A 60,987-nucleotide genomic window follows, 5' to 3' on the forward strand; every position below is an offset into this window, starting at 1 on the left:
GCTGTGCCAAACTGGGAACACGACATTCTAGTATGAAACACAGATTTAAATGGAAAGAATTGAAATATATTTAACCTAATTTTTTTATCATACTAGAATCTTCATGTTGTGTCATCCCCAAGATGTTATTGTGAAAATTTATGAAACTAGTGTGATGATATAAAAACAATCATAATAACAAAAATATTGATAAAAGCCATAAAGACGATGTGTTGTGATTATTGCTGTGAAATATTGTAAAATAATGTAGAAAAAAGAATAATGAAAATTACTATTAATACAGAAACTGTGTATTTCGAGGATAATCTGTGAACAAAGACAAAAATGAATAGACAGTCCTCTAACAAGGAAGAAAGCGAAAAAACTGACTACTCTTTGTTTTGTTCTTGATTGTAGAAGGACGCCATTGACGATTCATGATGAGAATGGTACCGTATGTGTTTGTTACTAACAATGTAAGAAAAAGCATTCTCATGATAATAATCATTAATTGTATGGATGTGTAAACTTGTGTTTTCCTTTCAGTAGTGTAGGGAAAGGCATCTCATAATTATTACTGAATAATTTGCAGTTTTTATACATTGAGCTGATTTTGTTCCAAAGATGCCATTACAGGCGAGAACATAATTTTTTCATTACGTCACATGGCTTACAAATAGGAACTTACTCGCTGAGAATCATCTGCTTAAGTGTTTCATGTGAAAGTCAATTAATATTTCATTGCAGAAACAGTTTTTGTGTTAGCCTGGACCAGTCAGCACGGATCACGTCTCACACTATTCACTACATAAAAAGTAATTGTTATTCAGATGTAAACAGCAAATAGTTTTCAAAGAATTTTAACCAGTTCTATAACAAGATTTCAATGTGAACCTCACAGAAAGCCCACAGTGTCTTCTCATTAACAGAATAATGAAGCTGGTCGGATTTTAGTGTGTGCAACTTAAGCTTTGCTACCTTTCATGTCTAATACATTAAACACAAACATGTTAAACTGCTTAAACTCGCAGTTGAAAAGAAATTAACATTACGCGCACAATAATCAAAGCCTTTCATATAACCGTGACGATTTTGGTGCATTTAACACAGCATTTCAGCTTCGTGTTGCAGAGTGGCACTGCGCATCTGCAAACGATGAAAGGTACATGAAACACAATATTCTAATGACAGGTCATCAAAAAACTAAAGTGTTGGTGGCCAAGGCACCAAAGGAAAGTACATTTCCTTTTACTGAAAATAGCAAAGCTCAATTAAGTGGCTTTAAGGTGTTGCACTTTCTAATTTGCAACCTCTAATATCAGAGAATATCATTACATGAAGGGCTTATTTCAATAGTGGCACAAGTCCATTACCTCCACTTTTTTGTCTATAATGCTTCTGAAATTAATGAGCCAAACAAACAGAAAGAAAGGTTGATCTCTAGCAAGAAGCCATATGAAGAGCAGAAGGCAAAAATGATGATAGTCACCTTTTTGTAACTTTTCAGGACGACGAATTTTCTGCTCTAGTCTCTCATATATCATAAACGTTCACCGTATAATTATCACAACAACATTTTTATTGTTCTATATCTATTTGTTTTAATTAATAAATGTAATACAATAAACACATTTTCAATTTTAAGGTACTTTATTAATTAAGAACTTAAATAGGTACACAAAAAACATGGTAAAAGTGATGGTAGTCATAAAAAACTTGGTAAAAACAATGAAAGTCCACTATCTTTCTGTGCTTCTTCAGTGGATCTTGTAACCTGTAAACACTTTCTGTTTACTGTTTATTTTATAAGATTTATAGTATTCTAGATTTTAACACATTAGGCCCACATAGATTTTATTTTAATACTGTTACTTACAAGTTATGTTTTGTCAATGAGGAAGTTTTTCAAAGTACTTTTGAGCAGATGGACTGCAAATCTGCTTCAGGTGCTGCAGGTCTTGGTACTTTCCAGGTTTTAGTATAATCAGATCTGGAGATAAGCAAACTTTGGGCTAAAACAAGGGAACCTGCTGGTGGTTTTTGTCATAGAATAGTAACCTACCTACTTACATAGTGTATTATGAATTTAACTAATAACCTAACTAAATATCTGTTGCAATAATGGCAAAAATATTTCCTGTACTGATAAGTTTTCATTACTTTCAAGGTTACACTATTGTTATGAGGTATTATTCTATAACTCATTATAGGTCTATAGATTATTGATATGTGAAAGCAAAGGTAAAGTGTTGAGTCATTTTATCTTACCTTCATGCAGAATTTGTGGTAAAGAGAAGGACGGATTATCACCAGGGTCTTCTGTCTCTCTTGAAAGCTTGGTAAGTTGGTGTTGTGTTAGGATCGGTGACATAAGAAAGTACCCAATGTAAGATGATCTGTGTTCAACTAACCTATGACCGAGCGAGGTGGCGCAGTGGTTAGACACTGGACACGCATTCGGGAGGACGACGGTTCAATCCCGCGTCTGGCCATCCTAATTTAGGTTTTCCGTGATTTCCCTAAATCGCTCCAGGCAAATGCCGGGATGGTTCCTTTCAAAGGGCACGGCCGACTTCCTTCCCGAATCCGATGAGAGCGATGACCTCGCTGTCTGGTCTCCTTCCCCAAAACAACCACAACCCAACTAACCTACAATGGTCTTTTGAAAAATTTATTTCACGAATTGGGCGTGTAGCAAATGAGCATTTCTTGTGATAGTAATTTTCCAAAAAAGCAGTCCATTTTCTAAATAGGTTTTGGTCAGTATCAATCACAGTGAAAGGCGAAGGCTTTACTCTGGCATTCTTTATTTCATTTACCCAATGTTCTGGTATCTCTGTGGAAAATTTGCCGTTTATCAGGGCCATATCTCTATCAAATTCTAGGTAAGAGTGCCCGCAAATAGGAAATATGATTGTTATGCAGTCTAGTGTTTTTAGTATTTGTACCACATGATGACAGAAGCGAAACATGGTGTAATTCTTGTTCTGTCCACTACAAGAATCGCAAAGTATGTACAAGTTTTTGACATTGGACTGTAACATGGTGAAGATATAATAGTGAAACATCGATACTACTTTGTCTGCACCTTTATTTCCTTCTGTTTCTGGGTAAGCAAAAAAAGTTGCGTACCCCATAGATAGGCTGTGGATATTGAACAAATACAATGACAATTGACGGCGGTAGTACACAAAATTTATGGTCAAATTAGGTAAGCTTAAAATATTTTGAAAATCAATGGTAAGTACCTCAGTATCCTCCCTTTTCCTTGACATTTTCGTACATTTTCTCTTTGTGTCATAAAAAATGTTAGCTTTCCTCAAGTGTAGTTCATTCTCACATTGTTTTGTCTTAAAGCTATTTAAATTTTTTTCTCTTTCCTTGTCATCATTAGTCTGTTCCAGCTGGAGGTTCAGAGGTTTCATTTCTGCTTGGTACCTGTCACATCCCCCCCATGAACCATGGACCTTGCCGTTGGTGGGGAGGCTTGCATGCCTCAGCGATACAGATGGCCGTACCGTAGGTGCAACCACAACGGAGGGGTATCTGTTGAGAGGCCAGACAAACATGTGGTTCCTGAAGAGGGGCGGCGGCCTTTTCAGTAGTTGCAGGGGCAACAGTCTGGATGGTTGACTGATCTGGCCTTGTAACATTAACCAAAACGGCCTTGCTGTGCTGGTACTGCGAACGGCTGAAAGCAAGGGGAAACTACAGCCGTAATTTTTCCCGAGGACATGCAGCTCTACTGTATGATTAAATGATGATGGCGTCCTCTTGGGTAAAATATTCCGGAGGTAAAATAGTCCCCCATTCGGATCTCCGGGCGGGGACTACTCAGGAGGACGTCATTATCAGGAGAAAGAAAACTGGCGTTCTACGGATCGGAGCGTGGAATGTCAGATCCCTTAATCGGGCAGGTAGGTTAGAAAATTTAAAAAGGGAAATGGATAGGTTAAAGTTAGATATTGTGGGAATTAGTGAAGTTCGGTGGCAGGAGGAACAAGACTTTTGGTCAGGTGAATACAGGGTTATAAATACAAAATCAAATAGGGGTAATTCAGGAGTAGGTTTAATAATGAATAAAAAAATAGGAGTGCGGGTTAGCTACTACAAATAGCATAGTGACCACATTATTGTGGCCAAGATAGACACAAAGCCCATGCCTACTACAGTAGTACAAGTTTATATGCCAACTACCTCTGCAGATGATGAAGAAATAGATGAAATGTATGACGAGATAAAAGAAATTATTCAGGTGGTGAAGGGAGACGAAAATTTAATAGTCATGGGTGACTGGAATTCATCAGTAGGAAAAGGGAGAGAACGAAACATAGTAGGTGAATATGGATTGGGGGGGAAGGAATGAAAGAGGAAGCCGCCTTGTAGAATTTTGCACAGAGCATAACTTAATCATAGCCAACACTTGGTTCAAGAATCATAAAAGAAGGTTGTATACCTGGAAGAATCCTGGAGATACTAAAAGGTATCAGATAGATTATATAATGGTAAGACAGAGATTTAGGAACCAGGTTTTAAATTGTAAGACATTTCCTGGGGCAGATGTGGATTCTGACCACAATCTATTGGTTATGAACTGCAGATTGAAACTGAAGAAACTGCAAAAAGGTGGGAATTTAAGGAGATGGGACCTGGATAAACTGAAAGAACCAGAGGTTGTACAGAGTTTCAGGGAGAGCATAAGGGAACAATTGACAGGAACGGGGGAAAGAAATACAGTAGAAGAAGAATGGGTAGCTCTGAGGGATGAAGTAGTGAAGGCAGCAGAGGATCAAGTAGGTAAAAAGACGAGGGCTAATAGAAATCCTTGGGTAACAGAAGAAATATTGAATTTAATTGATGAAAGGAGAAAATATAAAAATGCAGTAAATGAAGCAGGCAAAAAGGAATACAAACGTCTCAAAAATGATATCGACAGGAAGTGCAAAATGGCTAAGCAGGGATGGCTGGAGGACAAACGTATGGATGTAGAGGCTTGTCTCACCAGGGGTAAGATAGATACTGCCTACAGGAAAATTAAAGAGACCTTTGGAGAGAAGAGAACCACTTGTATGAATATCAAGAGCTCAGATGGAAACCCAGTTCTAAGCAAAGAAGGGAAGGCAGAAAGGTGGAAGGAGTATATAGAGGGTCTATACAAGGGCGATGTACTTGAGGACAATATTATGGAAATGGAAGAGGATGTAGATGAAGACGAAATGGGAGATAAGATACTGCATGAAGAGTTTGACCCAGCACTGAAAGACCTGAGTCGAAACAAGGCCCCGGAAGTAGACAACATTCCATTTGAACTACTGATGGCCTCGGGAGAGCCAGTCATGACAAAACTCTACCATCTGGTGAGCACAATGTATAAGACAGGCGAAATACCCTCAGACTTCAAGAAGAATATAATAATTCCAATCCCAAAGAAAGCAGGTGGTGACAGATGTGAAAATTACCGAACTATCAGTTTAATAAGTCACAGCTGCAAAATACTAACGCGAATTCTTTACAGACGAATGGAAAAACTGGTAGAAGCCGACCTCGGGGAAGATCAGTTTGGATTCCGTAGAAATGTTGGAACACGTGAGACAATACTGACCTTACGACTTATCTTAGAAGAAAGATTAAGAAAAAGCAAACCTACGTTTCTAGCATTTGTAGACTTAGAGAAAGCTTTTGACAATGTTAACTGGAATACTCTCTTTCAAATTCTGAAGGTGGCAGGGGTAAAATACAGGGAGTGAAATGCTATTTACAGTTTGTACAGAAACCAGATGGCAGTTATAAGAGTCGAGGGGCATGAAAGGGAAGCAGTGGTTGGGAATGGAGTAAGACAGGGTTGTAGCCTCTCCCCGATGTTATTCAATCTGTATATTGAGCAAGCAGTAAAGGAAACAAAAGAAAAATTCGGAGTAGGTATTAAAATTCAAGGAGAAGAAGTAAAAACTTTGAGGTTCGCCGATGACATTGTAATTCTGTCAGAGACAGCAAAGGACTTGGAAGAGTAGTTGAACGGAATGGACAGTGTCTTGAAAGGAGGATATAAGATGAACATCAACAAAAGCAAAACGAGGATAATGGAATGCAGTCAAATTAAGTCGGGTGATGCTGAGGGAATCAGATTAGGAAATGAGACACTTAAAGTAGTAAAGGAGTTTTGCTATTTAGGGAGTAAAATAACCGATGATGGTCGAAGTAGAGAGGATATAAAATGTAGACTGGCAATGGCAAGGAAAGCGTTTCTCAAGAAGAGGAATTTGTTAACATCGAGTATAGATTTAAGTGTCAGGAAGTCGTTTCTGAAAGTATTTGTATGGAGTGTAGCCATGTATGGAAGTGAAACATGGACGATAACTAGTTTGGACAAGAAGAGAATAGAAGCTTTCGAAATGTGGTGCTACAGAAGAATGCTGAAGATAAGGTGGGTAGATCACATAACTAATGAGGAGGTATTGAATAGGATTGGGGAGAAGAGAAGTTTGTGGCACAACTTGACTAGAAGAAGGGATCGGTTGGTAGGACATGTTTTGAGGCATCAAGGGATCACAAATTTAGCATTGGAGGGCAGTGTGGATGGTAAAAATCATAGAGGGAGACCAAGAGATGAATACACTAAGCAGATTCAGAAGGATGTAGGTTGCAATAGATACTGGGAGATGAAGAAGCTTGCACGGGATAGAGTACCATGGAGAGCTGCATCAAACCAGTCTCAGGACTGAAGACCACAACAACAACAACCTGTCACATGCACTGCAGGTGTCACTGGGGTATCCGAAAGCTATGTTAAACTTAGATACGAATACCTGCCTATAATATTCATAGGACACAATCTTACCACTAGGCCTACCTGTCTTGTACAATGTGTACTTTTTTTTTTCAAATATAAAGTGTCTGGCAAGTATGTTTTTTTTTTAGTTTTATCAAAACTATAATGGCTTGTACGGCCCTGTGATGTGATAAATGACACTTTCTTTAACTTCTTCTGAGGTCCTACAATGTTTGTAGTCATACTTTACTCTCTTGTCTGGTGGGGGCTCACCTGTTTCTTTCAAACTCGTTTGAATAGTTTGAACTCTTCACTCAGTTACGCCAAAAATAGACAAAAATGCTTTATAACAGACAGGGGTGTCAATAAAATTATCACCATCCTTTATTCTTACTTTGTAGGTGTAGCTCTTATCATTAAAATGTGATTCATTTTCAGGCTTTCTTGGTCTGTGATTTTTGACATCGTAAACATTGATAAGCCCAGCCAAGTATGATGACTGAGTATCATTAGATTCTAAACTATTAAAATGAGAAATTAATCTTTTTCTTTCACCTTCACAAACTCTATCATAACACTGTAATCTTTTACATCTGCAATCGGGCCCAGTTTCGTGAGTACACACTTTACGTTTTTTCATCACATCTCTTACCCTTCCGTGGGATTTTCTCTTCTTTGTGCTAAGTTTACTGCCGTTTTCACAATCTTCATCCACACTTGACTCACTTAATTCAATCATTTTCACAGAAACTACTACCAAGAACACAAGCTATAAACTTTGGCAACTTTCTAACCACAAACACAAAGTAAACAAAAGAATGAAGACAGCACTTTGAACTCCTGATCAAGCAAATTTTGCCAACCTTATGAAATGACTCTCATCATATGTGCCATGAACACAGATGACATTCATCAGTTTTACCATGCACAACAAAAATAAAATGACAAATAACTTGGTAACTGCCAGCATTCTTGCCGTGGGCACGCCCCTACAAATTCGGCTGTATTTAAGCTACAAATTCCTGTACTAACCTGAAAATGGTAAAAAATTGACTATCATCATTTTTGCCTTGTGCTCTTCATATGCTTGAATATTTCTGGTATCTCAACTGCAGATTTTTCAGCACTCATTTAACTTTAGGACTCTGTATCTCAATATGAACAAAATGGACTTGTACCATTATCGAAATAAGCCCTTCACATGTTAGTAGAATTGAGTATTCTGCATTTACAACTGCATTTTCCATTGGTACTGAGAATAAGTCATCTTAGCTATTTCTTGTGCTACACAAACATTGACAATATCACGCAGTATAGAAAGTAGTACAATGTGCTGGAAACATCGACTTTACCTGTCATCTGAGAGCTGTTTGGAAATGGAAGATTTTATGTACAACAAGATGGTGCTCCGCCTGTCCTCCACAGAGATATCAGAGCCTACTTGAATTAAAATCTACCTGGATGATGGGTAGGTCGAAGAGGAGCTGTTGAGTACCCACCATGGTCTCCAGATCTTACACCTTGAAAAATAGCATTTATCAATAAAACCCAGCTACACTGAATGAGTTGGTTGGTTGGTGGGTTGGTCAATCGCAGGGTACGGTAGCTGTTATGATGTGGAATGTGTCAATTGCACATGAAATGCACATATGAAACAAGGTTTTTTAATATATATGTATTACAATACAGAGTTAAAGATTAATATTTCTGTTATTTACCCATTTCCCTTAAATGGTACAAAATGCATATGCTACATTTATAGATTTTTTTATTCCTTTTCAAGAATTCATCTATGGTATAGAAGGAGTTGTCAAGGAGATATGATTTCAATTTATTTTTGAAGTTATTACTGCTGTCTGCCAGACCAAAAATCGAGGCATCCTGTGTGGCTATAATACAGGCAACACTGACAGCTGTAGTTCAGTCAACAGTTGAGCTGCTAATGGAGGTCATTTTGAACATATAAAATAACCTCCCCCCATGCACTAATTGTGAATGATCTGCCATTTTCTTCAACTAATATTGACTATGTAATGTAATAAAATAAAAATTATTTGTGAATCTTTTTCTTTGCTATCAATGTAATGTAATAGAATGAATATGAGCCATGACTTATATAAAAAAGAAACACACATTATTGCAATGACTCAGCATAAAAGAGAAATAACTAATTTAGGAATATTATTAAAAGATTTATATGTTGTTTAATTTAGCCCGACGTATATAAGCACTCAGTAAACTAGCTCAGTTCTCAGGGTAGTTACGTAATCATCGATAACTGTCCTTTTGTTATTTACCCATCACTACAGATATTACTCTAGGCTCATGAGAAGTTGTGTGCTTATTGAACCAGAGAATATTTGCCAAGTCTGTTCGATGTACACTACTGCTGTACGTAACTTAACATCGTGGTTTCGTCTCGATTCCCCAATATAAGATAACAAGAGTAGCATATACAAATGAAATTCTGTAATGGAACTGGAGTCCTGTGACCAGACTTTTTCTGCCTGGGATGTTATCTTGTTATATAAAGAAAATCTGTAACTAAAATTGTTAAATTATTACTAGCTGCCTCCAGTCTCATGGGATCTGAAATAAAGTTAATTGCCCTAACTGACAGCACATCTCATAGATGAGCTAAAAGAAAAATGTTAAAAGATTTTTCTAAGATGGTGCCTAACATTGAAAATTCTTTGTTAAGGCCCATATCTACTTAAGACAATCCAGGTATCTGGCTACCAACTGATTGACCACATACACAAATTATTTTGACAAAATAACCATTATGTTTTTCAGGTTTTAAGTACAACTTACATTATCAGGTGGTACAGCAAGATGAGCATTACACAAGAATGTCCTCTTAGGTCTGAATCCAAGCAGATAAGTGAAAAACCAAGGAAAGGTAGTTCATGCATATAAGTGCAACAGTCCATGGAATAACATGTCCATTGTAGTTCTCTCTCCTCTTCTTTGGCGTACTTGTCATTTATTTATAAAATTTATCATAATATTTAGTTTACATTTTTTTGAAACCCAAGTCCACTCAGGAGCAACAGTACAACTATCAAAGTGTGTCTACATTTTATTTTTCTGAACTCCTCTGTATAAGTAAAAAGTGAAATACCAATTTTCATACATTTAGCTTATTTTTATTTCAATATATAAAAAAAAATTCTTAAAAATTTTCATCCCCAATTTCGTCCTAAACAAGGCTGAATTTCCAAATACAGTGGAGCACACTTTTTTAATTTATGATGGAGAAGCAAAACACGAATTTCCATAGATTTAGCTCTTAAAATGCTTTCATAATGAAATAATTTCATTACAAATTTTTATCCCCTATTTCACTCCCATAGGGAGTTGAATTTTCAAAAACACTTAAACACTTTTTTTTATTTCTAAATGAGAAGTCATATACCAATTTTCATTGATGTAGCTGTAAATTTTTTTAACAATTCTTTAATAATGATTTATTTTCAAAAACTTTTATCCACTATTAATCCCCATTAGCAGTTGAATTTCCCAAAATGCTGAAACATGTATTTCTTTACTTCTGACTAGGAGACCATCATCATCATCATGTTCTGCCAAAAGGCAGGTTTTCTCTCATCAACCCTTTCCAGTATCCTTTCATTGCTCACTCTTTCCATCCAGCTTACTCTCTCCATTCTCGTTCACATCCACATCTCAAATGCTACTAACCTTTTTTCATCCTCTCGTCTCAGCATCCATTTTTCTGCCCCCTATGGTGCCACACTCCAGACAAAACATTTTCCAAGTCTTTCCCTTAGACCTCTATCTAATTTGCCACATAAGTGTCTCCTCTTTCTGTTGAATGCCTCCTTCAATATGGCAATTCAAGTTTTCACCTCCTGGTGACATCTTAAGTCTTCAGTTACTGTGCTTCCAAGATATTTAAATGCACTTACTTGGCTAATGGTAGATTGTCTAATTTTAATATTGGACAGTCTGCATCTTGTACTGATGACCATACTCTTTGTTTTTGCTGTGTTTATTTGTATCCCATATTCCACACAAGCTTCATTCAGATCTTTCAGCATGTTATTCACTGTCCGCTCACTTTTTGCCACTAATATTACGTCATCAGAAAATCTTATACATTCTATTCTCTTTCCCATCTAAGCCTTTTGCAATAATATCTTCAAGGTATGCATTAAACAGTGGGGAAAGGCGACAACCTTGTCTAACACCTCGTCCAATGCTGATTCCTTCAGAAATTCCGTTTCCAATCCTTATCCTTAATTTCTGGTGTAAATATAGATTCTGTATCAGTTGTCTCTATTTTCAATCCACTCCTTTCCTCTTCAAATATCCATCAGCTTGTTCCACTGAACTCTGCAAAAGTCTTTTTTCTAATCTATAAACAGGACAATAGCACCTCTTCTAAATCAGAAATGCTCCTCTGCCATCCCTCTATCCAGCTTGCCATATAGCCTTCTATTCAACACTATATGGCCAATCAGATATCAATTTTCGTAGTTCTAGTTTCAAAGTTGCCTTTATAGCAACATATTTTCAAAATGCTTTTCATACTTTCTTTCACCCCTGTTGGAGAGGAATTTTGAACAATCTGTCCTTAAATTCAAGTTTATGTCCTCAGCGGTTTTGGCTGAGTGATAGTGAGTCAGTGAACCTGTCTGGTCCTATTTCACCCACTTAGGTGATGAATTTCTGAAAACAGTGAGACACATATTTTTTTTGTTTCTGAGAAGCCAAGTACCAATTTTCAAATATTTAACTTTAAAAATATTTTCACAATGAAATAATTTCATAAAACATTTTACTCCCTGTTTCACCCCCCTCCCCCCCTTAGGGGTTGAATTTCAAAACAAGTGTAATGGTATTTTTTTATTTCTAACAAAGAAGTGAAATAAAATTTACATGGTTTTAGCTTCAAAAATGCTTCCATGTCCTTAAGGGATGAATTTCCAAAAACAATGAAACACCTTTTTTTTGTTTCTAGTGAAGAAAAGTTCAAATTTTCATAGATTTAGCTTTAAAAATGCTTTCATTGTGGAACAGTTTCATAGAACATTTTATCCTCTGTTTCATCTACATACGGGTTGAACTTCCAAAACACTGAAGCATATATTTTTTTATTTCTAACCCAAAAGCCAATACCAATTCTTGTAGATCTAGCTTCAAAACTGACTTAATGGCTACATATTTTCACAAAGATTTCAAGTTTCTATCCTTAGCAATAATGAGTTAGTGAGAGTGAATGGGTCAGGAAATTTACTCAAATAGTGTATTTTTTAACTATTTATGCTCTTCATCTTATCAATGAGAGATATGTTTTCTCATGATAAAGAACTAAAAAGGAAAGGAAAAAGAATTAGTAGTTTCTGTATTATGCAGAAATGTCTTTCACTAACAGCATGACAATCCTGAAGTGCACAGGTACACTAATCTTGTATGACTACAGAGGATCATCATCATCATTGTAGTTGAAGTGCGATAATTTGTGGCAGGCAAGATACAGAGGCAGTAATAATGGTTAGATATTTCCATGACCTTTGATAGCTATAAATTGCTAGTAAGTTGTTCTCACATTCACTTATTTAGAATGATTTGACATAGTGAGTATTACATGTGATGCAAAAGTGTCACATCTAGTACAATTTACATAGCCTCACTGTACCTGGTTAATGATGCAATGTAAATAGGTCTTGCAGTGTCTGTAACTGCTGCATTGTCTACAGTTTTCTGCTGTGATTGTGCATCATCTGTCCCCATCCCAATGGTCCCAGGCTCACTGTTCCTGATTAAAGATGCACTGTAAATGTGTTGGCCCCTCTGCCAGTGCTTTGCTTCCCTCTCCCATCCAGGGATCACCACTACCTGCCACTGCACAGGAAAAAGAGTGACCAGCCATGGAGGCAGTAACTACTCTGTCCCTTCATAGACTTTGTATCGCTGTGAACCAGAAGTTTTAATCCGATAGACATAATGTGTGTCTAGTTTTACCCAGGCAAACCATACAGTAAAACATGCTCTCTCAGCAAATATCAAGATGCTCTTTGTTGTTTTCTTAGTCATTCATTTTGAAATTTTTGTGCTTCTTATCAAATAACACATCCATCAGTGAGTCAGTTGTATATTCAACTGAGGTATGTTGATTTCCTGACATGTCCATTGTGGAATGTACTACAAATAATTTTTTTCATCACGAAAATGCTTATAATTTAATACTGGTCACAAATACTGTCTTGCACAAGTGTGACAACATAGTTCAAGTGAGTGTGACCTAGCTTAAGATGTCACAGCTCAGTAAAATGACAGGTGATAAATGCTGTCTTATTTTTTGTTTCCATTTGGTTAAGCATGGTCGTGTACAATCCCACTCCCTTCACACAGACAAAATCGACTTATATGTACCTGCTTTATGTCTGCTCATAAACAATTACAAAATACTATCATTACATAAGTAAAAGAAATCTTTTTAACTGTTAGTAGGATTTTAATGAAGTTTATTGTAATGAAAGCACTCAACCACCTACAAAAATGTAGCACAATTGTCTTCACAGAAAGATAACTGATGAAGTTTACACTGATCTTGGATCCAGAAATGCCACAGATACAGTGAGCTTCAAAACTCAAGAACAACATGTAGCACGATGAGAGGCCCACCATCCCTGTGAAAAATCACATATGCATATTAGTACATTGTACATTATAATGGAATATAAAATAGATTTATTTTGTGTGATCTTAAGACTGCACTAAATACAATTTAATTTTCATCATAGATCCTATAAATTCCGAAATAGTTGTACTGAACTTAGCAATATCCACTTGTCTGTGGAAATAGGTAATACATGTGAGCAGGTAATCATTAATAATGTATGACTCTATTGTTCAATAACTTTATGGGTTTCTTACAGAAGGAAACAGCTGTACAACTTGTACATAAAAAATTTTAACACATTCCAGGCACATGGCCTCAGAGGAAAAGTGGCTGTCTTGTAAACAAAATTATTTTCTTACCCTCAGGTCACACAAATGGTATCATTAATGGTTTTGACTATTAGCAAGTCATAATCAGTTAATCCACTTAAAAAGGAAAAGCTTGGAATGGTAAAATACTAAGACACTAAGTTACAAAATTGGGGAAACTTCTACATATAATGGAAGTAGCTGTGTATAGAAACTAATCTGATTGTGGAACTAATTTTCCTATCCTCCTATAAACATATTTTTGCATAGACCATCTGATGCTCATATGAGTTTTTAAGAAGACAATTTAGATCCAACATTATCAGTATTCATATACTGGTTGCACATTAACAACTGCTCTGTTTGTGAAGATTCATAGTTCTGTGAAAAGGTATAATGGACTGGAAACATATTGTCTTTGATCATGGGCTTACATAAGATTTTGATTCTGAAAATAAGCGTAAAGGCCCCCATAGCCATTATGGTCTGTGTCTCAAACCTATGTAAGCCAAGGCTTTGGAGTAATTACTTAAAAAACCACAGTGGCCATCTACTACTTTAAATTCTATTTATGCCAAGACACATTTTAGGTTTACACTCACCATCAGTTGGTGTGATATGGTTACATATTCATAATTATTATGTTTATGTTGATGGCATTGTGAATTCTGAAGGCATTGCTGTGTCCAAAATAATATTTTTTTAGCTATGATAATTAAAGAAATTTCTGTTGTGCTTTTTCTATATACTTATTTTAGCAGAAAAACAGGTAGTATGAATAATTCCAGTGAACTCCTGCTTAAACTGTTGAGTAGCTGTTTCATCTAATAATTAAAACTAATTATGTGTGTAAATTTATTCTGAACACTGGGCTAATTAAAGTTTGTTTAATTTGCCAGTTTGTTAACTGCAATTTATGTACCAGAGCCCAAGTATTATGACAAATTATTGAACGAACCTTAGGGATCTGCAAAAGGAGGGTGGCAAAAGGTGACACTTGCCCCCCCCCCCCCCATCTTTCTGAAGTCTGGATTGTAGAGTTTTTATTCAGTAGTGAATTCTCAATCACTTCTAGAAGTGATTTCCATGATTCCACTAAACCTCTCAAGACAATACTACGGCTTAACAACTGCTGTGTAAAATGGCAATTTCAGGCTTCACACCCTCCATTTTGGCACAAAAAGCTTAGACAGCACAACAAATCAGCAATAATAATAATAATAATAATAATAATAATAATGATTTTATTGTCTTTAGGCCATTACAGCAATTGACAACGTCAAATGAAGTTACAATTTATAATACAGTGTGATAAGGTATTGACTACTGAAATATTTTAGTTTATATTACAATAAATGTACAGTGGGTCATCTGTTGGATTACTGCATTTTACAGTTGAAGAATTCATTGATATCATAGAACGGGTGGGCAATAAACCATTCATGCAGTCTTTCTTTGAATGTATGTTCAGGAAGATCCTGTATGGCATGTGGCAGCTTATTAAATAGCTTGTGTCCTGTGACTTCATAGCTATTTATTGATTTTGATAGTCTGTGGTAAGGCGTGTATATGTGTTTGATGCTTCTTGTGTTGTAACAATGTACATTTTCTCTACGTTTCACATCTTGTAGGTTCTTCTTCGTAAAGATTAAGACATTGTATATATAGAGGTTTATTACAGTCATAATTTTTTGTTTAGTAAATAAGGGTTTGCAGTGAGCCTTATGTGAAGAGTTTGTAATTATCCTAATGGCTTTCTTCTGCAATAATAGGATGTCATGTATATGACTACAGTTACCCCACAAAATAATGCCATAGGATATTATACTCTGGAAAAATGCAAAATAAGATGATCTGATGTATGTTTCAGGTACACAATTTCTGAGTTGTCTTAATAAATAAATTACTCTAGATAGTTTACTACTAATATAGTTTACATGTTGACTCCAGGTTAACTTTTCGTCTAAATAAACTCCCAGGAATTTAACAGAACTAGGGTCATCAGATAGTGGCTTTTCTCTTAGAGTGAAGATTATCTGCTGAGTTTTATTTTCATTTAGCAGGAAACCATTTGCTCTGAACCAATATGCTGCATGAGTGAGTGTATTTTCAGCACAGGTTTTAAGGTCATTAAGATTGTTACTGCTATGGAGAAAAGTCGTATCATCTGCATACAATACAGTGGTGGGTCTAATAAACGAGGGGAGGTCATTGATCATTATTAGAAACAGGAAGGGCCCCAGTACAGATCCCTGAGGCACACCTACTTTAACATTTTCTATGTTTGACATTTCCTTACCAACGCAAACTACCTGTTTACGGTTGTTGAGATAAGCTTTTACTAGTCTGAGACTGTTTTCTTTGATGCCGTAGAATTCTAGTTTCTCTAGTAGTGGCATGTGCTCAACACATCACGCCATCCAAAAATACTATTGGCACGTTCATTCCTAGTGATGGATGTGTTCTCACTGTTAAGTGTCATGACTACTAGTTAAGTAATGAGAGATACTTACAGAAGAGTAATAAGAAGACACACATCACATGGTGGTGGTATTCTTGACTTGGAAGGGTTCAGCCGGCAATACGCCGTTTCCAGGGGACGCCTGAATGCTGCACGAGGCATTCTTCAAGGAGGCACCTTCCATGTCCCCCATAAGACTGCCACCTATCAAACCAGAGAAAACTTAGGACATAAAGTGTACTCCTAATCAGTCCATTTCTAATGACTCATGAAATTTGGAGAAGGTGTCTTGTCAATTATTATAACCTCTTCACTGTCTCAGAATACAGAGCCATCAGTTTTCGTGTTGACACAGTTTGTTTGACAACTGAGCATGATGTGACTCCACAGACTGTTACTTCATGGGGCGGAAGGAGGGGGGGAGATGGGGGGGGGGGGAGATGTTATGAAAACCCCAGGTTCCATCACCACAAACAATCTGCCAATGAATCATTTGGCATCCCTTTTTTAATGACCCAGGAATGCTAATGCAGTACCAATTATCACAACTTTTTCTCAACTGTAAAGTATCATGGCACGCACCATGCACAGATTTTGTGGTGCCCTAAGTGCTGAGTGACAATTTCATGCACAATTGAACAAGACGTTTCGTGACACTTTTCATGCATGTCACTAATTGTGAATCATCAGTTCTTTTGAATGACACAATCCATCTTTTGTTTCAGTGTATCTTTGATGATGGAGGACCGCTCTGATCACTCTTTATCTTTAACATCTGTTCTCGTACTCTGAAATATTATGCACCACTAATGGACACTGACTGCATTCATTACACAGTTGCCATAAATGGTCATAAGTCTGCAATGAATGTCAAAGGTTCTAACATTTTCTACCTGCAGAAAACCAGTAACACCTTGCACCACACAGTTGATGAGATTTGCTGTCAGCACAGTTGTACTCATGCCTATCTCCATAGTTAACACTAGTCAAGGTGTGACTTACAACTGTATGCAGAAACTGTTCACGTCACACTGAACACAAAAAATTAAGGAGCAACTGTTACAAAATGCATGCATGCCCTATACGCAAAGATATTCTTTGTTTTCTGGATGTTCGTCATACATAAACAAACTGACATATAAGGAGTGCAGCAGTCTGTGATGGTTGACACTGCTGTGTATGGGAAAATGTAATCACTGAGTCACTGTACAAGGATACAAGATGATAGAACTTCTATTTAGGGTTATGAATAGCAGCTTGCTCTAAATGTAGAAAAATTTAAGTTAGTGCAAATGACTAGGAAAAACCATCCTGGTGTGCTTGAATACAGTACTAATGGTGCGATTCTTGACACCGTTATGACAATTAAATATCAGGATGTAACACTGAGATGCAATATGAGGTGGAATGGGCATGTAAGATCTGTAGCGGGTAAGAAAAATTGTCAACGTTGGTTTATTATGAGAATTCTAGAAAGTTTAATTAATCTTTAAAGGATATTGTGTATAGAATGCCAGTACAACCCATTCTTGAGTACAGTTTGAGTGTTTTGGGATCCCCACCATGTCAAATTAAAGGAAGACATCAAAGCAATTCAGAGATGTTTTGCTGGATTTTTTACCAGTAGGTCAGATCAACACACAAGTGTTACAGATACACACTGTGAATGAAATTGGAAAACCCAGGGGGGAAGAAGAGGCTGTTTTGAGAAAGTCTAGAGAACCGGCATTTGCAACAGACTACAGAACAATCCTGGTTCAACTTGTCTGGAGTTTTCACTGTTTCTACCATGTTCAACTACACCTCAGTAGTGGCAGGACTAAAGACTGGGTTAATTTTTGTTTTACTTCTGGCGGAAATATTTTTTCTAAATTTATGGTCTGTACAAGTGTGCAGGCCCTTCACGAACCAATACCTTGCCGAGGAGGGATGGCTTGCATGCCTCAATCAAACAGATAGCTGTACAATACATGCAACAACAGTGGAGTGTCTGGAGTGGAGCAAATGAGCCATGTCTTCCACCAGGGTTTCCTACTCCCAATCCTAATTAGTATTCTCTGACCCACCCAACCAACACAACATCCTGGTCCATCCCTATCTCACTCTCACTTCCAATCTCTTGAAAAAAGGGCCATACCCATGTGGAAGACCAAGATGTGAGCCCTGTCAAATTCATCCACCCAGCATAACCTACAATAGTACTGTCACAGGATTATCATATCCCATCAGAGTCACGACCACCTGTGAAAACGGCCATACCATATACCAACTCTGCTGTAATTTCTGCACAGCCTTTATCAGGAGAAGAAACAATTATGCGCACTATCAAACATTGTTAAAATTGGGAATTATTTGCCGCTATTTTCTGAATTACAGCTCTGAGTCTTGTGTACTCTACTGTGAATATAGTACATCAGTATGGCTCAATAGTGACCACATAAAGAATGTCAGCATAGAATGTAATTGTAATGATAATGCCTACATGTATCTAACAGTTTCTCTGCCTACATGTATCTAACAGTTTCCTATGCTTAACCATGTTCATGCACCACAAATACAATGGAACTTTGATGTTGTAAGGAAATATACTAAAACACAAAGTAGTCTCTCTTGTCTAAAGGTGTGGAAATTGACAGACTGCATTCCATAGTCCCTCCATACTTAAAAGCCAGGAAACTAGTTGCTGACAGCTTTAACAGACCTGGAGCATGGTAAAAATAGAGGGAAGAGTCCTCACTGACATGTGCCTATGACTTTCCCAGTCTCACACAAAAAAAAAACCTGTGGACCTCAACTTACATTGGAAAATATAGACAAGCCTCAATAGAATAAATGAGGGCAGATGAGTGGACTCATTCTACTGATGGAGAAAGGCAGCTTCAACAGAATGTCAGTGCGATGACAACACACAAGCCATACACTGTATTACAGCAGAACAGGCTTTATGGTCTGATGGTCAGCAATTGGGACTTCAGTGTGATCCAAAAGTAATGAAAATATGTTAAAAATCTTGTTTGTGACTGGTGTGATTATATCAAAAAAAGTGTAAAATCTCAGTTTTCCTTATGTAGTATAAGTTATGTTCTTATGTTTACATGTTTTCAAAAGAATATTTGCTTAGCAATCAAAGCTGTACTGGTGAGTACTGAAGGTACAAACACTTTAATGAAATGTGAATCTATGGAGGTACTCACATGACTTCTTCTGCTTATTGCAGCAAACTCCTGCATGTAACAATTCACTGGAATTTTGATTTAGAAGAAGCAGCACTGGAATTTTGATACTGAGAAGTGTACACTGGAATTTTGTCTGTCACCTGCAACAAACAAATATTTATTGAATATAGCACATGTAGACAGCTCTAGTCTTATCATGAAATAAATGATCAGATACTAATAATTGTGTGTTTACACTGCAATCAATGTGTCTAAAAAATTCTCAAATTACAGCCAATGTATGCCTGTCAAACTGCTTAAGGAAGAGCTGCACAGTTTCCTGGTTTAGAAGCACAGTGTACTCATTAGAAGAATTCCTTCATATACCTAATAATATAACTTTGTAATCATGTTTTTGTCAAAAAATTCATTTCAAGAAATGTTAATACTGTAGGCTAAGTAAACTGATTAAGTCTATTTCATTTATTTATGCCAAATGATTAATAGAGAAACTCAATTCATAATAATTGTGACACTTCAGTATTAAAGTATGAGCTACATTCATAAAATGAACATCTTTTGTAGGTATTAAAAATTAAATAGCTGAAGTATACCAAGTGCAAAGATGCCAAAAAAAGCAAATCTGAAGACCTTACTTCAATAATATTTCCATTTTATGTACTCACTGTGCACTACTGTCATTTTCATCCACTCATGCATGGTTACACAAAAGGAAATGCTGTTGACATAGTCTTTGTAGAAAATTTCTCTAAGTAACTAAAGTGAAATAGCCACAAAGATTAAAATAATAAATCAGAGGAATATGATTGGCTGACCACTCAACTCAAAGTGCATGCAAGTATAAAATGTATGGTATACTGTACTTAGTATGCTACAAATACTGAATAATGTGTCATTTGCAGTTAGGTTACAAGAACTTCATCTCACTGGAAAGACTTGAAGAAGGTATGTATAGTCAAAATGTGCATTTCACCCAGCACAATTTGTAGTAGTGCACTCTTTGTCCTGTTGGCATGTGACTTTGTACCTCAATAGTAAGAGCAGAGAGGCAAGGACATCTCATTAAGAATTGACAAGAGTGAATTGGCAAGAGTGAGCACTCTGTGACAATTTGAGACACAATCAGGGATGCTCCACACAACATGTACACTTGCATCTGCTTGTCACAGGATAATTCTACATGTAATGCTAGTGTCGTCAATGTGTAAGCAACAGAAGATAATGGCTTCTTTTCAAAAGGATGTAAGTGAAGTCTGCCACCCCTTAGTCTTCTGAGTTCTGCATGTAATTTTATTATAAAGCTGCATGGTGGAGCAACAAAATTTTCATCCCACTTCCAAGAGTATAAATGCTTCAGAAACAGGGAATTCTGGAAGTAAATTTGTGGTAGTTTATGTTGTATGTTGGATCCTTCATTCTAATATCTTGTAGGGTTTGCAAGTTCTAGCTAAAAAAACACTCATTATCATAGACAGCCTCAACTTTTTCTTTGAGTGCAGATCTGAGATTATTTATACCTTAATTGTATTATAATATTGACACTGTATAGTTTATACATGTATTAGAGTATCGATAACACATTTTTGGGTCCAAGTTGAGCTTCTATGAATTATCACAAATGTTAACTAATGTTTTTGAATGTTCTAGAATATAGCTGTGGTCTTAATAGTGTCTTTGATTACTAATTATAACACCCTGCTGCTGCTTAAATTTTGAACAAAAATCACATCAGTGGTGGCCGAAGATTTCTGGCATAAGAAGTTGCCCTTATTTTACCAATTTCCTTGTGAAAGAGGGTAGAAGAGTGGACAGATGTTTAGGAGACTCTCTTGCCCTTAGTGTGGGAAACAGCTGATAAAAGACAGAAGTATTAGGAATGATCAATGAATGGCATTAGGATTCAGAAGGCAACAGAAACCCCTGCATTAAACACACATGATGTGTATCCACAGGAAATGTGGCCTGTAATTGAAGAAGTGTCATCATTGGGAAAAGATTCTGAACTAGTCCCCCCCCCCCCCCCCTTTGGATTTCCAGGAGATGACTGCCAAGAGGGAGTTGACCATGAGAAAAAGATTGAATAACCAATGAAAGGACAACATTCCAGGAGTCAGGGCATAGAATTTCAGGAGTTTGAATGTGGTTGAGAAGCTAGAAAATCTGAAAGGGGAAATGCTAAGGCTCAGTCCAGATATAGCGGGTGTTAGTGAAGTGAAATGGAAGGAAGACAAGGATTTCTGGTCACATGAGTGTAGGGTAATATCAACAGCAGCAGAAAATAGCATAACAAGAAGAGGACTTATTATGAATAGGATGGTAGGACAGAGAGTGAGTTACTGTGAACAGCTCAGTGATAGCATTTTTCTCATCAGAATTGACAGCAAATGAACACCTATGACAATAGTTCACGTATACATGCCAACATCGCAAGCAGAATATGAAGATATAGAAAAAATATATGAGGATTCTGAATGGGTATTTCATACATAAAGCGAGATGAAAATCTAACAATCATGAGGGTTTGGAATGCAGTTATAGGGGAAGGAGGAGAAGAAATGCTTACAGAAGAATATGGACTTTACATCAAGATCATTCAGAGATTCTGAACTCAGATATTGGATTGTAAGATATGCTCAGGGGCACATAGAGATTCAGATCACAATTTGCTAATTATGAAGAGTAGGCTTAAGTTTAAGAGACTAGACAGGAAGAATCAATGTGCAAACAAGTGGGATAAAGAAGTACCAAGGAATGAAGTGACATGCTTGAAGTTCTCTGAGGCTATAGATACTGTGATAATGAATAGCTCAGTAGGCAGTTCAGTTGAAGAGGAATGGACATCTCTAAAAAGAGAAATCACTGAAGTTGGAAAGAAAAATGTAGGTACAAGGAAAGTAATTGTGAAGAAACCATGGATAACAGAAGAAATACTTCAGATGTTCGACAAAAGAAGGAAACACAAAAATATTCAGCGAAATTTAGGAATTCAGAAATGCAAGTCACCTAGGAATGAAATAAACAGGAAGCGCAGGGCAGCTACGGCAACATGGCTACATGAAAAATGTAAAGAAATCAAAAAAGAAATGATTTACAGAAAAATGAAGATAACCTTCAATGAAATTAAAAGCAAGGGCAGTACAATTATGAGTGCAATGGGAATTCCACTGTTCGATGCAGAGGAGAGTAAGGTAGGTTGAAAGATTACACTGAATGCCTCTGCAAAGGGGAGGATTTGTCTGATGACATGATAGAAGAAGAGACAGGAGTTGATAGTGAATAAATAAGGGGTCCAATATTAGAATTATAATTTAGGAGAGCTTGGGAAGACTTAAAATCAAGTAAGGTAAAAGAGATGGATAATATTCCATCAGAATATTTAAAGTCAGTGGGGGAAATGGTAACAAAAAATTATTCACATTGGTGTATAATGTATGAGACTGGTGATATACCATCAAACTTTTGGAGAAACATCGTCTACACCATATCAAAGATTGCAGGAGTTAACGAGTGTGAGGACTGTCACACAATCAACTTAACATCCCACACATCCAATTTGGTGACAAGAATATTATACAGAAGACTGGAAAATAAAACTGAGGATCTGTTAGCTGATGATCAGTTTGGGTTTAGGACAGGTAAAGGCAGTTCTGATATAGTGGCTGATAATGGAAACAAGACTAAAGAAAAATCAAGACTGTTCATAGGATTTGTCAATCTGGAGAAAGTGCTTGACAATGTAAAATGGTGCAAGATGTTCGAAATCCTGAGAAAAATAGGGGTAAACTGTAGGGAAAGAAGGGTAACATACAATATCTACAAGAACCAAGAAAGAACAATGAGAGTGGAGGATCGAGAACAAAGTGCACAGATTAAAAATGGCATAAGACAGGGATGTAGCCTTTCATCTCTGCTGTTCAATCTGTATGTCAATGAAGCAATGGTGGAAATAAAAGAAAGGCTCAAGGCTCGGATTAAAATTCAAAGTGAAAAGATATCAATGATGAGATTCACTGATGACATTGCTATCCTAAGTGAAAGTGAATAAGTATTGCAGGAGCTCTTGATTTAATGAATGGTCCAATGAGTACTGAATATAGACTGAAAGTAAATCAAAGAAAGACAAAAGTAATGAGAAGTAGCAGAAATTAGAACAGCAACAAATTTAATCTCATATTTGGTAATCACAATGTAGATGAAGTTAAGGAATTCTGCTAGCTAGGCAGAAAAATAACCTGTGATGGATAGAGCAAGGAGGACATAAGAGGAGACTGGCACTGGCAAAAAGGGCATTTCTGAAAGAGTCTGCTTCTATCAAACAAAGGTCTTAATTTGAGGAAGAAATTTCTGAGAATGTATGTTTGGAGCACAGCATTATATGCCAATGAAACATGTACCATGGGAAAACTGGGAAAAAAGAAAATCAAAGCATTTGAGATATGGTGCTACAGAAGAATGTTGAAAATCAGGTGGACTGATAAGGTAAGGAATGAGGAGGTTCTCTTCAGAATCGATGAGGAAAGGAATATATGGAAAATACCGACAAGATGATAGGACATCTGTTAAAGATATCAGGGGATAACTTCCATGGCACTGGAGATAGCTGTGGCAGGTAAAAACTATAGGGGAAAACATGGGACATATCCAGCAAATACTGGAGGACACTGTTTGCAAATGCTATTCTGGGATGAAAAGGTTGTCACAGGAGAGGAATTTGTGGTGGGCCACATAAAACCAGTCACAAGATTGGTGACTCAAAATGAATGAAAGAGAGAGAGAGAGAGAGAGAGAGAGAGAGAGAGAGAGAGAGAAAGAGAAGAATATTCTTGAATGTTCTAGAATATAACTTGGAGACAGTGCATAGCACATTGATATAGACTGCAGGAAAATTGTCTTAACCAAAAAACAGCACATATCACAACAATATGCAATTCAGAAAAATAATCCTAACTGATTAGTTAGAGGCAGCATAGTAAAGGTAGAGGAAAAAATGTATCTACCTATAGAAAGAAACTACATAAACAAAGTATTCTTTTGTGAGCATACAGTTTTAGCGATGAAAGACTTTGTTTAACAAACAAAGTAGTGGATACAAAATAAGATACAATGAAGAACCAAGATGAAATTGTGAACTTCCAAACAGCATTCCTAAATTTGCTCCATGTTCCCAGTGTCCTTATGAAAAAAAATTTTAACATCATCATATTATCCAGAAAAGAAAAGACAGGTCAGTATTCACACAAAAAATTCCATTCATTTTAATTAACTTACCATCCAGCTGTAAGAGGCTTCAGTTCCCAGTAAGATTGGTATATAGTATGGCTATCAATGAAGTGCAAGGGAAAACTTTCTAATGTTGCAGAGTGAAACTAAGAAAACTGTGTTTTTTGCATGAACAACTGTATTAAATGATGATGGCGTCCTCTTGGGTAAAATATTCCGGAGGTAAAATAGTCCCCCATTCGAATCTCCGGGCGGGGACTACTCAGGAGAACGTCATTATCAGAAGAAAGAAAACTGGCGTTCTACGGATCGGAACGTGGAATGTCAGATCCCTTAATCGGGCAGGTAGGATAGAAAATTTAAAAAGGGAAATGGATAGGTTAAGTTAGATATAGAGGGAATTAGTGAAGTTCAGTGGCAGGAGGAACAAGACTTTTGGTCAGGTGAATACAGGGTTATAAATACAAAATCAAATAGGGGTAATGCAGGAGTAGGTTTAATAATGAATTAAAAAAAATAGGAGTGTGGGTAAGCTACTACAAACAGCATAGTGAACGCATTATTGTGGCCAAGATAGACACGAAGCCCATGCCTACTACAGTAGTACAAGTTTATATGCCTCCTAGCTCTGCAGATGACGAAGAAATTGATGAAATGTATGATGAGATAAAAGAAATTATTCAGGTAGTGAAAGGAGACGAAAATTTAATAGTCATGGGTGACTGAAATTCAACAGTAGGAAAAGAGAGAGTAGGAAACATAGTAGGCGAATATGGATTGGGGCTGAGAAATGAAAGAGGAAGCCGTCTGGTAGAATTTTGTGCAGAGCATAACTTAATCAAAGCTAACACTTGGTTTAAGAATCATGAAAGAAGGTTGCATACATGGAAGAACCCTGGAGATATTAAAAGGTATCAGATAGATTATATAATGGTAAGACAGAGATGTAGGAACCAGGTTTTAAATTGTAAGACATTTCCAGGGGCAGGTGTGGACTCTGACCACAATCTATTGGTTATGAACTGTAGATTAAAACTGAAGAAACTGCAAAGAGGTGGGAATTTAAGGAGATGGGACCTGGATAAACTGAAAGCACCAGAGGTTGTACAGAGTTTCAGGGAGAGCACAAGGGAACAATTAACAGGAATGGGGGAAAGAAATACAGTAGAAGAGTTCAAAGTTTCTTCTAACTAGACAGCATGATCTCTATATTTATGTGCTACTGACAGTAGTCTATATTTGAATGACTTTAGAACTGTCAGAGGGGAATCGGGTGGCGGGTTGAAACATCGAGCAACATAACTTGCTTTCACCTACTGGATTAGTTACCAAATCTATGTATCCAATCTTCAGGCATTCTTTTGTACCACTGCATTTCAGAAGCTTATATTCTCTTCTTGTTTGAACTGTTTATCACTTATGTTTCACTTGCACACAAGGCTATGTACCAAATGAGTAAATTCAGAAGAGATTTACTAATATTTAAATATATTTTGATAGTAACAAATTTCTCAGAGATGCTTTCCTTGCTAGTGTTAGTTTGCATTTTGTATCAATTCTACTTCTCCCATCAGTTATTCAGTTTCATTTCCTAACCTAATTCTTTCATTATCACCATATTTAATTTGACTACATTCCATGAACCGTATTTTACATCTGACCTACGTCTACATACTGTAGGCAGCTTAGAATGCCTGTAGATCAGGCAGGGAAACAGTCCTTCCCTTCACTCACTTCTGCACAGTGGCTGCCTACAGTCTATGATACTGGTTGTTTGAAAAATATTGCGTTGCCCATAGAGATATCTAAATATCTACATACCTTTGAACATGTCCAATCCATTCACCCATAACTCCCTTCTCAAATTTTGCAGTTATGTGTTCCATGTATCATTTGAGTGAAAACTGAATCTAATCTATATTGAAATGATGTGGAAAAAGTTGCTTTAGAGGACGTATGTAAAAGATTAGTGTTGACATTAATGAACACATTTAGCCCTACTCATGCTACTACACTGAATATTTTTTTAAATCAATGGAGTATGAGTTGTCCAGGTGAAACAATTTTAAGTTCTCTTTAAAACTTATCTTTGCTTTTATGTCATTGGTCAAATAAATGAATAAAATAGCATAGTCCATATCAATTCCGGCAGGCCAGGAAAAAATCTTACCTTCATAGACTCGGATGTTATTGAATTTAGCGTATGTTAAAATGAAGGACTACGTAGGGAAAACACATTTTTTTTGTTTATTCTCCATAAAAAAATTTCTGCTCTGAGATACAGCTCTCCAAAGATGACTGTGTGCATACCATTTTGAATATGAAAATTTTGGAAAAAAATTTAAAATGCTGTATCTCTGTATCAATTCTAGGTTTTTTTGTTGGGGTTTTTAATTCAAAAGACAATTGCTTTATGATTACAAAGAAATCCTTCATTTGGGCTTACGTGTCAAAGTTCTTTTACTACAGTGTTCTGAACTTTTTTATAATTTATGGATTTTTTTAAATGTCAATCCATACAATTTTGATGTTTTTCTGTTGATTTGTACCATATAGTTCTACATTCCCTGAAAAGGAGAGCTTCCATTTTGAGGTTGAACATGTTTTATAAACAATTCAAATTTTTGCCTTATGTAAAACATGTTTTATTACCACATTATCACACAATAGGCTCATAAAAACCAAAAACCAGCCTTATTTAACTTAATTTTAGTTTTGAAAGATGAGTAAGAGACTCATTTTTTCAAGCATTTTAAATGCTTCCAAAATGTATGTGAAAGGTCTAAAGACTTTAAGGTTTCAATTTATACAACTTTGGTGCACTCTGTTTTGCACTGAAATAAGCCAGTTAATCTTTTTCTGAGGCTGTTTCCCCCCATGTATATATTCGTATTATTTCACATGCAATCTAGATTATTAGACAGGTTATCTTCCTGGTGCAATGGGACGTATCCTCAGCCATTTACCTCACGTTGGTTTGCAGAGTATAGATGTACATGTAGAAATCTTGGAGTGTCACCTTGAGCTTAATGTAGGGGATATGTCTCTCTTATTAATCTTTGCATCCGTCTCCATAGCTGAGTGGTCAGCACAGCGGATTGCCACACCAAGGGGCCCGGGTTCAATTCCTATCTGGGTCGGGGACTTTCTCCGCTCAGGGACTGGGTGTTGTGTTTTCTTCATCATCATCTTATCCCCATTGACATGCAAGTCGCCAAAGTGTCATCACTTAAAAAGACTGGCACCAGGCAACTGGTCTACCCGTGGGAGACCCTAGCCACACGACATTTCATTTCATTAATCTTTGCAGAATCACTCATAGAAAAAACTATCATTCTGTATTTTGCAACATACTGCTTCTTAGTTCGTTGCTGTTTTTTCTCACATTGGCTACTTTATTGTCTTCCCTAATGACAGTAACTGTGTTGGCTGTTACCACACAAGTGGTCTAAGCTTTTTTAATTTTTCGAAGTGGGATGGTGGCAGTTGTACAACATTGTGACATCTTCATACTAGTAAAAAAAGATGCTTTGTAATACAGCTGCTCCAACACAATTAGTAGCGAACATATTGTGATGGAGACAAATTGAGGCATGAATTCTAGGAGATAATTGTGCAAAGATACTTTGTGTTGTTACTGATCAAATAAATGATAGTATAATAGTCTTTTGTGTTTTTCTTACCGTTTTGAAGATGAGTGTGGAAAGTGGTTCGAAAAGAAAGAAAAATACATTAAGAAAACAGAAAATAAAACGAAAACTAATGACTGGTGAGTACAGAATCATCGAGCCTGACCCAGATCTCAAAAGTTCAATTTGGTCAGTGTTTAAGCCCGTAGGAGATAGTGATGGCAACAGTGCTGCCTGTCTTTGTTGTGTGGAGTGCAATGCACTTTACTTGCATGGTAAAGGGTCATGTGACACTTTGCATATTTCACACCATTTGTGTGTGTCTAACACACAGGTGGCATGTGTTGACCAAAAATGCCTTCCCAGTTGTGCTCAGAGCAAATTTACTGGCAAATGCGTGGTTGTGTGTCCACGAGAAGCTATTAGAAGTGAAGGATTTTTGGGTGTGGCTCAGATTAGTAGACATTGCAGTGACTTATGGAAAAATTATACGCAGAACCTTCTAGGCCGCATCCCACTACTCTCTCACGACACATCACAAAAGAAGCAAAAAACCTTAGGAAATTATACCTGAAGTAATTTTTTATGTGAATGAAGGTGAATGCTCAACGATCAGATATGTGGACAATCTCACAAGGAGAGATCGTTACCTTACATGTACTGTTTCGTATTTTTTTAACTGAGACCTCACATCACACTTCTTGTTTATGACCCCCTTTCCAGATGAGCCTAAAACACTTGAAAATATCAGAGAGGAATTGTTGGAAGATTTATCTCCCTTGGTATTCATGAGAAAAGTCTTGTCAAAGATGTACGTTTTATGACTAAGGTGCCAACATTACTGCCGCTCTTTGTAGATATTCTACACTGATTTGTTCCTGTCACATTCTGAACAGAATACTAAGAAATGTATTTAATACTCCATATATCTCATCCAATTGCTCACAACTATTTTGTTCTGACTTCAGTGAAGGAACGTGTAACATTTGTAAAGCAAAGTGGCCTTGTTCATACAGGGTGTATACGACCCGGGAGATCCGGGAAAAACCTGGGAATATTTTCATCCAGGAGAAAACTGGGAAAAACCTGGGATTTTTTAGAATTCTGGGAATTTTTCATTGTTTTAGTTTTCAGTTAAATTTTTGTAACATTGACCGGTAAGAACCAATACTCTAACAGTGGATATTACTGTATTTCGCTACTGCAGAATAATACTGCAGCAATAAAACTTGAAAGAGAGAAAAAGAAATGAAAATAAAACTAAGTTGCCAAGGAAATGCGCCATATACAGCAACAAAACACAGTGCTCACAAAAGCGTCTGCCAACAGCAAAATGTGTCAACGGCTTTAGGAAGACTATGCAATGCTTCATAACAGCAAGTTGCCTCCGATGAGCCTGATGTTACAACTGCTTACAGTAGATTCATTTGAGCAGTTGCGAGCGAGCTCTTGCACATGCGTAGTTGAGTCGCGTATGACTAGAACCTTCTCCCGCTTTTTTGCTAGAACGCTACACTGGCAAGGGCCAGTTGTACAGTCCCAGGCTAGCTGCCGCTAAAGTTCTGTTGTGGGAGCAGCGTGGAAAATGCATTGTACGAACACCTAATAATGCCTAACTGGAGAAAAAAAGCGGGATACCGTAATAAAACGGTGATTGTGGCAGGGTTAGTCAAGTTAATCAGAGAATAAGTTTTAACCATGGCAGGAATTGTTACAGAATTAGTGATGACAAGATTTTTTGTTAGAACGAGGAAGGAGAAGAAACGGGGACACCACACAAATTATGGAATAATATGATGACTCCAAATTTATATAAAAATTTTGTACTACTGCTTCAGAAGCTAGAGCGTACGAATGAAATGTGAAACTATTACTTAATGTGAAACGTTTTGCTTGTAGTAGGCCTAATAGGCATTTGATATTGGTACTTCGTGATTATATTCTGTCGTGTTATAAAAATGACTATTTGTGCCAAAACAGTGTCGTTTATTCGGTGTGTGTTACAACTGCTGCAATATTAGGCAGAATAAGATTTCGTGACAAAATACACGTAATCAGATTGAGAAAGCACACTAGTCTTGGGTTCTATTCATGTTAATAGCATTTTCAGTATTAGACAACATTTGGTTTTTTCATGTAGCAAAACGTTTAATGAACTTTGATGAGCTAATAGATTTGGTTTTTTCATGTAGCAAAATGTTTGATGAACTTTGATGAGCTAATAGATTCTTACCGAAAAGGAAAGCACGCCATGTAAAGCTGTACTAAGGTTAGTGAGAAAAACAATGCAAGGACTTAAGGACTGAAGAAATGTGTACTGTCTTGCTTGTCTATTGTCTTTACTGGTTTTTTGTATCCTATATTTAATTTTATGTCCCACAAAACGTAAAGTTATTAGCTAACAGGCAATAAAGAGCGCAAATTTTCTGATGAGTTACTGTTCTCCCTGTTACGAATAATCCCATCCAGTATTTATTGTGAGTTTTTTAAACAGGGCAGGTTGTCGAACCGGCTGATTGGGAGCAGGAAAGGCACCACAGGAAATTTTAATTTCCACTGTCCTGAATATAGTGTGATGGCACACATTACAAAATGTTACATGTTTGAGTTCCACAGAGCGAAATACAGTGATGTGCGATAGAATGCTGTGTGAATAGGCGTGGGGCTGCACTTTGGCACATTTAAGACCAAAGAATATGTCTTACATTTCAAATGGTTCAAATGGCTCTGAGCACTATGGGACTTAACTTCTTAGGTCATCAGTCCCCTAGAACTTAGAACGACTTAAACCTAACTAACCTAAGGACAGCACACACATCCGTGCCCGAGGCAGGATTCGAACCTGCGACCGTAGCGGTCGCGCGGTTCCAGGCTGTAGCGCCTAGAACCGCTCGTCCACCCTGGCCGGCCTCTTACATTTCCTCAAATACGTTTGTTTTATGTATCAGACTCTTCAGAAAGAAGTGCGCTACAAAATGGTCATTTTTTGAAAAGTCAATTTTTTTAAATTTTTGGTGTCCTACTTCAAAAGCTCGAGGGAGGGGGGGAGCACCACTATCTAGTATTGCCCCGATTCGGAAATATCGTAGATCCGGTACAGATCTACAGAGCAATCTTAAGTTGTTATGGGAAAGTGTGTAGTCTCATGTGACTCATGTTTACATTTAGTGATTTTGCTGTTTCCTTTCCGTTTTTTGCTCTTACATCAAATGAAAACAAAACTGATTTCTGAGTGATTTCGGAAGTGAATTACATAATTGTGAAAGGCTAAAATATGTTATTAGTTTCAGATTTTATTTTATTTCCCCATTCTGACAGTCGAGCATTAATCACATTGCAGAACAATGAAGTTATTTTCGTCGATTTGCTAAAGAAATTCGGTTTTTATTAATCTTTTGCGCTGAACCAACCAATTTATTTGAAACGGAATGTTTAATTCCACACTATTGGCTGGTTTCAACTGTTTACGCTTCATTTCAGGTGCATGTTTTCGTCTCCTAGAACGTATGGCATTATGCCATAGTAAAGAACCATACATGAGATAATACAGTACTGGTACCCCAAGAGTATTTACATCCGTATCTGGACATACGAATGTGCACTTTCAAGCCGAATGATGCATTTTAGTACAGTTCACGAAATACCCGTGCTCTTAGAGTATCCTCTGTCTTGTTTCTTTTATGACATTATGTAAGACGCTTGTTATCAGGCGCCCTCTGGCAAGCGCTGAAACGAACCTATTTCTAACAGGTCGCGGGAAAATATTGGGAATGGTGGTTTGAAAACCGTTACTTTCAAAGTAAATTTTCTTTTATGCAATATGAACTATGTGTGAGAATGTACGATGAATTTCATAAATCCCAGAGCTTTTAACTCTTCGTTTAAAAATCAACTCTTTGAGTACGATGATTCAGAAAAATTTCGAGCCCAGAAGATCTAACATTTAAGTCGTTCTTAAACATTTTTACTGGCACATTTGTGTGATGTATCTTAAAGTGTAACACGTGCAAAAAGGGGCAATATTATATGTGAAAGCTTTTCTTTTCTTGTAGCAACACTACATATATTAATTTAAACCATTAACTTTCCCTATTTGTGTGTTCGCGTTACCTAACAGTGATCTTGCTTTTGGCCGACTACATCACGCGTCCTTTTTCTGAATATCCTCTGTCATCGGCTGGCGACATCACGTGACGTGAGCTATGACTGGCTTACAAAAGCGCATCGCAATCACGATTTCAATGCTTCGGAAAGTAACATGCGGTGTTTGGTGGAATTCGAATTTATATTTTTGTAATATGAAAATATGCAGTGTACAAGTTGCTGCACGTCAGACATCTTCCCAAAACGTGTTTGGTTTCCTGAGTTTAGTTTTCTAAACTGCCGGGAAATTCTATGCCCTTGTATAAAACCATAACCATTCAAAAGATTAATAAGTTTTACAGTTCCGAGGAAAAGTATACTCTCACTTAACACGGAAAAAGTGTATTTTCACCCGGGAGGAAATGTAATTTTAACTGAGAATTACGGGAAAAATCCGTGAATTTTTTTTCTGCATCCACGTATACACCCTGTCATAGCCTAGAGAGAACACTGGAGCAGTCAGACGATACTTGCTGGAACTCTCGAATGACCATGCCTGAATTTATCAGAAGGCAGTATTCTGTACTGTGTAATAATGCTCTTTGAGAAATGAAAAACAGAGAGGGAATAGAAGGAATTGACACCACATTGGACAGACTGATTTCTGTTCTGACGATATGTACGTTGTGGTATTTTTATAATAAACTGATAATGTATATATATTAACACATAAATCATTCCAAGAGTTGTAAAGTAGAGATTCTCACATCCCTTCAAGAAGACTTCAAAAGAACTGGAAATGGGAAAAAATTGCTTGCTTTGCACTCCTGTTGCCATGGAAGATGATGCTCCCGAAACACTTAAACAGGGTGTATACGAACCGGGAGATCCGGGAAAAGCCCGGGAATTTTTTCACTCGGAAGAAAATCGGGAAAAACCCAGGAATTTTATGTTGTTTTACTTTTCAGTTACATTTTTGTAATTTTTGACCGGTAAGGATCGATACTCTAACAAAGGATATTACTGTATCCTGCTACTGCAGAAAAATGCTGCAACAATAGAACAAGAAAAAAATATTAAAATAAAGCATAAACCACATAGGAAATGTGCCATATACAACAACAAAACACAGTGCTCGTACAAGCTGTTTGCCAACAGCAAAATGTGTTATAGGCTTTAGGATGTCTATGCAATGCTACATAACAAATTGCCTCCGATGACCGTGATGTCACAACTGTTTACATTAGATTTGTTTTAGTCGTTACCAGTGGGCTCATGTGCATGCGCAGTTGAGTGGCGTATGACTTGTACCTTCTCCCCCTTCTGGCTACATAAATGTTACTGTTGGCTGTGTAAGCAGTCGCAGTTAGATGCAACCAGGAAAAATTTACTGCTGCGCCCAAGCTGCCAGACTCACGCATGCACAGCAGGCCCGGATCTATGAGGGTGGGGGACAAACCAAGGTATCTGACCCGGGCAAGAATTGGGGGAGGGGAGCGCCAAATTCATCTTCTTGAGGGGGGCAAAAAAACCTTGTTTCACAAAGCACCTAGCATCCAGTGCACGATGGTCTATCGATTACTCATACGATTTTGAAACACGTCCCTGTTGGTTGAACACACTCTTAAGTTGATTTCTGAATGAATCACAAGTTGATTTTTGAATGCGTGCATAGTGTACGTGATATCTGTCAGGGGAATCCTAGTTGCATCTATTATTTTCACTTTTCTGACAGTCATGCATTAATCACCTTCTAGAACAAGGCAGCCAATGTGTTTGAAATGTTTAGTTCCACACTATTGGCTTATTTCAACTGCTTGCTGCATTTCAAGTGCACGTTTTCATCTTATAGCACATGTGGCATTCTGCCATAATAAAGAATCAAAAATGAGTTAATACAGTATTGGTGCTCAAAGAAATTTTACATCCCAAAACCCCCACTGAAAAGCTTAATATCGGGTGGAGGCCAACTTCATTGGGAATCTGGATATACAATTGTGGTCTTTAAGTATGCACTTCAAATGTGCCATTTTAGTACGGTTCAGGAAATTCCGATACTCTTGGAGTATCCTCAGATGTCTTGTTTCTCTTATGACATAATGTAAGATCTTTTAATGTTTTACAAGTACGAACATACGGGCTTCCTGCGTCATCGTAGCTGCCAAAGCGCGGTGGCACCTGTTATCTGGCACTCTCTGGTAACTGCTAAAATGAACCTATTTCTAACAGGTCGCGGGAAAATATTGGGAATGGTGGTTTGAAAAGCGTTACTTTCAAAGTAAATTTCCTTTTACGCAAGTTGAACTATGTGCGAGAATGTATGATGAATTTCTTAAATCAGAGCATTTGATGACGAGCCATTTGGAAGTAATTTGAGCCCAGATGATCAGACATTTATGTTGTTATTATGAGCAAATTGATGTAGTGCTATGGGAAGCTATCCCTCCTCTGTGGTAGCTAATTTATTTGTGTAAAACTGTGAGGACAAGTAACTGGACTCTTCTAAAAATTTTCCTGGCACATTTGTGTGATCTATCTTAAAAGTGTAACACGTGCAAAAAATATCAACATTATATGCGAAAACTTAGCTTCTTTCGCAGCTTATTAACCTTAGAGACCAATATTATATGTGAAAGCTTTACTTTTCTTGTAGCAACGCCATGTATATTAATTTAAAACCTTAACTTTTCCTGTTTGTGTATTGGCGCTACTTAACAGTTATGTTGCTATTAGTTGACAGCACGTGTCCTGGGGTCTGAATATCCACTGTCATTGGCTGGCGAGATCACGTGACATGAGTTATGACTGGCTTACAAAAGCGCATTGCAATCTCGGATTACAAAGGTTCGGAAGTTACAATCATTTTACATGAAAACTCTTAATTTGAATAATCCATTGACATGAAATAGTACTGTGGACCCAGTGTAACGTCACACTCCATTTTTCTTTAGCACAAAACAAAATGGTTTGACATGACAACATGCTTCTCAGAAAACTAGATGTTCAGTGCCTACTTTATGCAGTCACATCAACTCTCAGAAGTTTTTTCTTATTTTTATCTGTTCGACCGAACAGAGGAAACAGTGCTGCTTTTGGGTATGTTATAGTATTGCCAGTGTCAGTACATTTCATTGTACTTGTCAGTTTTGGAATTCAGTTCTGGATATGTCGAAATCTAATTTGTCTGTGTAATGGCAGAGAAATCTATAGAAATGCAACCCTTAAAATGAAGATGTTCAAAGTGTAAACAAACATATCTAATCAGATGTGTTAGCAATTGCATGTGTGCATTTTGGCAGCAAATAACATTTCAAAAAAATTACTTCAAATATATTGTTGAGCATTTATTTCACATACATTGTGTAAAATGAAATTCTTTTCACAGAGAAAAATACTTCGGCCTCATCAGTACTGTGTTAAGTGCTGTCGAAGGTACGTTGGGAAAACCCTCATTGGGAGGAGGTAACAGCACATCTAGAGTGGTAGAGTTCGGTTTGCAGTGTGGGATGTACGTTTGATACGCTGTCCGGCCCGTACAGTCTGGTGGGCTGTGGTAGACTGAGCAGCCAAGTGCTACCTGCTGGCAATGTGGCCACGACAGCTGAGGAGTTCAGGCTGTGGACTGGGCCGGTCGAGCCTGTGGGCCAGCATTGCTGCGTGGCGGGCTGCTGTGCAGGATTGTGCCACAAATGTTAATGAAGAATCGCACATTCAGGTGGAATGTGACTCAGCAGCAAAGTAATTCATACTTCTTTTCCCATTCAATCTTTTGTTAGATCTCAATCTGACTTCCCTTCAGTGAACTGTCATCTCCACCTGGCTGAGTGAGTAGTTACTCTACAGTTGGCATGGCTCTTCAGGAGACAAAATTCTCAGAGATCCAACTCCTTGCTATTATAAATTGCAAATCCTGTTGTACATCTGGCCTTTACACTGAGAGGGCGACTGCACATGCGTGCATGCTCATACACGCTGACACTTTCACTGAGCAGTTGTCACTGACCAGCAGGTGCCACCAACCTCTGACAGCGACTCCCCTCCCTCCCCCCCCCCCCCTCTTCTCTCTCTCTCTCACTCTCTCTCTCTCTCTCTCTCTCTCTCTCTCTCTCTCACACGCACACACACACACACACACACACACACACACACACACACACACCAACCATCGATCTATGGAGCATGCACCACATTGTTCACTTAGGACAGCAAACACTATAATTTTCGAAACCCAATAGATGCAGCTATCTGAGAGTGTTTCAGGGCACTTAGATGCAAATGCCATCCCTCTGTGGACCAGTTAATGTCATTCAAGAGACTTCAAGTGAAGGCATGCTTTCTATTAAAGAAGAGAAAGCAGGAGCGTTGGGAACTGCAACATTTGCTGCCACCCACCATCCACAGTCCCCCAGAGGGCTCGCCACTCTTTCGCAGGTTCGTGCTCGGCCACTGCGGGGCTCCAGCCTTTGCAGCATGTTTTCCCTTCTGGGATGCATATCTATCTTCTTGCTATTCTTTACGTCCTCCCTTGGGGAGCATGTGGGGGGTGCTGTTGGGAATGTTCCACATTGTCTGTTGCTGACACGATCACTATTTTCGTTCCCTTTTCCTTTGTTTACCTTCTCCTATCCGTCCTCCACTTCGGCGTTTGACGCTCCTCTTTTTCTTCTTCCTCTCTGTGCGCTCCTGAAGGCCGACCCACGTGTCTGATGCGTAACAGGTCACTGGATAACACGTAATTCCCAGCCCCAGGTCAACAGGTAAGGATCATGTGCACATCCTGATACAGGCCAGACACAGGGAGGGATGATTGCCTGTGCTGCTACCTTCCCAAATTTCTGATTGGCCCCTCTGCTAGGTGTTCAGGGAGGTGTGAACAATCACCTAAGGCAGTGAAGGGGGTGCACAGTTGAAAGGAGCATGCCATCGGACAAACTAGAACCAATCATCTTCACAATCAACATCCACAAAACCTAAATGGAATGAGGCTACAGGTTCAAAGACCCTTCCACCTGCACCACAGTTCCTTTTGATTTCACGTACTGAAGACAGTCAGTCCTTTGCAATGGTAAATCTGTTTATTATTCGAAAAGTTGTTGGTGCCATTGCCGACCCTGTGAAATCCTGCTTTAGTTTACGGAATGGCACTTTGCTTTTGGAGACTGGCATAATCTGGATCTTCAGGTGGAAGGGGGGGGGGGGACCTTCATAGTCTTGGATGTTACTGAATGTAGCATATGTTAAAATCCAGGAGTAAGCAAGAAACACATACTTCTTTCTTTTCTCCAAAATACCAGCCTCCAAATATGACACTGGACACACCATTCTGAAGATGCGAATTACAGAAAAATTTTAATATCCTGCTTCTCTGTAACAGTTGTAGATAGTTTGTTAGTTTTTTTATTTTAAAGGTAATAGCTTTATATTACAATGGTATCCTCTGTTTGGACATTAATCAGTCAAAGTTCTTTCACTATCCCTTTTTGAATTTTTGTAATTGAAAAAAAAAATTTTCTCAAAAATGCCAATCCAGAAAGCTTAGATTTTTCTGTTGATTAGTTCCATGTAGTACTATATTCTCTTTAAAGGGGAGCACCCACTTCTAAGTCGAGCAGGTTTTATTTTAAAAAAATAAAAAAAAAAGAAACATTTTTAACTTTCAAGGGTAATGTATGTCTTCACTGAAGTAGGTTTTTTACTAATTTCTTTATTACAATGCTTATTTCCGATGTCTCTGTTGCAGTTACTTCTTTTCACTTTCATTGTTGCAGATATTTCTTACACTTTGTTGTGGATTCTTGTCAGTTTCTTTGTCATGGTTGTTCATTGCAGGTTTCTGTATTGTAGTTGTTCAGTGCTAATTTGTTTAGTGAAGAGACTTCTAAGAAATCTGACACCATCCTGTGAGTTCTGTGTTTTCGTGAGGAATTCGCCAGTAGACAAAGTTGCAGTGTGTTTTGTGGAAAGGACTTCGAAATGTCTTCTGACTGGGGCCACAGGAGAGTGAAGTGTGCTGACTATTTGCATATCCATAAAAGAGTGATATATAATGTGGTGTCACCGCCAGACACCACACTTGCTAGGTGGTAGCCTTTAAATCGGCCGCGATCCGTTAGTATACGTCGGACCCGCGTGTCGCCACTGTCAGTGATAGAAGACCGAGCGCCACCACATGGTAGGTCTAGAGAGACTTCTTAGCACTCGCCCCAGTTGTACAGCAGACTTTGCGAGCGATGCTACACTGACAACTACGCTCTCATTTGCCGAGACGATAGTTAGCATAGCCTTCAGCTACGTCATTTGCTACGACCCAGCAAGGCGCCATTACCCATTTATATTGTGGTTATAACATGTACCGTCAAGAGCGATGTACACCAATTATGGATTAAAGTTAAGTATTCCAGCAGCTACGTACTTTTCTTTATAGCATTCATTACGTATCCCGTTTCAGACCTCATGCCAGCCTGCGTGAGTTTAAACGCGTGCATTTCGGCCTCCTCTAGGAACACGGTGTTGGCTCATCTGCCAACACTTCATATTAGGCAAATAAAAACGCAGATTTTGTTCAAGGTGGTGATAAGTTTCCTCATTGGAAGATTCTCTTTCAAAATGGTGTTTCCAGTGACTACTTTTGTGTCCTAAATGTTTTGACAGAATAACAATGATAATATCTGAACAAGGTGAAGTCTCCCATGATGCAGATGATGCAGATTTTGCTTCAGTAGAGGAAGAATTAAATACCCTGAACCAGTCAACTACAGAGGTAGGTGTTAGTCCTGTTAAGAAACCATGGTCAGTGAAGTCGAGTCATAAGCTCTAGGCATCAAGAAAGTGCAGAGAAGTCACTAAAGCTGTGGGTGAATACACTATGCAAAACTGACCACATTCTTCAAAGTAGAAATTCCATCTTCAGAAGAAAATGAAAAAAGCACTCGTGCACCTCTTGCCAGGAATTTTTCACAAATATCAATTCAGCTGCTGAATATTGTGCATCCTACAGTGAAAAGGTGGAAGTTTTAACTATTATTCCAGGGACATTTTGAAAAAGAATTTTGAACCATGTTCCATCAGTATCAGAGTATGTGATAGACAAATCAGGAAATGTGAGGTCTGTAAAAGGAGTCTTTGGAAGACCAGATCCCTATTATTGTCATCCTGTAGAAGCAACTAAAGTTAAAATAGTGCAATCATTTTATGTGGAAGATAAATGGGGCTGTTATCGCCATACTGCCAACAAAACAGTTGAAGGTCATAAAGTTGTGAAAGTGAAGAGAGACATGACTTGCAGTATTAAAGAAACTTTTGCAATTTGTAAGAGCAACTATACAACTTATATTGGAAGATTAAAATTTTATGCACTATGACCTAAGTGGGTAGTTAATCACTTAGAGATGTCTGTCTGTGTGTACTGTGAGAATTTTTGACTGTGTGGTAACTTTGAAGAACTTACTGGAGCATGTGACATATGACACCTTGGTTGGGTGTCTGAAGTCGTTAGTAGTTTGTGACGTAAAGTGAGAGACTTGTTTGTTTCAAGAATCTGGTGACTGCACTGGAATGGGGGGACTGTCTTTACAGACACTTGGCCCAGAAGACATAGCAGATAACCCTGCAGAAATTATATACGTGGCATGGGAGGAAAATGAACTAATTAAGAAGACTGTTGCCTTTGACAGTTTCATTGATGAACTTGGTAAATGGTCAGTTAAAGCAGTACCACACAAACATCTGAAGAAATTGCAACAACACCACATTGCAGAAGTGCTTCACTGTGATTTTGCTGAGAACTGTTCTGTAATTCCTCCACAAGAAGCACAAAGGTTTCAATTTTTACAAGAATGACATTTTTTCAAAACAAGATCACAAGTGTTGCAGTAATAAGCGATGTCATAGGACATGACTCAGTACATGCTTTTCTAGCAATGCGCAAAATTCATCTGCAAACAGGGGCTGAGAAGATCATCATTCTTTCTGATGGTGCTCCTAGTCATTTTAAAAATCGTTACCAGCTGTTTGAATTGAGTAAGTTGCTTGTGCCAACTGACTGCGTATACAGTGCTACTGGTCACTGGAAGGGGCCTTGCGATTGTGTAGGCGGCCTGCTGAAGCACCATGCTACAAAACTTAATTTTTCCAGAACAGATACAGCTGTGATTCAGAATGCTGAGGATTTTACGAGAGTCGTGAAATCTTACACATCCACAGCCCTCATTCTATTGTCTGAAGAGGAAATCGAGGAATTCTCTGAGCAGAAAAAAGAACGGTCCAAACAAACTATTCCTGTGAAAGGAATTCAGAAGACACATTTTTGGACTCGGTGATGGGTGAACTCATATTGCACGCACTTAAAAGAGCAAAAAAGAAGAAATTTAGTTTGTTCAGCCAATACCTCAGAAGCAGCAGCATGATATTCAGATTCACAATCTGAGAGGGGGATGTTTGTGGCGTGTTTATATGAGTGTGACTGGTGGATTGCAGAGATTATAGGCACCAGTTAATCGAAATTGTAGTGAACTTTATGTAAGTCTTTGGAGCTTTCAGATACATTTTGAAACCATTTAAAATGCTTGAAAAATGAGTCTCTTACTCATCTTTCAAAACTAAAATTACGTTAAATAAAGCTAGTTTTTTTATTTTGTTTAATTTTATGAGCCTGTTGTGTTCATACAACAGGTTTTATGTATGGCAAAAATTTCAATTGTTTATAAAACCTGTTCAACCTAAAAGTGGAAGTTCCCTTTTGCAGGGCATGTAGAGCTACATGGTACTAATCAACAGAAAAAATCAATTTTATGGATTGTCATTAAAAAAAAAATCCCATAAATTATAAAAAAAAGTTCAGAATGCTATAGTAAAAGAACTTGATCTAAGATTTCTTTGTAATCATAAAGCAATAATATTTCAAATAAAAAAAGCAACAAAAATATATAATTGTTCCAGAGATTTTAAAAATTTTTTTTCCAAAATTTGCATCTTCAAAATGGTATGCGCAGTGTCATCTTTGGAGGGCTGCATCTCGGAGCAGAATTTTTTTTTGCATGAAACAAAAAATACATGTTCCTTACTTAAACCTTCATTTTAACATACATTAAATTCGATAACATCGGAGACTATGAAGGAAAGATTTTTTCCTAGCCCCTGAATTCATATGGACTATGCCGACTACTTCTGTTTCTTAAGCTCAACAACTGCTTGCCCCCTCGCTTCTCCACAGTTATCTTGTTTGTGTTGATATCCATACAACTTTGAATTCTTCCCATGATGTTATTTACACCAGACTGCTCAATGGTCTGGCTGAGGCTGAAATCCAATCCTCTCTGATCAGGATGTCATTGCTGACCATCAGGTGATGAAAAAGGTAGATTCCTCCTTAGCGCCCAAACGCACTCTTTTTCTCATGTTTGATAGAGTGGTGCTTCCGTCTATGATCAAAGCAGGCTATGAAATTATCACAGTCCAGCTCTACATTCTGAACCCGATGCACTGCTACCAGTGTCATTGTTTCAACTACACTAGAATGTCTTGACACCTAGCCAACTGCGTAACCTGTCGTGGGGATGTGTACTAGGGCGATTGTCTGCCTCCTTCCTCCCTGTTGTATCAACTGCAATGGTGGTGATGCCACCTCCTCTCGAGATTGTCCCATGTATCTTGATGAACGGTTTGTCCAGAAGATCTGGGTAAAGGAAAAAGTGCCTTACCTGGTTGCTCGCAAGTTACTGGCTAGCTGCAAACCCTGCATTCTACCATCTGACACTTACAGTAATGTTCTCGCTACATCTTGCTCCGTGAAGGACATAGACCCACACATTGGATCTGAACTTCAGCTCTGATGTTGTGAAATCAGTGTCATAGTAGCATCACCGTCCCCTCGTCCAGCTGTGCAACTGGCCATCAGACTCTCACCTCAAGGGGCAAAGCCACCAGCTACACAACCAGCAGGCTGGAAAGGACAGAAGTACTCCTTCTGTGAAGACTTACTATGTCCCTTCAGTCAACCAACACCTGTATTATCCCCTGCTTACCGGAAAGGCTCCAAGAATTCCAACAAAGGCAAACAGTCTTCTCGTTTGCTGACTCGAAGATCCTCTTCGATGATGTCGCCGTGTGATATCCTCACCCAACTGGCGTCCATGTCGCCAGTGCACACCAGCAACCGTTTTTCTGCTTTGGGCTCCACAGACCGACAGTACAAGACAGCAGAGTCTTCGCAGGTTGTCTCTCGGCAGCCACTGAGGTTATACCCCTTCATTTTTTCCTCATCATGACTCTCCTCCAGTGTAATATTCACAGCCTACGGTACCGTGAAGAGGATTTACAGTTCCTTTTAGAATCACAGTGTCTGCTTGTACTTTGCCTTCGGGAAACAAAATTGCGTCCTCATTACCACTTTGAGCTTTCACATTTCTTCCTGGTCTGTTTTGACCTTCCCCATAGTATCGGCATTCCGTCTCATTGGGGGTTGTGCTGCTAATTTGAGATGATGATCATAATCAACCCATCTCCTTGACTACCCGTCTTAAAGCTGCTGCAGTTTGCCCTTTCCTCCCTCACTTGACCTTTTCCTTTTGTGCCATTTATATTTCACTGTCATTTGATGGAACCAGGGTAGACTTCCTCCAGATTACTGGGCAGCTACCTCACCCATTTCTTCTAATCTGTGACTTTAATGTGCATCATTCTCTTTTGGGGTTCTCCCAGAACCTGGCAGAGAGGTGCGCTCTTGGCTGACCCTCTTAATCAACGTAACATCTTCTGCCTTAACACAGGAGCATCCACATTACTTTTCGACTCCTCGCACACCTTTTTCCATGTGCACTGCCCAGCTTGTCCATCGTATTGAGTGGTCTATTCTTTCTGACACCTACTCGAGTGGCCATTTCCCATGTGCTATCCATTTGCTGACGCCTACCCCACCTGCTTGCACACCCAGATGGCAGCTTACCAAGGCTGACCGGTGGCTTTAATCCTCCTTGGCGACCTTCAAAAAACAAGGTTTCCCAGGTTGTCATGAACAGGTGGAATATCTTACGAATGTTGTCCTTACTGCCACAGAACATTCCATTCCTCACACTTCCTCCTTACCAAGCTGTGTTCCAGTCCTGTGGTGGTCTGGGGCATGCCGCGACGCAAATCATGCACGGAGATGTCCTCTCCGCATTTTTAACAGTCATCCTACATTGGCAAACTGCATTCATTATAAACAGATGCATGCAAAGTGCCGCATTCTTCCGGATACCAAAAATGTTAGCTGATTTCATTTACTAGTTCTTTTAACAGTTCCAACCAGTGACGGCTCTCTGGGAACAAGATCCATTCTCCAAATTACAGCCTGACATTAACAGATGATGTCATTGTGGACCCTATTGCTATCTCTAACACCTTGGGCCACCAATTTGTGGTAATTTTGAGCTCTTCCCAATATCACCCTGCTTGCCTTAATCAAAAACGAGTGAAGGTGGCTCGGGTGATACCCGTTTTTTCTCAGAATTGGGAGTGCTACAATGCAGTCTTTACTGTGAGGTAGTTAGATCATGCTCTCACTTCATCCTGATCCTCCTCCCCAGGGCCAGCACTGTCCACATTCAGATGTTGCAGCAACTTTCTCTTATGGGCAAGCACTTTCTACTTAATACATAAAACCGCATCCTGCTAGAGGGCAAGTTTCCCCAGACGCTGGTGTGAAGCCACCGTCATACCCATACCTAAGCCCGATAAGGACAAACACATTCCTTCTAGCTACTGTCTCATTTCTCTCACAAGCATTGTTTGCAAGGTGACAGAAAAATCATTCATGCCCGGCTGGTATGATGGGCCGAGTCTAGCATTTTAATGACGACTGCACAGTGTAGATTTCAAACATGCTATTCTGCAGTTCACCATCTCGTCACTTTGTCCATCCATGTCATGAATGGTGTTCTTTGGAAATCCCAGACCGTGGCTTTGTTTTTCGATTTGCAAGAGATCTATGACACCTGATGGAGTACTGGTATCCTCCGTGCTCTCTACATGTGGGGCTTCTGCGGCCGCCTGCCCTGTTTCCTTGAGGAATTTTTAAAAGACTGAGCTTTCAAGATGGGTATGGGTTCTGTCTTGTCGGACACTTTTATCCATCCTTAGCATTGCTCTGTTTGCTATTGGCATTAACACTATAATGGCGTGTCTTGTGCCGTGTATCTCCGGCTACATTTTGATTGACGATTTTGCCACCTATTGCAGTTCTCCATGGACATGTTTCATTGAGCGCCGTCTTCAGTAATGTCTCGGTCACCTTTACTCATGGAGAATCAACAATGGCTTTCGTTTTTAACTGTCTGTATAAATTTCTGGCTATGCAACTGGTTTTTCTCACCTTCTTTACATCTTGAGCCTGTTGCTCTTCCGTTCGTTGAAACTATGAAATTCCTGGGGCTCATGCTCGATAGGAAACTCTCTTGGTCCTCCCATGTGCCTTACCCGGTAGCCCACTGTACGCGGTCCCTCAGTGTCCTACGTATCCTGAATGTTACTTCCTCGGGTGCAGACAGAACCACTCTCCTCTGTTTGTACTGATCCCTTGTCCATTAGTGCTTGGGTTTGCGTCTGCACATCCAGTCCTCTTATGCCGTCCCAACACTATCCACCATCGTGGTATCCATTTGGCCACTGGCGCCTTTTACACTAGCCCAGTCGAGAGGCTGTCTGTCAAAGTTGCTGAACTACCACTGCCTTTCTGCTGTGACTTTCAGCGGGTATGTGTGCTGTTTGTCTGCCATGCGTGGCCACCCATCCTATGCCTCCTCCTTTGATGATTCCTTTGATGACAAGTGTGAGGCATGTCCCTCTTCTCTGTAACCTCCTGGAGTCTGCTTTCGGCACTTTCTACGGTGGCTTAACTTCACACTACCTGCACCTTTCCCAGTGGGTTGAACCCTTCACCACCTTGGCTTTGTGAAGTGGCCCATATTAACCTTGGCCTTCATTTGTTTCCTAACATCACTACTCCAGCCTCTATGTCTATTGCCTTCAGTTTCACGCCCTTCACATGGAACTTCGCAATAGTACCTTTGTATACACTGATAGCTCTTGGACTGACCTTGGGGTTGGATGTGTCTTTGTCATTGGCACCCATGTCTTTCAAGAAACCTACATGGGTGAAGCTGTGGGTTTTACGGTGAAACAATAAAAGCATTCAACAAAATTTGTTATGTGAACTTCTAGTGGAGGACATAAGTCATACATAAATTACTTAAGAATGGATGAGCAAGCATTTCAGTATTCGCTCAGTGAACTGTCTCGTCGTATCACGAAGCACAATACTCACTTAAGAACTGCTATACCTGCAGAAGACAGACTCACAATAAGATTTCTTGCAACAAGAGAGTTACTCTGGCTTACAGTACAGCACTCGAATACCACAGTGCACATTAACTAAAATAATACCTTAAATGTGTGAAGCAATTTATAAAGCACTAAAGGACCAATATCTGAAAGTAAATAAATGTTCAGCGCACTTTATGTGCATTAAGAACTATTTTTATCATAGATCAAAGTAATAATTCCATTTTGCCCCACAACTACCAAATGTATCAAGCTGATGAGGTCCTTTACAATGTGGAGCATCCTGAGTAGTGTAAAGTGCCTCATCGGCTTCATACATTTCCATTAATGTTGTAGTTGACGGCACACGCAAATTAAACTTCGCAGCCATGTTAACAACCACTAGTGACAGAACACTGCAACAATGCTAGCGCTACAAGTAGTAACATTTCACATTGCGGTGAACAGAAGACAGGCAACTTTTATGATCAAATCTACTGCGAGGTCGTAGATTTGATCATTATTATTTGACGGCAGGTGACATTTGACGAAGTTCCGTATTACACCATGTAATACGGACATAGATATTTCTGTGACATAGATATTTGACATATCAACTTTGATGAAGAAATATGATATTGTAATACTGGCGTTTCATACCACCTGGTGCCATCATATCCTCTACACTGTGTGTGTGTGTGTGTGTGTGTGTGTGTGTGTGTGTGTGTGTGTGTGTGTGTGTGTGTGTGTGTGGCTTCTAAGGCTATTTACCCATTTTTATCCAGATTTTCCTATCCTTTGTACTGTTCCTGGTCTGGATAGGTTTGAGCCACAGCAGCCCAAACTGGGGTCCCTCAAGGATCGGTTCTGAGCATAACCGTGTTTGCCATCGCAATCAGTGGTATTGCGACTGCAGTGGGACCCATGGCATCACTGTCGTGGGTCATGAATGACTTTTGCCTGTGCTGCAGCTTTCCATCATCCGCATAGCCATTGCCAATCTTGGGGATCATACAAAAAGTGCATACTAGGATCCTGAATCATGGATTTTAGTTTTCTCCCATGAAAACTCGCATCATATACTGTAGTTGACTCAGGACTGTGCATTCACATCCAGAGATTTACCACCGTAACTAGTTGATTCAAGTCATTGAAACTTTGAACTTTTTAGACCTTTTATTAATAGGTAAGTTAACATGTTTACCATATGTAAACCAGATCAGTGCAAATTACCCTCAGATTTCTCAGTGACACCACCTGGGGCACAGACTGTACCGTTCCTCTCAAATCCTAAAAGATTTTATTTAATCCCATCTGGACTATGGGTTGTTGTGTACGGTTCGGCACCTCCATCAGTACTGTGCTTGTTTTGTTAGACCATGCCCACAATAGCGTTGTGTGGTTGGCAGCTTGGGTGTCCCATATGAGACCTGTCGACAGCCTACTGTTGGAAGCTGGTATCACATCACTGAGGGTGAGATCCAAGGAACTCTTGATCTATGCGGTCACTGTCAGATGCCTACCCATCTGTGTAATATGTCTTATGTTTAACAACCAACAGTTTAGACTTTTTCCAAATTGCCCAAAAATGGGCTGACCAGCTGGGGTACGTTGGAAGATCTATGCAGGACCTCAAACTGCTGCCTCTTGTCTATGCTCACAGAGTTCCCTCTTGGTGCCCCCACCCCATGTTGTGGGGTAGTCCTACGATTCGGATGGATCTCCCTTGTGGCACTAAGAAAAATGCTGATCACACTATTTCTCAGACATCTGTTCAGTTCTCGGCGATGACCCAAATTAGACGTCTATCTAAAAGGATTGAAAGTCATTGATAGGATCAGTTTTGCTTTTGCACACCCAAGGGACATAAGAAGTGTTGTGTGTCAAGTACATGTAGAATTGGTTGCCATATAATGGGCTCTGCAGTACATTAAAACTCTTGGCACAAGGGATTTCATATTTGTAGTTACTCCACGAGCTGCTTAAAAGACCAGTTTCAGTGCTACTCCACAAAACCTTTTGTTCGTTAACACTGGAGACCTGTTAGTTGGCTGCCACATCCCCAGAAAGACAGATATATTCACCCCAATTCAGAGCCACCTGGGTATTCTGGGAAATGAACTTGTTGGCAAATTAGCTAAAGAAGCAACCACAGAAGATTAACTTCATTTCTGGGCACAGACATAAAGTTGCAACTACATCAGATTGTGAAGACCTGGGATATGGAATGACAGTAACGATGAACCTCAACAAGCTGAGAGCAATCAAGGGGATCACCAAGGCATGGCATGCTTCTCCAGGCCTCCTGGAAAGATGCCTTTGTACTGTGCTGACCGCATATCAGTCACACCAAATTTACTCATGAGTTCCTGTTGTCAAGAGGACTCCTCAATACACCTGTGGTAGTCATCTCAAGATTGTCAATCTGAGACAAGCAATAAACATGTCTACATCACTGTCAGATACTTGCAGATGATGGGTTAGCAGCTACCAAATTCCTACAGTGCCTGAGGCAAAGCATATTTTATAACCAAATTTAATTGAACATTCAAGTCTAGTGTAAGGTGTGGTTGTGAGGGGAGTACCTCCCGCTGCATTGTCCCCGAGTGGTATCCGGCTTTTTTATCCCTCCACACTGTCATGCATCTTTTAAATTTTTATGTTCGTATTTTGACTATTCAAGCTAATTAGCTCTTTAGTCCCTATAGTGTGCATTGTCTCACCCAATTGTACCGTAGTATTAACCAGAGTATGACGACCTTGATTATGAGACAACCCCCCCCCCCTCTCCCTCTTCCCCTAAGAGGCCGTCTGTGAAAAATTTATTTTTAACATATTCTGACTAATCAGAATTCCAAACTGTTTTATTCACATAAAGTATCTGCCTAAAAGGTTAACATTATACCTGTTCTAAATGTATGCCGTTTATTAATAGGCTACATTTTGATAGTACAAGGAGATATAAAATTTATGAAAAGAAATGGTGTACATTAATATGCAGACAATTTCCTTTTCTACAGTTTTTGCTTACTGACCCTTTCATTTGTGCTATCATTATTTTTAATGATCATCATCCCCATTGCCCAGCTAAGAAAATTATATCTTCGTTATAACAAATATTTGGCTGTTCTTTTCAAATATGTTAACTATTTTCGAGTTTGTGATTACTGTAGGACCTGAGAACACAGCTGTTATTATCCAAATCGGTATTGAATTTCTCTTCTATACTGATGTGAGAAGGTTACAATGTCTCTTTCTTATAAACATATTGTCTGCCCACTGTTCTTTCATTGGCTGTATAGAACCAGCAGCTGACAGCCCATTTTGCTCCTGTTGTACATCACACTGAGCGTCGAGAACACTGCAGCATGAAATACATAAGTGCACCACTGGCTTCTATCTAGATTTTCACTGTCACCTGCAGAAGTGAATACTCTTGAGCATTTGTGCAATTTTAAAGTCTGTTTAATTCTGACTACAAATGGATTCAGGCAAACTGTAAGTTAAACATGGTACATGTTCCTGAAAAGCCCAAGTATGTGGTATGTGGTATACATTCCCATGGTTGAAGAAAGACATAATTTGCTGTCTGCTTCTTACTCCCGTCCCTGCCTTCATAGTTATCTGCCAAACTGATGTCATTGTTTCCCCTCCAACCTTTCTGTACTGCAAAGCTTGAGCAGCTGTGAAACAAGGACTGCAATATATTCCAAGGTACAAGTTGTGCATAGCAAAAGCATAGCAGAAACAAAAGATTGCAATCATGATTCAGTCCAGTTCACGTACTTGCACGTGTCCCACCATCTACTGACATCTGTTACTATCTCCAACTGCAGGTCTTATTGCCAGAATTTAATCTTACAGCAAAAATTACAGTCCGTTTTTAATTTGTTAGACATTTCATTCTTGATAAATTTTTGTTCCTTTTTTCATCTGAATGTCAGCACCATGTTCTAAAACTGATTAGAAGCAGGTAACATTTTCACCTGGTATTCTAATTGTGAGCAGTGACTGAATTTCTTATTTGAAACCTAGTTAGTAAATCATTAGTGTCTCATAATCAAATAATATATTGATCTGGTTTCAGAAAAAAAGTAATGTATGTAGAAAAAGAGAATTTTTGCTTTTGAATGTTATCTTCAATTAAAAAGCAGCATAATGTTTATACACAGAATCTATTATGCGTATGAAAACTTTTATTCCAAACCTGTTCAAATACAAGAGTTTGTAAGATGATAGAATTTGGTGCTATTTCCTCCCATGTTTTTCAAAATTATCAAATTTTAACCAGAGCAATTTAAATGTCACATGATTGTTCGAGCAACATCGATACTGTAGTGAGTGCTTTGGCATATCGGGAAACTTTAGCCTATTCGAAGGCGAATTTCATTTGCGCAGTCTGCCCTTCCGAATTCTTAAAAATTAATGTACACATGAGCTCAATAGCCTAAGCTTCATCTGTAGGCTAAATGTGAAATGATCCCTACATACCCTGTTAAATAACATAAAAATTTTAATCTCAGCAGCAGTAGTTTAATCTGTGAATATAATATGACACTGATTTTTTGACGGATGAATTGGGGGAAAAACCTCGTCTTACAATCGGGTAAATTCACTAGTTTCTTACCCCATTTTAGATGTACTGACTATAATGATCCTTCTTGGTGTATGATTCAGTGACCATTATAGTTTTTAGCTGCCTGGATTTTATCTCATCTTTAACTATCTGCATAAAACTACTGTCTCACAAATTTTCAACCATGATGATGTGGCTACAGGCCTTGGAACTGAGAATTCTCCTTTTAACATCATTTTCCTGTGAATCAACAGACTGATAAGCAAGGAGTTTAGTCCTCTTAAACAAATAACCGCCACCACTCTGGCAGGCCTTGTAGATAAAAGAATAAAACAAGTGGTGAATATCTTACGTTAAGTAATGGTTCAGCATGGCAGTGGCAGAGCCTTTAGTTTGTTGGGAGGATGATTGTAAATCAGGCCTTTTCTTAATGTTGGAAAGGGTCCTAGGAAAGAAGGGTGAAATGAAGATGGAAATAAAATTTTTGGAAAGTAACCAGGGGGTGGCTAGGTTAGTGTGGGAGCGGGCCATGGTTGGATGGAGTATGAACTGGAAGACACTGATTCACTTCTTATTACAGAAAAAAGGAATAAATATTGCTTAGACATTATTCTTATATGTGCAGGAGCCATGTATATTTATCTTTACTACTTTCCAGGAGGCAAAGATGTATGTGAAATCAACTTAGATACCAGTTCGAAGGCGGAAGAGGAGGAAGCGTTTCCCAGCAGCTATAATTGAAGATGACTTGAACTCCAGTTTTTGTTTGTTCAATGCTTTGAATGCTGACAGTATAAAGTAGTTCAAAGCAGACCAGAAATGTAATCCAAAAAAGAAAAGGAAGCCTAAAAAGTTGCAGAATAGTGTCCATTGTGATACAACTACTGTAAGTATCTTGTTTATATTGTGTTGACCTAATTCCAGTATCTCATTTTGTAGGCTAAACTAATTCTTTCACCCTGCATAAAATTATAGTAGAATTTGTAAATATATCAGGAAAGTTGAATGTTCATTTTGACTGTACAATGCAGTTACAGCATAAATTTTCCCCAGGTAGATTTGAAAGCAGAGAAAGAGAACAGGAAAAAGAGTAAAATGGAGGGAACTATGAGGAAAGAGGGTGTTGCTGCAGCAAAAAAGTACAAATTTTTCCAGCCAGAAGTAAAGGTCTTCAGCGATGTCACACACAGCCCAAACACAACATTTGATAGGTTACTTCGCAGTTCCAGGTAGTTTCAATGAAATTAAATAATAATTACATAATTGTTAACTTAGTTTTTCATGTACATATTACTTTTGTGCTGCATTTACAAACTAAATTCTTAATGCATTATTTGTAATGATCTGTCTTAAAATACACAGGTATAATACAGTCAATGAAACATTCATTTGAAAGTGCAGATTCCGTTTCATTAACTCTCTAATTGAGACTGTTAGGGGAATTTCATATTAATTAAAATGAAAGTAATTTGAGAAGAAAACAGTACAGTATAATAGGTTACTATTATTCATGCATGAAAAATGCTTAACCCTCTGCCAGGCACTATTCTGGGACTCCTGTGTTCGGGGACAAGGAGCTTGAAGGACAAAGGTTTTGAAATTGGCTATATATCTCATATTTTCAACTTTAGTAACCTAAATGTAACTAGTGGCTTTCGTGGGAATGTGTCGAAGCAGAACATGAGGCTAAAAAAAACTTTTTATTAAAAACAAAAGAATAAAATATAAATGACTGAAATTTTAAATCCACTACCGAACAGTTACAGTTTTCAGCACATAAATTTTAGTAAACAGTAAATTTATGTAAAAATGTCCCGTTTCAAGACACTATTTTGATGCTGGTGCCTTTCCCACTCACTGAGGATTACTGGAAGATATACATTGGGGGGGGGGGGGGGGGGGCAGAGAAGCAAAGTTGGCAGACCATGTTTGCATGAAATAAACAGATTGCATTGTGGCAGTTTTTACATTTGTAGTTTGACATTCTTCTGCGACACATTTCTATAGTGCAAGTGATGGTGGTGGTGATTTCTCTCTGTCTTTTGTGGGGATTAATCTTTCGAGTCGCCTTTGCAAGCTGGAGTTCATTCCAATCTTCTTCTTACTACTTCTGCATAGCTCTCTAAGAACAATTTTGATGTTCCATCAGTTTTAGGTACACTCCTCTATGTAGTTTCTTCAGTTGATTTCCAAGGAAAGTAACTTGGAAGTTGATACCACCCACAATCAGCAGGATGTGAAAAAAATAATCATTGGCCAGTACTTTGTTTCTCTGCTCACACTGTTAAGTAGCATGCATATGATCTGTGATATCAACATCTTTTGTTAAATTGTAGTGTGTGACTGTATTTGGTTTATTGTTCTCTCCAGATTAAGGATCAGTGACATTGTCATTGTGAAACAAAGATATAAGAATCACATTGTTGTTCTGGTGTGGTATGTAGGAAACCAAAACCTTCCCATCATTAACGCCAAACATTCTGCAGTATTGTTCCTTTGTTTTACATCAACAAAATCTGATGGCAATTGTCTTCTATTTTTTGTGACAGGTTCAAATAACACAGCTTTTTGTGTTCAAATAGCCAGTGAGGTCAAAAATCAGAAAATCAACTATCAGCAGTGATATTTCGACTGCATCCAAATACAGATTTAGTCATTCTCTTGACAACTTCAGTTGGTTTGTTGCTGACAGAAAGGACCTGCAGGCTGTAGTGCAACATAGATCTCCATGTTTACAGTGTGTATCATTTTAGCCGCAACAAGAGCAAAAAGTTTTATTCAATATTTGTTTGGTTTTGAGAGTATGTACTGCTGAAAAACACATCTTCCACAAAAACCAGGAAGCATAGGACAATAGCTCTTCTGATAATTTTCCACAAATGTTTCAAAAAGTCACAAATAAGAGCTAGACAGCCAAATTCTTTTCGTTGGTCTCTGATAGTTCAGTCATCAAAATGAAATCAAGGTAACAGTCGTAAACTGTCTGAGTTTTATCAAGAGACTATTATTCAGCGCAAAGACCTTCGGTCCCCAAAGTTCCTCCAGGCTTCGACAATTCCCTAGGTACAACAAACCAATAAATGCTTTTAGTTCAATTACATCTGTGGAACTGATTTTCTCTCTCTCTCTCTCTCTCTCTCTCTCTCTCTCTCTCTAGAAACAACCAGTGATAGTGTCAGTGTATTGATTTGCATATTTTTATTCCCGTATTCAACTGCACTTTTAGTGTTCTTAGCATTTGCTATGACTCCAGGGAGGTGAGTGGTGGTGATGTCTGATTCCATATGATGTGCCTTCCCGGGTGGCTTTTTGGCTGCCATGGTCTTCTTATTTCTTCCCAAATTAAGTTCATTTTATTCTCTCTTTCTTTTTCATTGTCAGCAGTATCCTCACCATCCTGCTATGTTACAGAATTGCATTCACATTCTTCCACCTCGTCTTCTGAATAAATGTCTCCTCACCAAGATCCTCAGATAGCATGGGGTCTTCATTGTCATCACACTTCAGCAAATCCTGTATTCCTTCAAGGTGACGTGGATTAGACAAGTCGTAATAATTATGAGCCTTGTCTGTGGAAAATATGTAGTGTAAAAGAGAGACAACAAGTATAACAACATTATTCAGGCACAATGTGCCTGAAAGGCTTAGCTCACTGTACTCTACATTTTCACAAGCAATTCACATTACTCATCCATCAAGTGAGTAAAACAACAACTCTGGTTGAAAAGAACCAAAACTACACACCTCTGTAAGTGAGATGTATTCGAGCGCACTGAGCTTGAGAGGCCATTTTCTGCTCTCCCCGAAGGTTGTGGAAAAGCTAGTGGAGCGTTGTAAACAGCACCTCAAGATAAGAAGGTACCAATGGCGGGGAAATCCCATGCCGACTATTTGGGGAGAGGGGAACAAAAACATTTCAGCTGCGCCTATCAGGCCGATTGCACTCGATGAAGGGTTAAGAGAAATAATATAGTTCGAAAAACAGCCTGAAATTGAAATACATCATTGACAAAAATGTAATTTGAAAGTGGAGAGAGGGGGGGGGGGAGGGAGAAAGGAAGGGGGGGGGAGTGGAGTGACACTGCTGTCAGCTGCATTAGGACATTACGCAGAATTGGCTGAGACAACTGAAAATGGGTACTTGACTGGGATTTGAAGCCAGGATCTCTTGCTTACTAGGCAGGTGCGGTAACCACTGCACCATCTGGGACACAGTGTTATCGCAGCTGCACAGACTATCTCAGCTTGCCTCACGGCCGGTCCACACTCCCATCAAGCACCACCTATCCGCAGCCACTGTCCATTTCCTCCCTATGCCCTCTTCTGATTGTGAGTTTGCCAGGAGGTCGGATGTATTTGTGCATTCTCACTGAAGGAGGTGGATTCACTGCCCAGCTAGGTGTAGCAAATTATGAATGTGTGGTGACTGTTTCTTTGGACATGTCAGAACAGACACCACACATTCATACATTGACCACAAGTAAGTACTCTGGTGTAGCCTACAAATAGTGAAGATTCATGTGAATCATAGATCTCTACACGAATAAAACACAGTGAGATGTTTTTAAAAGTGCAGAAGAAAAGTGTGAATATGATATGTTATGATGTAAGCCTCTTGGACATTAAATTTCTTTTGTCGTCCTAGCTTCATCCTTCCTAAATTCTGTGTTCATGTTTACAGGAAACCATTGGTCGACAAAAATTCGTTGAGTGGTGTGAAACATCAGGTTGAACACAATGACTCAGGTGAGATCCAAAGTTAAAATATATGTATATGTGCTTTCTTTCTTGTAGCTCAAGTGTTATCCTAACAAGAATTAATGCTGTCCATAATATTTTGGATTTGTAAGGGGGGGGGGGGGGGGAGGGGAGACAAAATTGTTTATCACTACTTTCTGCTGCTTCCGAAGAATATACTGAGAGAGATTCAGATTTCATCTACAACAACTCATAATGTGGATGTAGTGTTTCAAACTTGGGGTAGACGAATCTTTAAGACATGATTGGAGGCATAGATGATGCATTCAACTTTGTGTTTGAAATGTGAAGAATAGAACCTGAATTTTTATTAATTTGCATATGCACATGAAAAATGTAACTGTTCCTGGATTTTTTACCAGTGTTAATTTTTCATTTTATTGTTGTGTATTAATATATTGCTTGTCTTACGTATTAGTGCTTTTTTACCGTACTACTTACACCTTGTCCTCCGTTCGCCGCTCCTAGAAAAATTACACTTTATTAACAACACTTGAATTTTCACACCACAAAAGGGAGTTGATAGTTTCCTTCTTTCATCTACGTAATTAATGAGCTTTCGTTGGCGCCTTCTGTCATATCCTGTAAGCATTAAAATGCATAAAATCAAAATTATTAGACAACTCATTGGCATGTGTTGTCTCAAGGAATCTCATTAATGGGTACCAGTAACACTGGATTTTAGTAATAAATTTATACTTGCCATTTCCGCATAATTGTTTTCAACTTTCCTACCAAATGCTGACTTTTTACTCCATTTAATTTCTTTATTTCATTTTCCATAGTGCAGCCACTTCAAATGCAGCTGATTGCAAAAGTTTTTCTTCATAAGATTCTAACAGCTTGTTGCGGTTTTTTTTAGTCAGCATGCTTTGCATTATGAAGAATTCCATATCCTTCATATTTTTTGATAACCATTGTGATGGTACCCACACACAAAATACTTTCGATCGTTATTTTATAGGTGAAAGGTGTAAAGGAAATGAAGTGCCAAGCATATAATTGCAACCTTTTATGAAAGTGAGTACGTTGCTCAGATTTTTGTCAAAGATCTTTGATAAAAGAAATCTTTTATAAAAGCACACATAGAATTGACTTTCAAAGATTTGACCAACAAGCATTTATAAAAAAAACTTTGTCAAAGATCTTTCATGGTATAATATGAGCCTTAATGAGAGGGTTTATGTGGATTGAAGCTGTTGATGTTATGAATAACATTTTCAGGCTGTGAAATCTGCTTTAAGTACATGATGCGCTAAATGCTATCATTGTACCTTCAATAAAAAATGCCATGGTGTACATCCATAGCAACTTTGACTTCCTTGTTGGCACCGTTAAAAGAATTTGAATCCATCAGCTTGCCTTCACAGAAATTGATTGGAATGTTAATTGCAAGCTCATTGATGTTAGAATTGATATTAGGCAGAGGGTAGTAATTAAGTTTGACACTGTCTGCAAGAAATCCAGGCCATTCAACTTTTGATACTGTGCAGTAACGTCAGTGGGGGAGAAGTAGGTGCTGTAGTGGACATCTCTCGAGGAATATTTAATCTCCAAATATTATTACCATCATCATCTTGTGATGTTTTTCAAAAGTTTGCAGGTATGACAGTGTCAAAAATTTAGTTGCTAAGACACACAGCAAGTTTTTTAAATGAAGAAACCTGCCAAATTTGTAGTATAGCTAGCCACACAAGTGGAGAAGTGTACTCTCTTACCCTAGCCAAAGCAGACAGTACATGAGCAACACTGCAGATCCACATCCTTGGTTGATGGCATGTAAGTAAACAGACAACTCGGTACAGTACTACTGTGATGTGTAAAGTGAATTTCAGTTTCCATTGATAATTTTTCTTACACAATTGCTCAGGTACTATTTGCTCAAGTTTGTAACTCACTTAATATCCCTAATGACCAACTGTTGCCTTTGCGGTATTGCAAGTGTTAACCATGGCAGTAAAGCTACCCCCTGCCACCAATATGCTTGCTAATAGCATCTGTCTTTGTGCAGGTTGCAGATTTCCCAGCAATGTGAAATCCAATTAATGTTCTCAACTTTGTAAAGGTGAAATATGAAGACATTCATTCAAATGATCTCAGTATTTTGTTAGAAATTGTGAAAACATGAGAAGAAACTGGAGGTAACTCTGAATCTGTGAAATGTGGCTTGAACAAAGGAAAACATGTAAAGTAATAGATTTGAGTAACAAAGAAGAGATTTTAAATTATTTGATTAAATGTAGGAGAGAGAAAAAGCCTAAAGTTAAGCAGTGTGCAGTCAGTTTCGTTTCGAAAAATTGGAACATGTATAAACCTAGGAGGCTTTACATCAAGCACGAAATATGTGCCAAAATGAAGCTTGAAAAAGTATGAAAGGAGAAAAATTCGGAAGGTTTACAACTGTTAATGAGCATCAGTGTACCATTACTGAGGGAGATTACTGATTTCCAGCTTTCTTTGACCCGGTTAAACAGATACAAGAAATTACACTGAAAAGGAAGTCAGAAAATTATGAACTTTCCTTAAAGTAAACATGTAGAGGAGATAGCTAATAGTATAGAGCAATTCGTAATTGATGTGAAGACAAAGCTTCTTGCTGTTCATAAAACTAATTAGTCAGGTTTTGTGCAAGAACGGCGTGCAAACTACTTTATTTTGAGCAAAAAACAGTCAGTTGCTTGTGCAATCAATGCTTACTATGACATGTTTCATTACTCTCATCTCACTTTTCCAGATTTTACTATGTCGATTACAAGATTTTTGTCCCTAAACACTACTTGTTTTAAATTTTGGTCCTAATGTGCCTTGATGTGAAGAGAGATATAAAACTGTGTAATCCACTCATGCTTACCACAGGCACTGGCTGTTTAATGGCAAATATCGTGTAATTGTGGTAAAATCTGGAAAAATGGGAGAGAATAATTTGATCAATATTACGTCTGAAATGTCTTCTTCCCATTTTCAGAAAACAATGCATTGCTTTTATTGGAGTTTTGACCTGGACATGATATCTCCATCTTTTGGATGATGATGATGATGATGATGATGAAAAGACTGTTAATATAATTTGGATTCCACCCAGAACTAATAGTGCGGTTCAGCCTCTCCATAAAGTAGTTGTTTGACAGAAGAAAGCAGTTTCTAGAAAATTGTTGGACAACATAATTTCAAATAGCTCTTTGTACTTTCAGGTTTACCATTGGAACAGTATTGTTAAACGTCTGTCATTTGTGCATTGTCACTTTGCGTCGGCACATTTTGTTACGAGGGTTTCACAGAAAGTAATGTACCACATTTTTTCCTTCAACATATCTTTATTGAACATAATGAGAATTATAATCACAAAAGAATGGTGTTTAAGCCACGCACCATATTTTTCCACATAATTTCAATCCGATTCTATGGCCTTCTTCCACTGTGAAACAAGGGCGTTTATGCCTCTTCAGTACCAGTCCTTGTCCTGGTGGCAGAGCCAGTGCTTCACTGTATGAATCACAGCCTCATCATCCTCAAAATGTCTTCCACGAATAGCATCGTTTAATGGCCCAAACAAGTGGAAGTCTGAGGGGGCTAGGTCAGGGCTGTAGGGTGGATGGGGTAGCACTGTTCAACCCTGTTTTGCAATGTGTTCAGCTGTCCTCAGACTTGTGTGGGGCTGAGTATTATCGTGTTGCTGCAAAACATCTCCTGGGTTGCTGTGGTGCCAAAGTCACTGGAAGTGAGTCTTTGAGTTTTGTTAATGTGTTGACATATGCTTATGAATTAATGGTACCAACTCTTGGCATCACATCAATGAGAATCACACCTTCACAGTCTCAGAACACAGTGATTATGACATTGCTGGTGGAAGCAGTTGCTTTGAATTTTTCTTCTGTGGGGAGTGGGAATGGCACCATTCCAGCAACTGTCCCCCTCCCTCCCCCCTGGACTCAGAATGATGAACCCAGGTTTCTTCACCTGTCACAGTCCGGGACAAGATGGCCTCACCTCATTTTCAAAATGTTGCGTCAAATCAAGACTAATGTTTTTCTGTGCAATTTGATCCACTGCTAGACGCCACGGGACCCATTTTGCACACACTTCTGGATATCTGAGTGTTTGGATAATTGCATCCACACTTTGTTTGCTGATTGACAGATGCAGCACCAACTGCCGAGTCATAATGCGTCAGTCTTCGCGAATGACATCAGCAGCTCAGTGCAACATGTCTGGTGTGACAGCCATGGGTGGTTACCTAGACCGCCTTCTGATGACCTCACCCTCTGTGGCCAACAGCTAACTGTACTTCTGTTGACAGCATATGCTTTGTAGACTTTGAACAAGTGTTTGTAAATATTCCCCACAGTTTTTCTTTGCAGTGAGAAATTAAATGACAGTACGTTGTTTGTAATGTACAAACTGTCCTGCAGCTTCGCTATCTGTCGGAAGTGATGGGAACTTGGCACGCTTACCCAAGAGATTTCAAATAATACATACGTAATGTTTCACATTCAGAGCATTGTTTTTGTATGAGAAAAAAATGTGGTGCATTACTTTCTGGGCAACTCTCATAATTTGGACATGTACACCTGGTACGCAGCACAATGTACAGAACATGGTCATGACTGTTTCTTACTCCATCCCAATTCTGTCTAAATAAAATTAGTAAGCACTGAGTTTTGTTTTGTGACATCTGCCTGGTGTAAGGAAGATATTGATTTTTGTCATCCAGTGCACACATTCTATTTTTGTGACAACCACAGGGAATAAACAAGGAAATGTTTCATTGTTTCTGAAATATACATTATTCAAAAATTATCATAAGAACTGTGCTTCAGGAATTATTATTAAAAATGTTTAATGTCAACAAATTAGTCTCAAATGATGGAAGCATATTTAGTATAACATCATAAACTGCATTGATTTTCTTTCCTCTGCTAGTCACTTATGCAATACTTACATTTGCAGCAGCTTAGCTGACAGTATGATCTGCAAGTTATTCCAAACGTTAATGATGTGAGAGACAATGGTGTGGCGTAAGTGCTTAAAATTTGTGTGCGCGCAGTTTAGACTTCATACTACATGGTCCTACATTCTTGTAATGGCCACAACTGCTTGTTTTTCAATTCCCATCTAGGCAGAAGGGCTGTACAAATTACTACTTCAAGCAGTTTTTCACGTGACAAATACTTTTTTAAATACTTGCAATGTGCCTTAGCACCTAAAATTTGGACAGTGAATTTCTTTGGCAAAATCTTTCTGTAGGCAAAATTTTAAGGTAGATTTTTGACATATCAGATTGGAGCAATCCCACATTAGTAAGTTCACGAAAGATGGACATTTTAGTAAAAAAAGGAGACCAAAGAAATTTTTCAGTAATGCAGGATGGACTTCCAAAATAAAAATTAATGTAAAATTACCATCTTTGTGCACATTCCTTGTTTCTGGTTCATTAACATTGCATATTATGACAGTATAGTAGGCTATGGTGTAATTTGAAAGTTGATTTCAATTTAAATTGTTTTATGTTCAATTTTTAATACAATATTTTTGGAGTCATGTTTTACTGTTAGTTATTTTTACTGCTTCATATTAAGAAATTATATAATTTAATTTGTTGTGAAAACAGTAGTCTGTATTTTGAGCAATATATTTGATTAATTTATTTATTTGCTTTTCAGTGCTACTTTCACCTTGGCATTGTCTACCAATAGACAAAGGAAGTAACAGAACACGTTCTCCAATTTTGATTTCACCTGTTTTCCCAGCAGTTTCAGTTCGTAATAAATGAAGGAACAACAATAATGATCTGAAGAGAGATGGCAGAAATATGTTGACACGGGAGTTAAGGAATAGTATTGAAAATATTGAGAAATCTTCCCAACACCACTCTTCCATTTTGGCTGCCTCTGATTCCACCTTTTCACCTTTACCGCTTCTGTGATGACACTGATGGATCCAATGTGGTCAGATTTCTTGAATCATGTGGACATATTTTTGAATGTTTTTGTAACAAAATTGTAGAACAGTGTAAATGTGAGGATAGTCCCTTCTCCCAGATTGCAAAAATTAATAGAAATAGTATTGAAAATGAGAACATTGAT

At 38.3% G+C, this 60,987-nt stretch overlaps 1 protein-coding gene and 1 long non-coding RNA gene across 2 annotated transcripts; one reads left to right on the forward strand and one right to left on the reverse strand.

Annotated features, from left to right (window-relative positions):
- Positions 1 to 13,267: 13,267 nt before the first annotated feature.
- On the reverse strand, positions 13,268 to 55,484 carry LOC126143693 (uncharacterized). Its single transcript, XR_007529752.1, has 4 exons — positions 55,346 to 55,484; positions 19,361 to 19,482; positions 16,219 to 16,370; positions 13,268 to 13,404 (listed from the first exon to the last, which is right to left on the reverse strand). It is a non-coding gene; the product is annotated as an uncharacterized LOC126143693 (long non-coding RNA).
- LOC126143677 (uncharacterized) lies at positions 50,930 to 60,713 on the forward strand. The gene is made up of 4 exons (XM_049915442.1): positions 50,930 to 51,032; positions 51,200 to 51,375; positions 54,828 to 54,892; positions 60,565 to 60,713. Exons 2-4 carry the CDS (start codon positions 51,242 to 51,244, stop codon positions 60,672 to 60,674), a joined length of 309 nt encoding a protein of 102 aa, XP_049771399.1. The 5' UTR covers positions 50,930 to 51,032; positions 51,200 to 51,241; the 3' UTR covers positions 60,675 to 60,713.
- Positions 60,714 to 60,987: the final 274 nt, after the last annotated feature.

Source organism: Schistocerca cancellata, chromosome 2, assembly GCF_023864275.1.
Source record: "Schistocerca cancellata isolate TAMUIC-IGC-003103 chromosome 2, iqSchCanc2.1, whole genome shotgun sequence".
Classification (NCBI taxonomy): Eukaryota; Metazoa; Arthropoda; class Insecta; order Orthoptera; family Acrididae; genus Schistocerca; species Schistocerca cancellata.

Coding starts and splice junctions, on each gene's coding strand:
- LOC126143677 (XM_049915442.1), top strand. CDS start 51,242: ATGGAGGGAACTATGAGGAAAGAGGGTGTTGCTGCAGCAAAAAAGTAC. Junction 51,376..54,827: donor AGGTTACTTCGCAGTTCCAG/GTAGTTTCAATG, acceptor TCATGTTTACAG/GAAACCATTGGTCGACAAAA. Junction 54,893..60,564: donor GGTTGAACACAATGACTCAG/GTGAGATCCAAA, acceptor TTTGCTTTTCAG/TGCTACTTTCACCTTGGCAT.